Here is a 72089-nt window from a genome sequence, read left to right on the forward strand (position 1 = left end):
ATGTACATACAATTTAACTATTCTTTAGCTGTCCTTCATTGGCTTCCACTGTGGAGAGGAAGGAAGGCAGGAAAGAGTTTGTGGGAAGGTGATTGCTGTGTGTCTGCTTCTGCTGGGCGGAGGCATTTACAGCCAGCCAATTGTGGCTGTCCTGAGGGCAAGGAGAGAGAAGAGATGAGCAGGGCCCTGCATGTCTTCTAGCACTACGGTTGCTTCTCTGCCTACACTGCAGTGCTGCCTCTCTTGCTCTATTCCATCCCACTCCCCATAATCATACCTGGGAACTTTTGTGCAAGCTCACCTAAGAGAAGCCACATGGAGCACACTTTTTCTTCCTCTCTAGCAGATTTTCATTTTTTCCATTTTCAATGTCTGTAAACATACCATTCTGAAGCAATTTCTGAGGTTTTTGTTTTCCTATTGGGGCATTTTGGTAGAGGTTGTGTCTTCGCCTATTACTACTGCTGTTGATACTGTTAATTGCTAAAGGCCTTGTCCTGATGGCAATGAAAGTTGACTATTTTTGCCTGGTGCAGAATATTGCCATGGTACCTTGATATTTAGGCATGGATGATTGAGCCCTGGTAACATGTCTAGAAAGCTAGAGCCTCCCACCCAATTTTGGAGTTCCCAAGGTATACCCAATAATCTCCTTCACTGCTGCAGTCCAGAATAGCAGATTAGGTGGCTGGCAGCTGCTTTGTCCTAGAGGCCTAAAACGTAAATATGGTCAGACTGCCTACCTTCAGCCTTTTCTCACAATGGCCTGGGCCTACCATTCAGTACTTATTTCATGCAGTGTCTTAATCCAAAACAGTAATTTTTTTGACTCTGCCACTCAAGCGTTGTGATGAATTTGTTGCTGAAGGATGTCACCTGGCATAGCTGGGATTTTAAAAGGGATTGGACAATTTGTTGGAGGACAAAATCCAAACAAAATTAAGTAGGTAGCCTTTGAGGAAAGCCACCACTTTGCCTGGTACTGAACAAGAAGGAATGGATCTTCTGTTTGGGATAGCCTATTTAGCTGGACTGGCCATGAGGGATTGCAAGATGAATCATCATGACACATCTTATTTTCTTATTTAAAGGGGCAGTCCACTAAGTAATTTAAGGTCTGTATTCAAAAGTTAGGTGGTTAAATGAATATCCACTCAGGTTGACCCACCTAGATCTTCAGAGGTTAAGTTAGGGGTGTTCCAGTATCATAAATGGGAAGATTGCACTAACTCGTCATATTCAAAGTTAGCTGGTCATAGAGCCAGCTAAGAATGGTCAGAACAAAAAGCTGTCCTAAAACTAGCCATCTAATGTCAAGATAATTGCATATATTAAATAGTGTGGATGTACTATTGAATATGCCTCTAAAGGTTAGCTGAATAAGTTTATCCAGCTAACTTTGCTATGCAGACTGTGTTTGAATATGGACCCTACTACTAATAAGAGCCACAGCTCCCACTTTGCTCTCTGGCCATTACATGCCTAGCCTGCCTATGGATGCCAGACATGGGCCTGGCATTTTTCTGTTTGCCCATGAACCCAAGCCAGTTTGGAAACCCTGGTGGCAGTTGTATTATCTTTTGAGCCCTCTGGGAGCTAAACAGATCCCCCTGAAGAGCTGTGAGCTCCCAAAGAGGGCTGCTTTTAGCACAAATCTGCCTTGTAGCTGCTACTTGAAAAAAAAAATAAATTTTTTTTTCAAGTAGTTTTGGATTGAATTTCAAGCTCCATGGCTAAAACAGCAAAGATCCTTACACTATGGTTCCAAATTGCTAATGCAACATGATTAATGTAATCTAAAAGAGCAGTAGCTGAGGAGGGGGTGAATGGCTATTGGGCACAGGCTGGGAGAGGGACTTTAGTGTAATAGTTTTTAAGTGAGCTGAGGGTGGAAAGCAATACAACAAGGGACAGCTAAACCCAAAAGAATGCTGGGCTGCAAGAGAGAGAGGAATAACCAGCAGGAAAAGGTGATAATGTGCTGTACTGGTCCTTGGTGAGGCCTCACCTGGAGTATTGTGTTCAGTTTCTGGAACCTATATCTCAAAAACAATAAAAACAGGATGGAGGTGAGTCTGATGACAACCACAATGGTGTGGAGGCTTTCTCAGAAGACTTTTTATTGAGGAAAGGCTGAAGGATCTAAATATGAATATGCTGGAAGAGAGGAGAGGGGTAGGGGAGATTATGATACACACCTCAGCTTACCTGAAAGGTTTTAATGATGCAAGATCTTCAAACCTTTAGTATTGGAAAGGAAACTAGAGCTGTAAGGGTCATAAAATGAACCGCCAGGGGGGGGGGGAACGACTCAGAACCAACATCAGGAAATACTTCTTCATGGAGAAGTTGGTGGATGCCCTTCTAGAAGAGGTTGTGAGGACAAAAATAATGAACAAATGCAAAAGGGCATGAGAAACATTGTGGATCCCTAAAGACTAGAGGTTGGAAATGAAGGGTACATGGAGGTAACCTGCACTACTCTTAACCAATTAGCCTGTGTTTGATACTACTGTAGCACTGCTCTCTGCTTTGACTGGGGGGGGGGGGAAGGGGAACTAGATTCAGATGACAGCCAATGGTAGGCCCCAACTTTTACAGTCCAGGATACTGATGCACAGGCCTGCTATTACGACCAAGTCCAAAAAAGCAAAGCACATTCAAGCAGTGTTGTCTGTGTCTAAATTATGATGAAGGCTATTCACAGGGTTTAACAGGTGCTTGGTTTAGATTATAAATATTGCTACCCTTAACATAAGCCTTGGAGGGTAACCTGGATGGAGTAGCAGTAACTACCCTAAGAAACGTGCTGGGCAGACTGGATGGACCATCTGGTCTTTCTGATGTCATGTTACTATGCCATCAAAATTACATAATTCTCTTCCTCACTTGAAAATGGGCAGGGGGGGGGGGGGGGGAAGCCCTCTGATTTTTACAGATGCAGTGTGAGTTGCACAGTTCCTGAGCAGATGGATATAATTGATTTTCTCATGAGTTAGTGCTGCATCCAGACCACAGACATTATCTCAGCTCTCAACAGCAGCAGACCTCCCTCTCAAAACTCTGTCAGTCCCAGCAATTAACAGAGAGGAAGACATCTTACTATCCCAACTCTGTCAGCATCATCAGTTATAACTTGGAGGCAGAACTCACTGCCACCGCTGTCAGTCAACAGCAGCAGGCACCAGCCATACAGACCTCTTGCTGTTGCAGCTCTTGATAGCACCAGCATTTTGGTAAGCTCTTAAAAGTTTCAAAATGTTTTCTCAATCTCGAGAATTAAGTCCTGTTTCAGATCTTTTGCAAAAGATTGGATTGCTACATGTATTTTTTCCATCTGTGGCTCCAATGCATATATCTCCCTTTTAGCAGCGTAAGAATTTTCTGTTTCAGCTATGGTAATGCTGAATCCATGCATCATGCTTCAATGAAGACAGACTGGGACTTTGGATCAGTTTGCTGCCTACCAGACAGCAGTGTTGAATGCAGCTGCTTCTTCTCTTATCTAATGGCAGCTTTAATTATTTTTGTGTAATTAAAGTCTGTCATAAATCATGATACCAGCTTCAAAAAAATCCTTCAGGAACTAGACTTATTGGGGGATGTAATACTTGTGACCTTTTCTGGACTACTAATAGACTCAACGGGTATCAACAATTGTGACTTCTCTGCCACCTTCACTGTAAGCCAAGATCACTTTTCTCCCCACTTTCCTGCAGGAGTCGGGTGGGTGATGGCCTCATGTCTTGGGTGGCTTGCAGGATGAGCACCACCAGCCCCTACAGCATCCCACAGCTAGGGGATGAACTGCCCCATCCCTCCACCGGGAGAATTTCTGAAGCCTGCAGGCTTATGAGATCAGCAACCAGGAAGTGCCAGAGCCCAGACTGCAGGTTTCAAAATGCTCATGGTGGAAAACTAATAGTGCCATAAATATCTGGGCATCTTTCCTGGTTGCTGGAGGCTTGAACTATGGTAAATTCATTAAAAGTAATTTTGCTGCAGGTCACAATTATTGTGCAAGTTTCAATAATTATTTTAATTTTTTTTTTAAATTGTATTTTTATTGCATTTTCACAAAAACACAGATTTAACTTGGACCAGAAATTGATACAATATCAAGAATTAAAATAGAGTAATGACATCTGATCTAGAAACATTTACATGTATCTCATTACCCCCCAAAAGAAAATAAAAGGGGAGACCAAGGAATTTTAAGAACAATTAAGGGAAATATTGCACAAGGAAATCCCTTACTAAACTTCTATTAATAATAATTGCCAAAACCCCCACAGAAAATTTTGAGTGGGAATTCAGGAAAGCTCTTGCCTGAGACGGCTCAAAAACAAATATTAGAAGTCTGAAATTTAATCATTTACAAGGATATTTTAAATTGAAATTCGCTCCTCGTTATGTCACTTCTAATCTCATGGAGAGAAATTCTTGAGTAGCTCTTGTAACATCTGGAAATATCCAAACTTTTTGTGTAGAACAACTGATCTATTCTTGAAAGAAAAAAAAAAGCTCAAGACCCAAATTTCTCTCTGATGGGAAAGCAAAGGTTACCAATAATGTTTTTCCTGTTAATATTAGTTTCTTGAGTAAGTTTCCATGCCAAATGAGTGACCTGGGATTCCTCCCATCTATTTCCCATTTACTCCAACTCAGTCCCAAATAAGAGAGAACTCTAAAGGGTAATCTTGTGAAACCAGACTTAGAAATTGTGTCCAACCAATTTTGTCACCGCAGCTCACGCCTAGCTGCTATCAAGGAAGCCATCCATTTGCCAGCAGTACAAATAAGGTCATAGCCGCATCAGCTAAGGTGACGGCACATCAGTCTCCTGAGAGAGACAGACTAGCCCAAGCTACCAGGGAGCAACAAGAGGCAAATTGAAAATTCATCGTTATGGTCTCATTCTGCTTAAGAATAGCTTCAGTTTCTATCCAGAGCATCCTTTAGAAGTGCTCCTCCTTACACCAGAATGGTGGTCTGCTTGGAACCAAAGGGTTTAGATTCAATAAAGCAGTCCCCCCCTTCAAACTTTGCTTCTTGAGCACTCCATTCAAGGTCAATCAACTCTTGAATTGCATCCATGAGGGGAAAGCAATAGGATGCTACAAATACGGTGACCAAAAAAAAAGTCCTTCTTTTGCATAGAGTCACCCCCAGCCACCCAAGCGTCTTCAGAGTCTGAGAAAACAGACTCGGCAACCCATCTCTAAAGAAAGAAAATGGAGCAGAGTTCTATGTGGCTCTAAATTTGGGAGAATTCCTTCTCTTCCAGAGGGGAGAAACCCAAATAGTCGGTCATCCTTATCCAATCCTCCTGAACATCAGAGACATTGATAACACACACTGCTTGCATGGAATGGCAGACAAGTGGGGATCTGCAGGGGCACCCAGCAGAGATGATATCTCTGCTGGTACCCCTGCAGAAATGTCTGTAGACCCTGGACAAATTCTATCCAGGAGGAAATGGGTCCATACCAGCCCCCATAAGCCCCAATCTGATGACCTCTGACTGAACATCCCCTGGCCTGGGGTCAACTGAAGAAGGGGACACCCTTTTTCACTCTTCTGCTCCAGTCCCCCCCCGACTGAGGGGATGGACTAGCATCAGCAAAACCAGGAGGAGGCAAATTACCTTGAGCATACAAAGTGCTGGCACAGACTGTAAAATCCCTGGCTGTATTGCCATTATATGGCAAGCAGCACAGATTGCTACGTGCTTTGACACTGTGCCTACTGCCTATTTTTGTTTTTTTCTTACGCACCCAGTATGCACCCAGTAGCTGCTTCCGGTTCGCAAATGTAGGCCATGGCCTTGTGTGCACAGATATGACCACACCTCTGTGCGAAAACACCGCTGCAGCCTACTACACAGCTCAAAGAGACCAAGCTTGTGAGTGGGGCCTAGCTAAAAACTGTTCAAAACCCGTAACGCTGCACCACCTCCACCCCTCACTAAACTCCCCAGAGAAGGGAAGAGGGAAGGGAAAAGAAAACAGACCACTCATGCCAAGGGAAGATGACCCAGTCTGGAAGGGTTAGAAGACTGAAACCTCCCTACCTTCTTTCATCTTTTTCTCTTCAACAGCTTTGCTTTTAAGTCCATGCCTGAAAAGGACTGCTGGATTAAAATCGGTCAACAGAGAAACTGATTGATTTTCACCGCAGAAGATCAAGCAGTTCTGTCCAAACTTCTCCTTTTCTTTTCCTACAAGCAATCCCAAGAGGGAAATGCATGTCCACCATTTACTTGGAGATGGAGAATACCAGTGGGGCTTGATGTCGGGGCAGGGCTATATGTCAGCAACATCTTTCTCCATCCGCTGTATAAGCCACTTGTATGGATTGGCCTGCTTGAGTGCAGAGGAATATTATGTTTTCTCGATCAGAGTCTACGTTGCCAGGACGGCTTTACATGGCTTTCTGAGCAACACTATCAAGGGAATGACACATACAAATGTATCAGTTATAAAGCAGGCTTATTTTCTTTTAAAAACTGTGTCGACAAGAGTGATTCTTGCCACACAGTACCATCAGCCTCCATCTGTGACATTCCAATAAATGTTTTCAATTTTAAAACCATTATCTGGTAGTGAAATTAACAATAGCATGTGCTGTATCAATTGCACTTGCTTTGCTAATTCAGTCATACCCAGGTTCTGTTGACATGACTGAAGTACTTAATACAAAGGCAAATAAGTTTCTGGTACTGAAATGTTAGTTGATTCGTCAATCAGTAGAGAATATGGAGTTTGAGCCACCCTTATCCAGCAATTGCTGGTTGAAGTATGGTCCTAAAATGAAGTGAACTATTGCTGTGCATTCTATACCATACATTTTAAACCAGTTCAATTTCAAATTCCCCCCACCCAAAAAAAGGTGATAGTACTGCATTTATAGATGTTTTATCAGTGATGTGAACTGTGAGCCTTAATTCCCAGTGGCTCTAGTCATTCGGTATGGTATTTGGTTGAGTAGAAACAACACCAAAACACATTATCATTCCTGCAGAAGGCATACAATTTGTACAATGAATGTTTCTTTACTAAATGCACTGTTAAAATCATGGATAATGCACACAGATTTCCACTTGACAATATTTAAAAGGGGGCCTGTCTACTCTGTTTTCTGTATTGCAACCATTTACCAGTTCCCAAACTGAAATAAAACAATATAAGGAGAGAGAGAGAGAGAGAAAACACAAAGTACATGTATGCATTAGACCAGAAAAGTCCCTTCTGCAAGACAATCTGCAGCTCTTCACCCTGTTTGCATACCTATGTGCTTCCATGAAGTCCTAGTCTTCATTTTAGCCAATATCTGGCACCTTCCTCTCCACTGGTCTCTGAGACTAACAAAAATACACCATGTGATGCATGCACCTCATCTGTATGTCTTTCTTGAGGTCCAGATGAACCAGGAAGGCAAGACTCTCAGCCGAACAAGATCACTTACCTGATACTAAGCGGTCCCCCAGCTCCACATCAAAACACATAACCCTAAATGGTATAATATACAGAGAAGCATGTGGGGTGAGGTAAAACTGCTGCTGCCTCATCAGGGGAAGAAATGATGGGTCTGGGAGGTACCATGTCAACATTTTGCTTTTCCCTTTCACACAGACATATAACTCTCTTAATATGAGCTATTTTCATTTCTTTAGTATTCTATAAATGGAGGACTCTCTCTTCTTTCTAGTAAGTTGGAATTGTAAAATTAGCTGCCAGCATAATTAACTCTGTAATTTTTTTTTTAATTTGACAATTTTTATTAGATGTAACAGACTATTCATATGCAGCAATAAACAAAAATACAGTATCCACAATAATATCTGCAAAAAAAATAAAAAACATTTAGTAGTATCCAATATGCGACAGGAATACCCTCCCCTCTCCCACCCTGGAACATGAGAAATACATGGGCAGTTAATTAAATATTCATTCCATCATTTGGTATGATCAAGAGTAACCAAAATGACTAAATAGACAAATGAATAAATAAATTAATGAAAACCATAATAATGAAATGCAGTAATAAACATAAACCAAGAACAGAATAGCTACTAAGGGGAAAATCTCATTCCTTTTCACATATCTCACTCCCACCAGCCTTTCCCTACTTGGGGAACAACCACTGGGTACCTGGTTGCCAGAATGCCTCAATTTAGACAGAGTATTATGCCTAATCGTTGTCAGCTTGTTAAAGTGGTATAAATCGTCCCATATGCTGCTGTATATCCTTCATAGTTGAGCAGCTGATTCCTCCAAGAACATCTAGCAGCCAAGCAAAATTGTTGGATCAGATGCTGATGAGAAGCCTTTACGTCTCCCTCAATTTGTTAAGCAATGCCTTTGTGGAACACATTCTACCTCCACACCCAAGGTTGCTCTGATCAGTATAAACAGATCGTTCCAAAAGTGGGCAATCATGGGACAGCTCCACCATGTGTGGAATAAGGAGCTTTCGCCTCCCCCTACCCCTCCCTCTAGTACAAATACATACAAGCGGGGAAAAAAAAAATTATGGATTGTCTGGTGTCAAGTACCATCTTAATAATACTTTATACCCGTTTTCAAGAAGGTGGGCAGAAATACATCCTTTACCTACCTTCATAAAGGCCAGATCCCATTCAGAAGTCGAAAAAGTAATGCCAAGGTCACCTTTCCATGCTAGAAGATGCTCTGGCTATGAGGCCAGCTCCTGATTTAACAATGTATATATTTTAGAGATGCACCCTTTCACTTTATCTGCCTGGGCGCAGAAATTCTCAAAAAGGGTTTTCCCACAGCCATAGTCCCAGGAGAAATTTTTCTTGAGGCATAAAATGCTGGATATGTATATAAAAAAAAAAATAAATTTGCCTTGTGGGGAACTGTCATATCTATCAAAAATACGAACAATCAAATGGCAGAAGTCCTCCTCTGTCCCAAATCTGCTCCAGTCTATTTAAACCTATATGTCTTCTTCTGCCCATCTGGCCCCATTCCAAACCTGGGAGAAATTCCTGATTATACAGCAGGGCAGAGCTAAAAAAATATTCTGAGGGCCTAATAATCGAGCTTTCCATTGTTTCCAAACTCGAAGCGTATTTAACATATAAGGAGAGCAATCTGTAATAGGTCTCCATGTTCGCCTAGGCTGCGAAGGTAGCACCCACAGTGGCATCGTCCCAATAAATAATTCTTCCAAGACCACCCATTGCCTCTTCTCTTGCTGTCGATGCCAAACAATAAGCCTTCAACTGGGCTATCGCGTAATACCAGCTAAGATTTTGGACACCTAACCGTCTCTCAGATGGTACATTACCGCTCTGGAAACTCTAGGGCAGAGCTTTCCAAACTTTTCATGTTGGTGACACACTTTTTAGACAAACATAATTTCACGACACGGTAATTCAGTCTACTAGTAAACCAGAGGTTAAAGGTTAAACGAACGAAACATATTTCGACAATTTATGTATGTTTCCTTAAATATATACATAAATAAAATGTTTCACGACACAACCTATCTCATGAAAACCTTAAATTTATATTAAAAATATATATTCCAAGATTCATGTTATTGTTATAATTTATGAGAAACAATAATAAAACAAATTGTCTGTCCCCCACACACTCATCTCTCTCCTCCCCCCAGCACATGTTGGCCCCCACACACTCATATCTCTCCCCCTCAAGCACATGTCTGTCCCCCCAGCACGTTTGCCCCCCCACTCACTCATCTCTCTCCTCCCCAGCATGTCCCCCCACACTCATCCCCCCCAGACCCACGGCCCCCACACTCATGTACCTCGTCTTTTGATTGTTGCCAGTTAAGTGCTTCACTCCCTTCCATGATCACCAGACACTGCTGCTTGCAGTCAGTACTCCTCATGGCCAGGCCTCATCGGCAGCAGCAGCCAATGCAAGGATGGCTGGGCTCGTTCCACCCACCACGCCCTCCAAAAAAACACGATTGACAGCAAAAATCACCCAATAATAAGCAACCCATAAACTGAAAAAAAAAAAAGTGAATCTCTAGAAAAAAAAAAGCCCAAACTCGCGTCAGAGTTGACCGGGCTTGCGCGACACACCTGCACACTGCAGGCGACACATCAACGTGTCCCGACACACAGTTTGGAAAGCTCTGCTGTAGATCCTTGAGGGCTGCCGCCCCTGCAATGGGAATAGTGGTTCGCTTTGTTACCGCAGACACTGAAGCGTCCACCTTAGGGGACTTCAAGAGCTCTAGAGAATCATCAAGCAGAGGATAAAGTTTATCCATAGCCCTTCCCACTCTTAAACTGGTATCTGGTACATCCCACTCCCGGGTCATCAGCTGTTGCAGCATGGGGTGAAAGGGAAAGGCCTTGGTTGGGGCTCACAGTCTAGAACCAGATCCACGGAATCCTGTGGAAGGGTATCCTGGGGGATATCAACCCCAAGTTCAGATAAAACAGAGGGAATTAGCGGCTCTAACTCGTCCCTGTGGAACAGGTGGACCACTTTAGGGTCGTCACCATCCAGAGGAGACTGCTTTACTAGGTCCTCCTCTGCCCCCATAGGGGAAAGGGTGGAGTCAGCAATCCTGCAGCCACGCCCTCTGTTCCAGTCGAAGGGGCAGATACGCCTGCCAATTTGGCGACCCGCAGAGATGCCGGAGCTTCTGTACGTTTGGCAAGCTTATTGGGGGGGCGGAGCAAGATGACTCAAACGTGGAGCACCGCTCTGCTGAGACTGAGTAGCCAAAAAGGCTTTGTGCATAAGCAGCAGAAAGTCCAAGGAGAAATCTGTAGAACCAGTTCCTTTCCCCACCAGGGGATCGGGTTCATCCTCCAAAGCCTCCCGGTCTGGATCAGAAACATCCTCAGGGCTTGCATCCACTGGGGAAAGGTCGGGCGGGAGCTCCCCTGCCCCCACTGCCCTTGCTTCAGAGGCAGCAAATGTTTTCAAAACGGCTGCCGTTCCCGCGCTGAGGGGAAACTGATTGGCCCAGGCTTCCCTGAGGTGCTGTCCTATTTACTGCACCTCAGGGCTTAGAAAGGCTGCTGGCAGCCTGAAAATAGCTGCCTTCCCCCCCCAGAAAGACACTGCAGGCAAAGGCCTGCGTGGGAGAGTCTGGAAGAAGACTCCCTGCAAGCAACACAGGAGGATGGCCACTGCATGAAAATCAGCAGGGGTGGGGGGCGGGTGGAAACAACGCAACAGAGGAAGTGAGGCAGGGAGCCCGAAAAAGCTCTGAAAGACGCGCAGACGGCCCCCGATCTAAATCGCAGTGCAGCTGCTAAAGAGAAGCAAGAAAGAAAGCCAGCAGGCTGCTTTTTTTTTGTAAAATTCGATCGGGTCGCAAGGAAGAGAGACCAGACCACCGGTAATCTTCTTCTGCATCTTACCTATGAGGAGCCCTGCGGGGTAACCAACTCTGGCTCCTGAACCTTCTACCAGGGGGGGATGGCTCTCTCGAATCTAACTACTACCCCTCCGGGAGGATTTCTTGAACTTTTTTTTTTTTTTAGTAGCTTGATTTGCTGTAGAAGTGTAAGATTAGAACAAAAAAAGAAGCCTACGCCTTTTTTTTTTTTTTAAGGGATAGCATCTCAACCTTTAAATCAGGACAAGGCTGCAGGGTTTGCATGCACATTCCCTCTGCTGGAGACAGAGAAAGACTTAAGGGATGCAGTGGGTACACCAGGTTAAGGAAGGGCGCTCTGAGTTTTTCTGTCTCCATCTGCTGAAATGGAGGCATAACCCACAGTCTGGACTGATCCAGGTATGTACAGGGAATGTACTTTTGTGGATTGCAAACTGGTTAAAAGACAGGAAATTAAATAGTCAGTGGAGAGAGGTGAACAGTGATCTGTATTTGGAACACTGCTTTTTAATATATTTATAAATGATCTGGAAAGGGGATGGACAAGTGAAGTGATCAAATATGCAGATGACACAAAATTATTCAGAGTAATTAAATCACAGGCAGGTAGTCAAATTGCAAGGTGACCTTGCGAGACAAGAAGATTAGGCATCCAAATGGCAGATGAAATTTAACATGGACAAGTGCAAGGTGATGCATATAGGGAAAATAACCCATACTGTACTTACATGATATTGGGTTTCATGTTCAGAGATACAACCTAGAAAAAAATAAAATAAAAGATCTAGGCGTCATAGTGAACAATACATTGAAATCTACTATCTGTGTACTGCAGCAGTCAAAAAAGCAAACAATGACAATGTTAGGAATTATTAAGAAGGGAATGGTGACTAAAATGGAGAATGTCATAATTAATTGTAAACTAAAATGGAGAATGTCATAATTAATTGTAAACCGACATGATGCGATTTTTATCGCGAATGCCGGTATAGAAAAACTTAAATAAATAAATAAATAAAAATAATGCCTCTGTATCGCTCCAAGGTAAACTGCACCTTGAGTACTATGTTCAGTTTTGATCATCATATCTCAAAAAAGATATAGATGTGAAAAGGGTGACCAAACTGATAGGGGAGCTGTTCCATTCCCTCTATGAGGAAAGGCTAAAGAGGTTAGGGCTTTCAGCTTGGAAAGAGACAGCTGGGGGGTGGGGGCAGAAGAAGAGACAGAGGTCCAGAAAATCATGGGAGGACTAGAATGGGTAAATGTGAATCGGTTGTTTACTCTTTCAGATAATAAATGGCGTAGGGGCACTCCATGAAGTTAAGAAAAATTATTCACACTCAACACACAATTAAGTTCTTGAATTGTTGCCAGAGGATGTGGTTAAGACAGTTGGTGTAGATGGGCTTAAAAAAGGTTTGGACAAGTCCATAAATTGCTATTAGTCAAGTCAATTTAGGAAAATAGCCATTGCTTATTACCGGCATTAGTGGCATGAGATCTAGTTAATAGTTGGGTTCTTTCCAGGTACTTGTATTCTGGATTGGCCACTGCTGGAAATAGGTTACTGGGCTTGATGAACCCTCCGTCTGACCCATTACGTCAACTTCATATGTTCTTAAGGCCCCTAAAGGGGGATCTACTTGGCATAGCAATACAAGGAACATAGTTCACGATAGTCAATAAATACTTATCCAATAAACTCAAGTCAATTTTTAAAGTCTGATCACTGGAGGAAGCTGGCCTTTTTTTTTTTTTTTTTTTTTTTAAATACAGGCCCAGAACAAAGACTGAATGAATAGGGTGGGGGTGCAGCGAAAAAAAAATCTAGCAAAAGCACTGCTCCACTTGCTGCCCTTCATATTCCCCTACCACCCATTTGCCCCCCCCCCCCGACTCCCCTCTCTGCCCACCAACTCTCCTTTTTTCCTAGCCCCTCCCCTTGCAGTCCACTCTCTTCTTTGCCCACCAACTCTCCAGACTTCTTCCTCACCTCCTCTCTCTCACTTTTCTTCCCTTTCTACCTCCACCTTCCTTTGTTTATTCTACTCTTAACACTGCACCAGTATCCCCATAATCAACCTTCTCTGTCTTTGCCCTCTTTACATGGTATCCAACATCCTCGCTCTCTCCCCCCCAAACCCTCTTTCTATCCTCCTCTTGTCTTCTACCTAACTTACAGAGCTACACTCTTTCCCCCTTCCCCCAGGAAGCTAATCCTCAGGCACAAAAAAAAGGCGTCTTCCCTTAATCGCACTCCTTACCTCTGTTTTCCCTTCCCAGGCAGGAGCTGGGTTAGGAGGCTTCATCAAGTAAAGTGGGGAAATCAGCAACTTCAGGTTCAGGGCCCAGATGAGAGTAGAATTGTATACAGAAAGAGCTCCCCCTCAATACATCCCTCTTCCTTCCATACTCTTGCAACAAACAGTCGCCTTCCGCATCTGCCTTGCTTTTTTCTGTCACCTCTGATTGGCTGCTGCCGATGCGTCATCACTCTGCGACTATTGGCTGGGTTGCCCGAGGCAAAGGAAAAAGGCGCCAGCAACATAGAGGGCTGCTGAAACGCAGTTATCCAGTCCAAAACTAACCCAGCTCTCTCAAAAAAGATAGATAGATAGATATTTCCCACAAAACGGGAAGAAAACTAACCCAAGTAGGGGTGAAATAGCCCATGCTAGCCACACTGCGACCACGGAAAGATGAATTTAAACCACATCCTCTTCCTGTTTGTCTGCTCCCTCCCCGGATCCTAGAGACTGCCAACTTTGCTCCTCCTTGCTGCTAAAAAACATAGGGAAGGAAGGTGTTGAATCAACCACGGAGGTGGGGGGAGAAGAACAAAAGAATTCATCTCTCTTCCAAAAAGAATGCATGGGTATACCATCCTCTTCTTACAATAACAACCCACTTTGGTATAATAAAAGCCAGGGTTGAGGGAGCACACCATAGTCTCTTTCTGCATGCTTTTTTTTTGCTTGTCTGCTTCCCACGTCTTGGTCCTAAAGCCAGCCATTTTCCTGCTTTGTTTCATCTTGGAAACAATATTTTTCTTGTTTATGTCAAACAATTCTTGATGTGAGGACCCGCAAAGAGAGAAAATAATTACATCTTCCATTGAAAAAAAATATATAACAAGAACAATTAACTCTGGAAAAGTGTCTTTAAGGTAAGCCTCATTCTAATAAAATGGTCATTTCTTGTAAGATTGAAAAATACTATTGTGGGTGTCAAAAGCAGCTCGGTAAGTAGAGCTTTAAAAGATATGGTTGTTAATGTTTGTCAGATAATTTGAGACATGTGATTAAAAATGTCTAGTTAGCTACCTCCGGTCCTAAAGCTAGCCATGTTGCTCCTATCTTTCTCTTTAATAAATGTATTTTTTCTAAGTCATATGTTTTGCACAGAATGTGGGATTCAGTACAAGGGAAGGGAGTGACTCAGTTTTATAAAGTGCTTTTTCATCAGGATATATCCAGTGTTTTGAGGTTTATGGTCATGTAATGGCATTACAGGAATGTAGCTTTTTGTCATTTTTTTAAATAGGGGTGGCCATCCTTTCACTAGAAATCAAAATGTGTGCAATAACAAAAAGCCACTTTTTTTTTTTACTACCAATAATAATCTTTAGCACACTCTACCCCTTTTCTCTGCTGTGTGCTAAGGCCCAGCTAAACTCTGTTTTCTAATCAGCTGTGGGCCCAGGGTCTCTCACTCACTCCTAGCCAATGCTCTGACCAACCTTATCTTTCTGCAAGGTCCGATTTAACATTTTGGTGCCCATAGTCAGAGTGCCACAGTGGCATGCCTTTGAAGCTCTGCTGGCACATGAACCTAAAGCAAGCTGAAGCAGGCTCCTCTTTGGTCTGGATATATGGCACTTTCAAAATTGGTGCCCTGGGCAATTGCCTATGCCTAAATCCAGGCCTGTTTCTCTTTCCCCTTGTGCTGCCAATGTTTTCTCTCCCCCTTGTTTTGTCCTGTGTCTCTCACTTGCTCTCTCCCCTTGTTTCATCCCAGTGGTTTTCCTGTTGTTTCACCCCAGTTTTTCTTCCCTTGTTCTGCCCCAGTGTCTCTCTCCTGTTCTCTTCCCATGTTCTCTCCCAGTGTGTCTCCCCAGGTTCAGCCCTAGTGTCTTTCGCCAACTCTTTTCGTCCTGCCAGACCAGTCTTCACTGTAGGTTTCATCCCCCTTCCAGCAGATGGAGACAGAGTTCCAGACCTCTGCCAATGCCTCTTCCCTGAGATACCCTCCTATATAGACTGGTTCAGCAGAGAAGGAGTCAGTAGTTCTCTGCGTCTGCAGATGGTAGGTGGAGCTGGTTTAGCAGAACAATTTGCCAGTGGCGACGGCTTCCCTGAAGTCTATTTCCCCAGGGCTGGGTTGGGGCTCCTCCTTGGGATGACGAGAGGGTCACTTTTCCCTCTCCGCAGATGATCAGGCCAGTGGCCTTGTATTTCCTGAGCACAGAGGAAGGAAATGAGAAGGTGCAGAGGCAGCGATAAATAGGCCTAGAAGCCAAATACCACAGACCTGGCTCGAAGCCCTGAACTCCCTCCCCGAAGGTAAACCGCAGTGATGGAGAGGGGGAGAAAGTGCCTCTTTTTTTGTGGGGGTGGGTTTGTTCTGCTGCAACTGCAATGGCACCGCTAAGATAACCGCGGGAGATTGCAGTGGGGGGAAGGATCTTCTGCCCGCTAGCCCGGTATTACCGACACACAAAGAAGATGGAAATTGCCGCTTGTCAGGCTCCCACCATCTCTCCAGCTGCTTCAGAGGAGGAGGAGTTCTCAATGAAGTTTCTGCTAATGATGCACAAAGCCTACAGAGAAATGAAGGGCAGGCCTATGTACCGAGGCAGCTCCAAACAGAAATCCCCACAACCTCATTCCTCCAGAGAGAAGAAACGAAAGCTTGACTCTAGAGAGGGTGAAAAACTCAGGTTCTCACAGGAGGGCTCCTCACAGGGAGATTTCCTAGAGGAAGAGGAGAAAGGGGAAGACACTGGGAGAGAACAGGATGACTCAGCCATACAATTATTCAGAGAGGACGAATTAGGAGTCCTTATTTCCTCTGTCTCCCAGGTCCATAGGCTGTCTGAGGAGCAGCTTAAAGACTCAAGGCCGAAAGTCAACCCTATCCTCACGGCATTAAGAAGCCAACAAAAGCCTTCCCCATCCACTCCACAATTCATGATATGATAGCCAAATAGATGGTCCCAGAGTTGAGGCTGTGTAGCAGGAAAAATTTGGAGAGACTGTGCATGATGGACCAGGCAGGGAGGGATAGCTTACTATCCCTACCCAGAGTAGGCGCTGTGTCTACTCAAAGAAGATCACTTTTCTGGTCAAGGGGGGAGGGGGAGGGGGAGGGGAGGGCAGGGCGCAGCCCTTAAGGTCCTGCAGGATAAAAGACTGAGACCCTGTTCATGAAAGCGTTTGAACTAACCAGTCTAGCACTGCATACAGCGATTTGTGGTGGATACTCAGGGAGGGCCTTGCTCTATATGCTGCAGCGACTCCCAGAGGGGTTCGGGGGAAGGATCCCAAAACAGTAGCTCAGACAGAGCTGAAGTTGAGTCTGTGGTAGTCAACATGGCAGATGCCCTGTACGATCTGGCCAAGCAGGCCACCACCACCAGGCAGTTGCTATGGCTGAAAAATTGAACAGCAGATTTCATGTCGAAAACCAAGATGAGCAAGCTCCCCTTTTATAGGGAAATTATTCTTCGGAGAGGACCTGGAAAATCTCATGAAGAACTTAGTCCAGACCTTTGAAACTGCCAGAGGGCAGAAGCAGAAAGTCACAGAGAGGGAGTACTGGCTGGCAGTTGCCTAGATGGTCAAGCCTCCAGACTAGCTGGGAAGGCAGACTGGGGCCCAGGGGCAGCCCTTTTGGGGAGCCAGGCTTGGCTCCAGAAATGCTGGTAGCAAAAGTCACCCCCTACAAGGTGCAATGATGGTACGTGGGTCCACTCGGTACTCCCACAAATCAGAGGGCAGGCTGAAGGGATTTTATCAAGAATAGGTCACAGTGGGTCCTTGGTATGATAAGAAAGGGATATTACCTGGATCTAAAGACACCATAAAGGAGAGGAGTCCGTCCTATCACCATGCAGCAGGGCAAAAAGGCAGTTCAGGATTCGGTAACCAGGCTGTTAAACCTTAGGGCAATCATTTCAAACCCCAGCCAAGAGAGACATACTCCATATTCTTTATAGTCCCGAAAAAGGACAGTTCATTTCGCCTGGTGTTGGAGCTCAAAAAGGTAAACCAGTTGCTAAGGAGTCCAAATTTCAGAATGGAATCCTTGGCGACGGTCAAAGCCATAGTATGAAAAGATGAGTTTCTTTCCTCTCTGGATCTGATGGAACGATATGAGAGAGTTTCCAGAAGTTCTTGTGTTTTACAGTCTTGAGCCATCGCTACCAGTTTCAGGCACTGCCCTTTGGGCTAGTGACATCACCAAGATGCTGGTGGTGGTAGCAGCCTCTTTACACAAGGAAGGAATCAGAGTCCATCCCTATCTGGATGACTGGCTAATAAGAGTAGACTGTCAGCAGGAGAGGACCCTTGCAACAGGAGGAGTCGTACAACAACTAGAAAAGCTAGGGTGAATAGTGAACAAGCTCAAAAATCACTTTATACCACTCCCAGATGCTCAAGTATCTGGGGCTCTCTTTGACACAAACAAGGGGACACTTCCTACTGGAACAGAGACTAGTCAAGTTCAGCAGTAGATGGAAATGTTACTATCCACCAAGGAGCCCAGAGCAAGATCCTATCTGCAGGTGCTAGGGTCAGTGATGGCAGCCATTGAAGTGGTGCCTTGAGCAAAAGCACATAAGAAACTACTGCAGAAGTATCTGCTAGCCAGTGGAGCCCTGCAGAGCCAAGATTTCGATCAAAGGTTTGTGCTTCCAGTCACATAAAGGAAAGCTTCCAATGGTGGCAAGGGAGAGACAGTCTTATTAAAGTCTCCAGTTTAGAACCACCACAATGGATCCTTCTATCAACAGATGCTAGCAACAGTGTCTGGGAGATGCATTGCGATGGACAAGTGACACAGGGATCCTGGTCACAGAAGGAGAGAGAATTCTCTATCAACAGGCTAGAACCAGGGCAGTCCACCTAGCCATAGCTCACTTCAGAGTGAGGTTGGAGGGGAACCCAGTCAGAGTCCTCGCTAACAACACCATGACAGTAATCTATATCAGCATGTAGGGAGGAACCAGAAGTTCACAAGACGTGATAGAAGTATCCCAGCTAATGGCATAGGCGGAAGAGCTTCTTCAAGATATCTCAACGGCCCATATAGCAGCATGGACAATGCACAAGCAGACTTCCTAAGTCAACAAAAATTCAACCCAGGAGAATGGTGAAATGCCTCCTCCACAAATTTATTTATTTATTTATTATTTTAATATACCGACATTCGATCTGAGATATCACATCGGTTTACATTCAGGTACTGTAGGTATTTCTCTATCCCCAGAGGGCTTACAATCTAAGTTTTTTGTACCTGAGGCAATGGAGGGTAAAGTGACTTGCCCAAGGTCACAAGGAGCGACAGCGGGACTCGAACTCTGGTCTCCTGGTTCATAACCCAGTGCTCTAACCACTAGGCTTCCTTCCCAAATAACAACCCATTGGAGACACCCCCAGTGAGATCTGATGGCCAAAAGAAGCAATACCAAGGCAGTCAACTTCTTTAGCAGGAAAAGAGAATGGGGGTCCAAGGAAATCGATGTGTTAACTCAGGAGTGGCCCATCAAACCTCTGCTTTACGTCTCTTCCCCACCCCCTGGCCCATGATAGGAAGAATCTTAAACAAAATTGAGGGCCACCAGGGGCAAGTGATCCTCGTGGCACCATAGTGGCCAAGACTGCCATGGCACACGGAGCTATTGAAATTGAGGGTAGTTGAACCAACCAATCAGGTTCAGCTTATTACCAGGCCGCTTGAAAAAAAGACCAGTCAAAATGGGACATCCTGTGCAATTCTCTCTTTTGGCATGCAATTGAGAGGGACAGATTCAAGAAAAGAGACTACTCCACAAAGCTCGCAACCCTAATTTATAGCAAGGAAGAGATTGACATCACCTAACCTATGTTAGAATCTGGAGGCTCTTTTAGCATTGGTGTACACAAAGGTCACAAGGAAAGGCTAATACAGCAGTGATATTGCAGTTCCTACAGGATGGCCCGGACAAGAGTCCAGGTGGCAGTAATCACATGCTACAGGAGACAGATTAATGGCTCATCCATTGCTGAAGCACCCACGGTCACTGAACAAACCTGTAATAATGGCATGCGACCTGAACTTTGTTTTAAGGGTATTAGCTAAAGCCCCTTACAAGCCTCTCAATAAGATCCAGTTAAGGGACCTAACCTGGAAGGCAGCCTTTCTATTAACAATATGCCCAGTAAGAAGAATATCAGAGATCCAAGCCCTGACATGCTGGGCAACCACGTCTGTCATTCTCAAAAGAAAAGGTGGTAATCGGGCCAGTTCCCATCCTTCCTCTCAAAGGTGGTGTCAGAATTCCACCTCAGCCTGCCGGGATTTAGAAAGACAAATTACGTAGATAAGGGGAAGACCTATAGCTTCTGGACATCAGAGGAATCCTCCTTGAAATATTTAAAAGCCACAAACAAGTTCAGAAAGTCAGATAGGCTATTTGTTCTGTACACAGGGGAACGCAAAGGAGAGGCAGCTTCTAAGTAAGGCCTCCATCGCAAGATGGGTCAAGGAAGCCATTGCTTCATCATACATAGTGAATGGCAGGGAGGTGCCGCGAATCCTAAAGGTACGCTCAACAAGGGTGAAAGCATCCTGTTGGGCAGAATTCAGATTAGTAGTACCCATCAACATTTGCAGGGCAGCTACGTGAGCTTCAGTGCACACATTTACAAAGCAGTATAGATTGCATCTCCATGAAAAAGGACATAAAATTTGCGATGGGAATCCTGGAAGCAGCCCAGGATTAGAACAGCTCAGATACATCCCACAGAGGACAAAGAGGAAGATATAATTAGATTTTACCTGCTAATTTTCTTTCCTCAGATCCTTACAGACCAGTTCAAAATCACACCCAGAGTGGTACAAAAAAAAAAGAGAAGAGAGAAAATAAAGAGAGCCTAAGGAAGCAAGAATATTTATATCTGGTGAGGGCAGGAGGGAACCTTGGGGAGCCCATAGTCAATGACCGTATTAGTACCGGATGTTGCATAACATTTGCCTCCCCTTTTGCAGCTGCAACTGGAAATCTGATAGAAACATGCAGTAGACCATTTTAATCAGCATTCAAAATGGAATTAAACAGCATATAATTAATAGTTGGTGTGCCCAAATTTCAACATGTTTCAGTGGAATAACGTTCCTGACCACTTTCCTTAAACATTAAACTCTCCACTTCATCCTTAATAATGGCATCTATGTTTTTGATAGCATTCACGTCTAGAGAGTTCCCTGGCCAAACGTCATTACCCCAAAAATCATTGCCATTTTCTTTAAGTAGTAATTGCTTGCGTGCATGGCATCTTATTATGGACAAAAGTAGCTTTGCCTACTACCAAAACATTTTCCGGATCACTCACAAATGGGATAACATTTTCAGCTAAATTCATATTCCGAAAATAGGTGCCATCCCAAGATTCCCCACGTTCTTTAATTACCCACAACATTTTCTTCACTGTGAACATGATAAAAAGACCAATGCAAGCAGGATTTTTGACTATTTGGCAATAATGTTTCTCGTCGCTATTTCATTCAAAGTTTTTGACCAAACTCTTTATCATTTTGAAAATCTGGTTTTCAAATTGATGAAATGAAAAATCTGTTGGAAATGAAGGAAATCCTCTTCAGCCCAATTTCGTAACCAATTTGCCAGCCAGAACCTGTCTTGGATATGGGTTTCAGTTTTCAATAGTTTTCAAAACAATATGAGATGCCAGGATACCAGCCTTGACTCCATAATGATGAAATTGTTCCTCTAGCAACATTTTTCCTCCTCTCATCCAAAATCGCTCATTCCACCTGATAACAGCTTTTTCTGCTTGTTGCTGGAATTTTCAATAATCTTTTGAGACAATTTTATCAGTCGACCGTCACCTAATTCTGTAAATCGCTCGTTGGCAGTCTTGCCCCATGTCCTCTGAACTCAGCTTCCACTTCCACCTAATTTTTTGTTAATCCACTTTTTTGTAATAAAGGTTGCTCCAGCATCACATCTCTCCCGAAATGCAGTACACTTAATACAGTCAATCTGATGCTGTTTTTTGCTATTGTATGTTCTGGCCATAAACAATAAATGTAAGTAATGTGTAAGGTACTGTTAAATTCCAAATTGAATGGCCTACTAAATGGTACCAAAAGATTAGTGGGATAATCCAGTGGGAAATGGGGGGAAGTTATGCAACAATCAGTACAGCCCCTCTGGGTAAGGGACAAGAGCACACCCGTTTCCTTCTCCTTATCTCGCTTTTTTTTTTTTTTTGTTCAAGTCACATTTCAGGCCACAGATGGGTTCAAACAATGTTCTGTTTCATGTTGCCCTTTTCTTTGCTTGTTTAGCAAAGGTAAGTATTCAGGTGGGGGAGGGGGGGAGAAGGGGAAGCAGGAGGGCTGCTTGGCCAGGCAGGATCCCCTGAACAAGAGTGCTCGGCACGCTTTTTTTTTTTTTTTTTTTTTTTTTAATGTTATGGGAAGTAACAAAAAAAAAAAAGTGGAACACAGATGAGCTGGAATAGAGGGGAAAGGAGGATGACGAGGTCTTTTGGTCAAGAATCTACCGACTCCTTCCCTGGTGAACCAACCTCGGGGGAGAGGTCTGGAACTCTGCGTCCGTCTGCTGGTAGGGGGACGAAACCCACAGTGAAGACTGGACTGGCAGGACTTGAGGAAAGAAAATCATCAGGTAAGATCTAATTGTACCTTGTTCTGCCCAGCGTCTCTCTCCCCCACCCCCCCTCTGTATGCTCTGCTCAGTGTCTCTCCCTCCATGCTCTGCTCAGTGTCTCTCCCTCCATGCTCTGCTCAGTGTCTCTCCCTCCATGCTCCGCCCAGTGTCTCTCCCTCCATGCTCTGCTCAGTGTCCCACTCTTGCTCTCTCCCCATCATCTCCTTCTTCTCCCCTCTACACCCCTTACTTCCCTGTAGGGCTGGCAACTTTTAAGGAAAAACCCCACCCTGATAACACTGAGAGGAGGGCATCCCCTATAGGGTCTTGGCCTGGCTTGAGCAGCGGGAGGCAGCAAATCTTTAGCACTGCAGGCCGTCTCTAGAATTTTCCTGCATTAGGCACTGACCTTTAGAGCCTCTTCATAGACCTCTGCTAGACTCCCCTCCTCATTACAGAAGGGAGGACTGGGAGGACAGGGATGGGAGTTTCCCATACATTGCCCCTCTCCCACATACATAGCCCCAAGTCAGTGTCCCAAACCATTTCATATGCACACACCGGGATCTGATATCGTTCATTTTTATTTATTTTATTTATTTATTTATTAACTTTTTTTTTTATACCGACATTCGTGGGAACATCACGCTGGTTTACATAATAACTGAAGAAAGGCAGGAAAGTACAACAAAACAGGGGAAGGGGGGAGGGGAGCACCGAGGAAGATAGGAGAGAGAGCGACAGCAGCGAAGGGAAGCAGTAGGAAGGCGAAAGGAACAGTACCATGAGGTGGTACAGGCGGAGTTATACAATGGGCAGAAAGAGGCCAACTTGTATGTACAGAGGAAAATCAATTATTACATGTGACATCATAGCCAGTAAGGGTCTTTATGTTGTCATTAATGGCTAGCCAACCTGGCAGTTTCTAAGGGGAGCAGCTTAGAGAATTTCAGAAATTGCTTAATCAACAGGAAAATGAATGGTCTCTGTAAGGAAATAACCTTTTGAAATTAACACAGGAAGGAATTACGGCTTTCACTGAAGTGACGATAGGTAGCAGTAGATCACAGAATTCCAATCCTAGACATACAATTTTGGTTATAGTATTTGTTTCAGCTGGATAGCAAAAATTGATACAAAGGTTTAAGGGCTGAGTAGTCTTTCATAGCAGAATGCCACCTCAGACAGGGGCAATGTAACGCACAAGCAGAGTTTGTATTAGCTAAGATTTCTCCCCTCCCCCCCCCACCCCAAAAAAAGCCTTCAAATAATTCAACAAAAACGTTTGTATGGTAATAAGAAAGTTTACACAGGATTAAATAAATACAGCAAAGGCCTCTCTAGGCCCTCCCTCCATGTAAACCAATTTGATATGACTCCCGTCATGAAGGTCGGTATATAAAAGAATTAAAATAAATAAATAAATACAGTCCTAGAATGTGTCTTCCCCACCCCATTTCCCATGTCCCCCCTCCTTCCTTTCCATGTAAAAGAAAAGGATATTGAAGAGGTCCAGGAATTGCCAAAAAGAGTAGTTACTTTTTTTTCCACTCTTCAGCTGCGAGGGGTAACGGATGGATCCATCAGCATTGTATATGGGTTTGAGACACCAGAAATATGCTGTTGACTGTCTACCTCCGGGGTGTCTCCGTTCCTGCTTTTCACACATCAGTGCTGTGAAGCATGATCCTATTATTGTTGTTGTGCATAATATATGCAAGAAGTCTGAAAAGAAAAATGTGTATTGTTTACAAAAAAATTGGGGATACTGTGGCAGTAGAGTTGATGTAATAAAACCTGCGCTGTGACTGGAGTTAGATTTTAGAACGGATTTTATTTAACGTGGGCATTGAGAGTCGCGGTCCCCACAGGATGCCGTAAGTTAATGACATGCAAATAGACCAGGAGTGGAAAAAAAAAGCATGCTAAGTTGTAAAAGCATGCTTTTTTTGCTCTTGGTCTATTAAAAAAAGAAAGAAAGCATGTCCTAGCTCCCTCCCCAGTATCCAGAAACCTCTCCCTGAGATCTGGCCCTGCGGGCTTAGATGGTCCAGGTCTGAGTCTGGACCTGGGGATTCTCCCTCTCACTCACCTTTCAAAGGCTCAAGTTGGCCGGTAGGCCCAGGGCCTGTCCTCCTCCCACTTCCCTTAGAAAATGAAGGGCATGTGCAACTCTCCAGCCCCCCCCCTATATCTCTCCTGTCCAACCAGGAAACCCTTTCGGAGAACCTCCTCTGGCAGGGCTGTTCCTGACTGGTCCTTCCACAGTCAGTGAAAGGGACAATCCCCTGTCAGGACAGCATTACGAAAGGGGATTGGTCATCTCACTGACTTATGACCGTGAAAGGAGCAATCGGGAACAATCCTGTCGGAGGAGGTTCTCCAGCAGGGGTTCCTGGGTAGGGACTGGGGAGTTTCACGTGAGCTTTTATTTTCTAAGGGGAGTGGGAGGGGCTTGAGAGGCAGGCCTGCCGATTTGAGCATTTAAAAGGTGAACAAGGGAGGGAGGACCCCCCCCCAGGTCTGGACCCGGACGGCCTGGCCCACTGAACCAGACCTTCAGGGAGTGAGTTCAGTATGCTGGGGAAGAAGATAAACCTTCCTGCAAAATCCTGCCTTTGAGCAGAGGTTAAATTTCCCACGATAGCAGGAGACGCACTAGATAGCTTCCCAGAGGCGCACACCTCCTTGCGTTACAAAGTAGGAACTAATTACCCTGCAATTTGCGTCAATGTGCTGAGCCTGCCCTGGGTTTTGCAAACCGCATGTTTTTGGCGCTGAAGCCCTTTCTACATGCCAAGCCAAAGTTAATAATGAAAAACCCACACTAAAAAGTGAGTGAAAATCCCCATGGTAGGCTCAGACATCGGCCCCAATTAGCAAGGAATCCTGGGGGAAGCGTGACATGACAGAAATTGTGAACGGCAGGAAAATCCTGGTAATAGCATGGTGTCACAGAGCTTAGATCTCTACAATTCATTATAAATGTTTAGGTTATTTTTTAGGGGGGTGTGCTGTTGTTTTATCACCCGCATTTCCTGTCTTGCGATTTGCAGAAAACACTGCCTCATAAGATGGAATCCTTACAGAATACGGAGACTGAGCGAGAAGAGGCAGAACAAGCTCCTGCTGCTGAGCCTCCGTCCCTGGGCTACACTAAGGTGGGTCGTCGCTACCAGTGCCTCACCTGCAGCAAGACGTTCCCCAACGAGCCACGGGCTCTGCGTCACACTGGCTGTTCCCATGCTGGCAGCGAGAAAGCCCGGCCTCTGCCGCGACGCCAGCGAGCTGCTCGTCCCTTCCAGTGCCTGCACTGCGAAAAGTCTTACAAGTCCGCGTCGGAGCTGCGCAATCACGGGAGGAGCCATACGGGGGAGAAGCCGTTTGTGTGTCAGGAGTGCGGCAAGGCCTTCATGCAGGCCATCTGCCTGCGGGTGCACACCACGGGCCACACAGGGGAACTGCCTTTTGGCTGTAGCCAGTGCAGCAAGCGCTATTCTACACCGTCCAAGCTACGCATTCACCAGCGGGCGCACACCGGTGAGCGACCGTACACCTGCATGGAATGTGGACGCAGCTTTGCCGATCCCTCAGTGTACCGCAAGCATCGGCGTGGCCATGCTGGGCTCCGACCATATGAGTGTAACACCTGTGGAAAGACCTACAGCGAGCTGAAGGACCTAAGGAACCATGAACGAGCCCATACCGGGGAGAAACCCTTCCTCTGCTCGGATTGTGGCAAGGCTTTCTCCCGTTCCTCCTCGTTGGCCTGCCATCAACGAATCCACGCCGCTGAGAAACCATACAAGTGCCAGGACTGTGGCAAAGCCTTCACCCAGCTCTCCTCCTACCAGAGCCACCAGCGCACTCATTCGGGGGAGAAGCCCTTCCTCTGCCCCCAGTGCGGCAAGATGTTCTCGGACCCCTCCAGCTTCCGTCGGCACCAGCGAGCCCATCTAGGAGTGAAGCCTTACAAGTGCGACAAATGCGATAAGCCCTTTCGGCAGCCAGCTGACCTGGCGATGCACCAGCGCACTCACACTGGGGAGCGGCCACATAAGTGCCCACAGTGTGATAAGGCTTTTGTGGCCTCTTGGGATCTGAAGCGGCACCAACTTGTGCACTCTGGTGAGCGGCCCTTCCAGTGCCAGGAATGTGGCAAGGCCTTTGCCGAGCGATCTAGCCTGACCAAGCACAGACGTGTGCACACGGGTGAGAGGCCCTTCAAATGTCCAGACTGCAACAAGGCCTTTATGGTGTCATCCAGCCTGCGCAAGCATGAGCGCACGCACGTTGCCAGCCCTCCTCAGATCCATGGCTGCAACCACTGCGATATGGCCTTTGCTGATGCAGCATCACTGCGGCGGCACCAGCGGGCACATGCTGAAAACGCAGGGGTTGTGTCTGGAGCAGGGGCAGTCCCCGCCTGCAGGCACTGTGGGGTGACCTTCCCCTCTTTCCATGAACTGCGCAAGCATGAAAGGACGCACCCAGTCACCAAGTCCTTCTCCTGCGAAGAATGCGGCAAGGCTTTTACTGACCGAGCAGGGCTGCGTAAACATGAGAAAATTCACTCCGGCGTGCGGCCTCATGCCTGCCCAGAGTGTGGGAAGACCTTCCTCAGCTCCTCAGACTTGCGCAAGCATGAGAAGACACATGGGCACGATAAGGAGCAGGAGTCCTATGACCCACTGGTATCTTTTCTGGCACAACCAGAGCTGATGGAGAAAGTGGCAGAGAGTGGTGACGTCCAGGAAGGTTTGACCCCTGTATCCTGAGGTCTACCCTGAGAGAGAAAAGGGGATTTAACCCCAGGGAGCTGGACTTCATGTTCTCATCAAGTGTTAGTATTTCTTTTCAAATAAATGTTGCCTCTCCTTCCCTACAACTGGATGAGAGTGTTTGACGTTACACCCGGTGAATGATATTGCTATAATGAAAAAATGGTCTCATCTACACTGTTTGTATTCTTTTGCTGCTCTGTGGGTACTAAGAATGCAAAAAGATAAAGGGAAAAAAACATCCTTAGCTTTGCACAAACTGAGTGAAATAATAACAAAAGAATTAAAACCAAACAAACCCCTTCTAAGCTTTGTGTTCCATTTTGCAGTTATGGAGCGTGTAACGGTTTTAAAAACTGATTTTTAACCAGTAATCTGAGCAGATGTAAGCTGGGTGTCCCAGAGCAGCAACATGTGTAGATTGCATCCAAGGAACATCATTTCTGTGCCATTAAATCAGTCACGAGAGAGAAAGAGAGTGACTTTAAGAAGTGCCATCACATCTCCTGAGCTCCTCCTGGGAAGCAGCCCAGGTAGGCAGTGCGTCCCCAGTAACCTCACAGATGTGCTAGTGTTTAACCCCATGGTGTCAGGGATATCATTCTGAGACATTCTGGGCTAAGAGTGTTGCGCTGAGTGGGAGTTTGGAGATACACAACCGCTTAAAGGATTTAAAAATAAATCAGCACTGAGAATTTTATAAATTGTAAATCATGAAATGTTATTTTTGATTGCAAGGTTCTCTGCTTTGTCTTACACTTAGGCAGACGATTACAGCTGGAGGAAATTGTTATTTTATAATTGAAAAAAAAACCCAAATGATGATGATGATTGGTGTTTCCTTATTCTTAACTATTCATGTGACTTATTTAAGAACAGAAAAGAGATGCCTGTTTGTATTATTCAGGTACAGAAATTCTTTGCAGAATTAGGCAGTCTCTGGCTCTACTTGATGGGAGTCTTACTAGCATTTAGAGAATAAATGACTCCACTATTTCCTGTCCAGTATTCTTTATCTCTGGGTTATGTCTAAGCCAGTTGGGCATCCTCCTATTGGTTATGGAATGCAGTTTTCTAGTGTTCCTTTGTAGCTATGTCTCTAGCCTCTGAATTATGTCTTCGCCTGCTGGGCAGCCTGCTCGCAGTTACGGAATGTGCTTCAGTGTTTCCTGCCTCTGGGTCATATCTGTAATCCTCACAGCTGCAGAATAAAGTGCCCCAGCATTCCCAGTCCCAGTATCTCCTGCCTCTGGCTTACCTCTGTATTGTCGGACAGCCCTCTTGATATTTATGAATTAAAATGCTTCGGTGGATAGATTTGATTTCTCTCTTTAGCAATCTATTAGTAGATCAGCAAGCCACTATTAGATATTTATTTTAAGAATACGGCGTGACCGCCGCATTCTGAATTACAATACACCACAGAGAACATTCAGATTCAAAATCATTCTTTATTGGCACACAAGGAGTTCAGCTTGATTTAGGCAGCAATGAGATGAAATCAAAGTAAGAGGGAAAAATAGACCAGTTTGGTTGCCAAAGAAGTGGATAAGAATGAAAAGGTCAAAAGATTAGTAATCCAAAGGGATTTCAGGAAGTCAGGAAAGGATATCTATAAAAGCTAAGGCAAGCGCAGGGTAGGTAGTCAAGATAGGAAAAGAGCATGCAGAATAAAAAATGACAAAGGTGATATATCAAGGTGATGAGTCTTTTTTTTTTTTTTTTTTTTTCAGTTATGGTAGTGAAAGGAGGGAATGCAGCGGTGGAATTTTAAGACTGAGAGTAAAAACGAGAAATATGCAAAGGATGATCAGGAAAAAGCAGAAAAGTTAAAATACTTTTGATCCATGCTCACTGAAGAAGAGACTGGAATATATATGGCAGTGGGGTGGATATCACACCGGAAATAACTAAACTAGAAGTGGACAAAGCTATGGGAACATGCTAGGATATTAGAGCAGCTCAGAGAGGTTCTGACAGATGTATTCAGTCTTTGGTGACGAGAGTGATTTTAGAGGACTGGAGAAGGGCAGACATCCTTTTTCATGAAAGTGGCAAGAGAGTTAGTTTGGGCAAAACAATGGAATCTACTGAACGGATAGTGAAGTATTTTGAATGTTAGTGGTATGAAAGATCCAAAACAGTATGGTTTTACCAGAGGGAGATCAGACACATCTGAACGATTTGATTGGCTGATCAGGAACAAGCATGGGATGTGTTACACTTGGATTTCCTCAGAGTTTCAGACACTGGCCAAGTAGTGAAATCGTACATAAACTGAGCATCCTGAGAGTTGACCCCAATTGGATCAGTTAACAAAGTACTCAGTTAATAAAGTACTCTGCCACAGTGAATGAGATGGGAAGAGTTGACAGCCTTTGGGATGAAGCTCTTGTACATCGCAATGGCTCAGCTAACTTGCTAAGGAGATTGTTGTGTGTCTTGGTTTTCATTGTTATCTTTTTCAAGGGTTCATGATTTTTCTGTTTCCTGTCTGGCCTTTATTATAACTTATGAAATCTTCATATACAATATGTAAATGTCCCTGCATCAAGGGTACATCTTTCTCTTGTGGAAATTTCCAGTCATTTTAAACAGATAAGTGAATTCTAAACAGAATGAAAACTCTCGCTCACATCCTGTTTGAGACTGTTTCCAGTTTCAAATTCACCCGTGGATGATGTTTGGGAGCTTTCATAATATAAAGATCCAATCTTTATGCAAGGTGCATATGAGATGGCAAAATGACCACTGTTGTGATATATATTATTTATATTTTAAACTAAACAGAGCCATTGTAAAGTCAACAGATCTTTATACATTATTAGTAATATAAATAAAATCAAGAGAACAAGAAGACCAATGGCATACAAAGGAAGTTGACATGGTAAGGGCAAAGAGATGAGCATTTGCAAGATACAAGGGATGTCAGAAAGGGGAAGACAGAGAGCAGGGAGCAAAGACACAAACAGAGGGAAAATAGCTAAAGTACTAAAACAAAGCGATGAGCTGTTTGGGGTTTTTGTTTTTTTTAAGATCTGTTATAAAGGGAGGAAGTACAAAAGTAGGGTTTTAAGACAGAGTTAAAGGCAAAAAATAGGTGGAAGACGATAGAAGTCATAAAGGAATACTTGTATTCAGTATTCACTGGGAAAACTGGTTGAAAAAAGATCACAGATGAATGAGACTCAGCCCATTTACAGGACAGAGTGTATGCAAGGAGCTAGCAAAACTGAAAGTGGAGAAAGTAATAATAAATCCTATGACTTTAGTGGAGCTTAGAAAAGTTTTTTTGTTAATTTCACTAGCATTTCTTTTCAATCTTTCTTTGGAGAAAGAAGGGATTCAAATGAACTGGAGATGGGCAGATGGTCTGTCTTCACAAAAGTGGAAGGAGCCTTATGGGTCCCGTCTCTGTGGTTGGTACAGTAATGGAAAAGATTGAGGGGTATCTTGAACCCAGAAGTGAATAAGATTTGAGGACAAAGGTGCCAGCTGTTTTGGATACTGAGGGTGCTTGAACATTGCCAATACTGAGAAGGGCCAACTGACCTCTCCCTCCCCCCACCAGTTCCCCTCTCACCTGTCAGTTGTCCCTGACTGGAACCAGCTCGAGGAGGAGAAAAGTGAAAGTGCCCTGGGCTGCATCCTCCTCTACTGCCAGGAACAGCGGTCACAAGTTGAACTTCAGGATTTGGGTGCTGTGGAGTTCAAAACCTGGTAGCAGAGGAGGATGTGTGACCCAAGGCATTGCCGCTGTCCTCTTCCTCCTGCCAATGATGAACAGGGAAGGGCTGGAGAATTGATTGGAGTTGCAGACAGAGAAGGGGATTGGGGGGGGGGGGGGGGAGGAGAAGAGGTGTTAGTCCCGGGAAAGTGGAGATGGATGATATAAAAGGAACCTAGGATTGGTGGGGGTAAGACACTTTTTTCAGTAGGGGGTATAATTTGTGTTGATTTTAGCATTCCCAGTCATTTTGGAAAACTGGTTCCTGTGCCTGAGTCAGCATGGTGTTTCCCAGAGGGAGGAGAGTCTGATCAATTCCTTTGACTGGATGATCCTAGAATGAGATTAGGGTAAGCCACTGAATATTATGTATTTTATATTTCAGCAAGTCCTTCTTCTCAGGCTTCATTCCCTCCTCTCTTCCCTCCAAAGACAATTGCATTTCTTTGCAAGCTTTCTTTTCCTATTAATATTTAAATTTCCTAAGAAACTAAGAGCTAGAATACTTGGTTCTTTTTGATCCAGAGAAGATGTGAATGAATGAAAGATTTACTTTGGATATGATTTGTTTTTTTGTACTTTTTTAAGGTAATTGGATTATGAATGTTTATGAGCGATGTGTGAATGGACAGTAGCTAAGACTGAGGCCTTGACGATTAGTGCTACTATTCGCAAGTTTCAGGACAACTATGACTAGGTGTCACCAATGTATTGCGCTAGTCCAATAAAAAGGTATCACCCTCAACTTGTTCGATCATTAGATCTACATAATCAAGTGGATTAATACAGCAGCCACAGTACTCAAAAGTTTCAAACATATGCTAAATTTAATCCTGTTGATACTGTTCCACTCATGAGGCTTATAAACGACCTGAGCATTCTAGGAGGGGATCCTAAGGAATAGCATGGGAAGTATTCTTTTGGCAGGGGTAGCAAACATTCTCAAAAGTTAAGAGGCCCTTGCACGATCTCTCAAAATGATTGTACAAATCACAACAAGAACTTATATTGTTACACAGTTAAAATGAACCTGATCTGTTTTGGCACTCTGCATTTTTACAGGTAAAAGAAATAATATTCAATATATTATTTCAACAGCTTCTGTGTTGCACACCTAATGTAGCATGGGCTGTATTAAGTGGGATTGGCCCCTTGCCGTTCTCAGGCAGATTTAGAAATGCACTAAAGTGCAAAACTGCTTGGTTGATGCAGGAACTGACAAACGAATCCTGATTAGCTGCATGATTGGGGGGGAAAAGATCCAAACATCAACAATAATTGTCAAATAGAATTTTTACCTATAATGGAGCTCATTGATTGTTAAATCTATGAGACCAATATACTAAGAACATAAGATTTGTTATACTGGGTCAGACCAAAGGTCATCAAGCCCAATATGTTGTTTCCAACAGTGGCTAATCCAGGTCACAAGTACCTGGCAGGATCCCAAAGGATAGATTTCATACTACTTTATCCCAAGGGTAAGCAGTGGATTTCTGCAAATCCACCTTAAAAATGGTTTACGGACTTTTCCTCCAGGAAATTGTCCAAACCTTTTTTTAAACGCAGCTACACTAGCAACTTTCACTACATCCTGTGGCAATGAATTCCAGAGCCTAACTATACATTGAGTAAAAAATATTTTCTCTTATTAGTTTTAAATGTATCACCTAGTAACTTCATTGTGTGTTCCCTAGTCTTTGTACTTTTTGAAAGAGTAAACAATGGATTCATGTTTACTTGTTCCACTCCACTCATTATTTTATTGACTGCTTTCATATCTCCCCTCAGCTGTCTCTTCTCCAAGCTGAAGAGTCCTAAACTCTTTAGCCTTTCCTCATAGGGGAATCATTCCAACCCCTTTTATTTTGATTGCCATTCTCTGTACCTTTTCTAATTCTGCTATTTTTTTTTTTTTTGAGATGTGGTGACCAGAACTGTACACAATATTCAAAATGAGATCGCACCAAGAAGCAATACAGAGGCATTATGATATTCTCTGCTTTATTCTCCATTCCTTTCCTAATAATTTCTAGCATTCTATTTGCTTTTTTGGCTGCTGCTGCTGCACACTGAGCAGAAGATTTCAATGTATTATCAACAATGATGCTTAGATCTTTTTCCTGGATGGTGACTCCTGATGTGGAACCTGGCGTTATGTAGCCATAATTCAGGCTAGGCGTCCCTAAGTGCATCACTTTGCACTTGTGCACATTAAATTTCATTTGCCATTTGTATGTCCAGTCTCCCAGTGTTGCAAAGTCCTCTTGCAATTTCTCACAGTCCTCTTGTGATTTTAACAACTTTGAATAATTTTGAGTCATTGGCAGATTCGATCACCTCATTCAAGGTTCCCATTTCCAGGTCATTTATAAATATATTAAAAAGCACTGGTCCCAGAACAGATCCCTGGGGTAGCCTACTATTCACCTTTCTCTATTGAAAACATTTACCATTTAGCCCTATTTTCTGTTTTATATCTTTTAACCAGTTCCCAGGCCACATTAGGACATTGCCCTCTATCCCATGACATTTTAATTTCCTAAGAAGTCTCTCATGAGGCACTTTCCCAAATTTTTACTGGAAATCCAGATACACTATATCAGCTGGCTCACCTTTATCCACATGTTTATTTATGCCTTCAAAAAATGTAGCAGATCGGTGAAGCAAGACTTCCCTTAGCTGAATCCATGATGGCTTGGTCCCATTAAACTATGCCTAGCTATATGTCAGTTATTTTGTTCTTTATGATAGTTTCTACCATTTTGCCTGGAATAGACAGACTTACTTGTTTGTAGTATCCTGATCTCTTTTTAAAAATTGGTGTTACATTAGTAACTCTCCAGTCCTTCAGGTACCATAGACTATATTAATGATAGTTTGCAGACCTGCTACTGGTAATTTGTAATTTCATTTTTCAGTACTTTCAGCACTCTGGGATGTATACCATCTTGTCTAGGTGATTTGCTAATCTTTAGTTTATCAATGTGCTCTATTACATCTTCTAGGTTTGTTTCGGTTTGTCTGAATCATCACCTTTGAATATCACTTCTGGCTTGATTATCTCTTACATCTTCCTCAGTAAAGTCCAAAGCAAAGAATTCATTTAATCTCTCTGCTGTGCCTTGTCACCCCTAAGTGCCCCTTTTATCCTTTAATCATCTAATGAACCAATTGACTTTTTCCTTTGAATGTACCTGAAAACGTTTTTATTATGAGCTTTTGTTTCCATAGCAAGCTTCTTTTCAAATTCTATCTTTGCTTTCCTTATCAATGTTTTGCATCATTTTTTCATTTAGGCTTTTCAGCACCCCGTGTGGTAGGCCGTGATGATGCCAATTTTTGCGCATTTCTCTGTGTGCCATACTGCGATATATAGGATGTCTGTGTGTGGAAAACCTCAGGCATGTAACACCAGTCGCGTCCCTACATATGCAACTTTTAAAAGCGAGGGATATGCTTCGGCTGGGCACACGGGCTGTGAGTGTGCCTCGTCGTGCCTTTTTTCCTAGGCGCTTGACATTTTTTTTTTTTTATATCTTTTATTAGGATCAAAGGAATAACAAACATGGGCAAAATATATAGCCAACCAGCTGAAATATAGATTACAATACAGCCAAACCTGTCTGTGTAACGGCAAACAACTAAATGTTTTTTCCCAAGGATCCAATTTTCACAATTGTGTAGAAATTCCCTCCCTCCCCCCTTACCCTCCCTTTCAGCTAACATATAACATACACTCGCACACACATTCATACATCACACACCCAGGTGCCCAAACACACAGGATCAAAACCAGCATATCTCCTAGGCGCTTGAAATTTGTATGCATAAACTTTTAAGTGTGAGCCAATTGAATGCACAGCTACCGCCGCTAATTTCGCCATTAACCAAGAAGCCTAAGTGCCTTTCTCTTTGCGCTGCTTGTCATACTAGGGTGTCACAGCCGGCCTATCTTCCAACTTCTGTCAGTGCTGTGAGGATGCTGAAGGAAATTTATCCTCAAATTTTGCTAGGCCTGGCTCTTCCTATTCAGATGATGGGCTGGTCACAGCTTCAACTGGAAGTATGCTCGATTTGGGTACCTTCTTGATTGGCTCATCCATGGGAGATGGCAATTCAGTTGGGCCCACTCCAGTACTCCTTGGACTTGGCATGAATCAAGCTGCCTTTTCTTGGGTGGAATTCTTTCAAGGTTTACAAGCCTTCATGCAAGCGCAGTCATCTGCTTCACCCACCCCTGTCCTGGTGGTCCCTCCCTCTCCCACCCCTACGGGCAGATGCCAAGGTACGCCTTGTTTTGCCATGGGTATTCCTGGTAGGGACCCGGATGGCACAGATGAAGAGGCGGATACTGATTCCTTGGACAAAGATTAATACCTATATCCCGGACTCACCTTTTCAGTGTGAGGCCATGGGTACCGTACCTACGGTATTCCAGAACCATAATCCATTTCCCTACCAGGGTAGTTCTGCTTAAAAAAAAAAAGACAGTCGGATTCGACTTCTTTTCCACATGTATGCCCTATACACATTTCCTTGTCAGGAAAGACTTACGATGGTGTCATTGGGCACCAGGCTTCCTTTCTGTATCAGTGAGACTGGATCTGTTCTTTGGACATTCATAAACATATGTTTCTTTCATATACTCACTACTGCTCGTTGGTGTCTCCTTGGCACCCGAGTTTTAAGGAACTGACCAGTAGTGACTGCACAATTACTCCAAAGTGTCACCTACTTCTCTGTATCTGGACAGCTATCTTTAAACAGCTAGTCCAGATATGTACTCTTGACTCATTAGAGTTCTCTATTAAGGATACTATGCTCAGTGGAATTTCTAAGTATTTATCCGAAATCCCTGTCTGCACAGTTTTCTCATCTCCTCTTTTGGAGCTGAATTACACCTTACATTAGCAAAGGATTCTCCTGAATAATTGTGCAGTCACACTATCCATTCTTGCCAGCTACTCGCAATCGAACAACATCCTCTATTCAACTATTGTTCTAGCTAGAACGTATAATCTCAACAATTCATGTCACCACACTGGCACAAATGGCCAGAAACATGACATGTTGGACTTTCAGTCTCAGTGTTGTCATTTGTGGACACAAGACAAATCTGCTATTAATTGCATCAGTAGCATGGGATCTTCTAGGTGTTTGGGTAATTGCCAGGTTCTTGTGGCCTGGTTTGGCCTCTGTTGGAAACAGGATGCTGGGCTTGATGGACCCTTGGTCTGACCCAGCATGGCAATTTCTTATGTTCTTATGTTCTTATGATTGCAAATCTACCCTTCAGGCATATAGCACTAGGGTGACCTACACTATGGACATCTCCCTCCTATGTTGGAGTGCCCAGATCGCAAGTTTTAAAACTCCATACTTACATATGGCCCTCAGTGCCCTATAAAGGCTATTTCCTGGAGTTTTTGGAGGAGTCGGTATGTTCTCTATGCTTCCAAGGACTGCCTCTGAAACCAGGTGGTCTTCATTCGTAGACCACCAGGTTGCACATTAATACTCGAACACACATGGCAATTCGAACTCTTACCACCTCTGCCAGGAAAGACAGAGGTTTTACCCTAGCCCATAAGGTACTCTGTCGTGCTACGCACCACTCTTCGGTATGCGTATAGAATGTATTAACGTCCCTGACTCAGCCGACAATTCCAGCCCCTTGGGCGGTGCTTAGATCCCCTGTTGCAAGCAGAACCATCCACTAGCAAACTTCATCAACTTGCGTCCCATCTGAACCGCAAGATTCATGCTGCTGCTCTGAACACATGAACAAAAGAGCACCATCCATAGATGCCTTAGCTTTTCCTCCAGATATGGGTCTGCTATAGATGTCCCATCAGATGCCACTTATAGCAAGACTCTCGTGAATCTGCAACATGATGAAGGCTCCATGATACTCATGGCCCCTTCCAACGGTGCCATGTCTACTTCCACCTTTCTGGTGCCGTTCCTCCAGTCCCTGTAGTTTCACGGACACTTCCATGCAGAATCCTTACCACTCTATATGGCAGGTATCTGCCTGGTAGTGTACATAGACGAGCTTTGTCCCATTCTGGTCCACATTCCACTTTGTACACTTTATATGGCAGTTCTTCAACTCTGGTCTCCAGACTTCCTCTGCCCAAAGTTGCTTCAGTGCCATTGCTGTACCTCACACAGATATGAGGGATATTCCGTATAGGCTCAATCCCTGGTGAGTTGCTTCATGTCAAGCTTATTGCACCTTAAGCTCTCTACAACCATCAGTCATGGCATACCACAGTACTGTAGTCCTTGCACTACGACCCTGCGAGTTTAGATATCTTCCTACAAAAGTTTTCCTAGTAACCATAACAACTACTCGCAATGCTGGTAACTCGCGCTCCTTGTGGCGTGCTAGCCATGATCTGATAATTCTCCGCACTCCCCTACATACCTTCTTCAGGTGATTACTGATTCCACAAACTCAGTCCATACTCTTCAAGGATCTTACACTCACTCGAGGGCTCAACTTTTACACGCCTTGGACTGTAGCATACAGCTTTCATGTTATCTGCAAGATCTGCAGTCCAACATGACATCCACCCGACTCTGGTTTTCTTTACTAAACTAACCTTGAGTTATGATGGATATAACACCCTTCTTTGCTTTGCTTTGCATTTTGCCATCATTAAGCGGCCCTTCCACTTTTGGGATAAGTGAAGGCATTTCGACAAGACCATAGCAACGTCAGTAACATACAACCATTTAAAACTGACTGCCAACACCTAGAAGACTGCGACATGAACTTATCTCCACTCCTTCGCAGTCCGCTAGTACCTAGACAAAGCCGAACGACACCATTCTGTCTTTACCCTGTATGTACTAAGAAATTCTTCCATCTGTGAAACCCAACTCGTTCTACCACGACCCGTTGTGAATTTCAGGCTGACTCATTGTTGCCAACAGCACCCCAGTTGTTGTGCTTGTTGCACATGTTCAGTGCTGCTTGGCCCCATATGTACGACTCAGCTTGTAGCTCGCTATTCACCCCTATGTGAGGACTACCATCCTGCTTGTCCTAGGAGAAAGCAGAGTTGCTTACCTGTAAGGTGTTCTCCCAGGACAGCAGGATGTAGTCCTCACGAAACCCACCCACCACCCCGCGGAGTTGGGTCTAAAACCGTTTTTATTATTTTATTTTTTGCTCGTACTTTTTGCTACAAACGAGACTGAGGGGGGACCCCTGGTGGCTGCAGGGTTAGTGGCATGCTGGGCATGCTCAGTGTGCCAGTCAAAGTTCTAGAAACTTTGACAAAAGTGTTCTGTGACAGAGCTCTATCTAATGATGTCACTCATATGTTAGGACTACATCCTGCTGTCCTAGGAGAACACCTGTTACAGGTAAGCAATTCTGCTTTTCTTGGAAACCAATGTATCACAATAATTCTTGTTAAATTGTGTTTTCACAACATCTACCAGATGATCTACACTCTTAAGTGGTACAGTTGACATGTTATCTCGGCTGAATGAGTCAGAAGTTGCGCTGCCATCATATTGAGTATTTATCTTGATGTTTCTGTGCCGCTTTGGTCAAGTTTCATTTCTGTTTTGAGTCTCAGCTGACATTTGTACAGATGACAAGAAACCGATCACAAGGTTTAGGCAGTATTACAGCAGCTCCTATAGCACTAGCTGCTATGGTAAGAGGCCTCTGTAAAGGACAAGCAAGAACTGTGCACAGCTTGTGAAGCATTTCAGCAATGCCAGCACCAAAACAAAACTCATGTGTGTCCGTTTCAGTTCTATATCATCTATTTTCTTTCAGCTCTAGTTCCCTTATCTGCAATGATTTTGCCAAGCATAACCCAACCTGTACCAGATTGTAGTTGTTAATGGCATTAGAGCCTTATTTCTTACTATTCATCAAGGTGAACATATGCAAACTCAGATTTACAGATAGGCAACATTGATAGTTGCCTCCAGCACCATATTTTGAATGTGCCATCTGATCCCCATACCTAGAAAGTCTGAACTCTCCAAGACATGTTTCATTCAGAATAATTTGAAAAGCTCCATGTCCGCATTTAAAATGGAGATGCCTATAGGCAATAAGGGTGTCATTTTTCTCCTGGATCCCTTCCCTAATTGAAGAGGGGTTGCCCACCTGCCCCCCCAAAAAAGTCATTGGAGGTTTGAGGATAACAAACCCTTCATCACCCCATTCAGATCCGGATTTAGGTAAGCTTCCGATGCAAAATTTTCAGAGGTGCTAGAGTGCAGCTCGTGCTGCCATACTGCTTGTCCTATAAACTGGCACTGACCCTCCAGCAGGAAATATTAATGTAGGCCCTGCAGTGCCCTACCCCCTCACATGAATTTACATGGTAACAGGAAGCCCATGATGGAAGAGAGGGTGGAGCAACGCAAGCCCTGTACTGAAGATTTCAGCTGGTGTTGCTGTGGGGTTGGGACCAGGGCCAGCAGCAGAAGTGAGGGGAGACACCTGGAGAGGGGAGGATCTGAGTAGGGATGAATCTCATGAATTTTGGTTGGGACAACCACCTACCCCTATTGCCTATAGGTGCCCCCATTTAAACTGCAAAACAAAAAAATCACTTGAAGATTTAAATACTAAGTATGTTTCTCGAACAACATCATTTATAACAAAATAAAGGAGGAAAAGACCTCATAGCAGGGTTCAGGGAAATAAATATTGTAAGCTCACAGACCTGATATATTCATTGGTCCAAAAAATTCCAATTTATGTTTAAATCTGTTTTATTAATTTTCAACAAATAAACAGTCAGTATTACAACCCGAACTCAGGGACACTGGGTGGCTCTTACTAGTGCCCCAAGGATACCAAAACCCCAACTTCCCACCAAAAAATTCCAGTTTAGTTTTTTTATACTCGTACTTAAAACATTGACAATGTGAGAATTTATCATCTAGAAAAGAACAGGTTGTGTGTATCTGTCCATAGGCAAACTTTATCTGCAAGTTCGAAACACCCTCTGTTTATAGAGTATATGCCAACATGTACAGCATTTCTCCTTTTAGGTGCATCAAGGCTCGTGTTACTTAAGAATAAAATGAACAATATCACAAAAATATCCACATACAGAAAACATTCTTCAATATTGTTCGAAAACTTACTTAAGAAGTAACAGCTTTCACTATGGTCTAACGCCTACAAACATCTCAAACAAATAGGCAAGTATTCATGGTTCTAAAGTATTAAGTATTCAGCCCATAACATTAGGACTACAAAAATTAGCTAATCATGCAAGAGAGAGAGCTCATTTAAATTATAGTGTCCAATCACATTCTTGAGATGTCTCTTCATTTACAAAATAAGAAATCATATGTAGAATTGAACAAATACAAATTAAAAAAATAATCCCCATTTTATACTGGTGTTCATCCTCATCAATTCAATGGATTGTAGCTGAGAGATATCCACTTCTGTTCAAGGCGTCCTAGCAGAGTGTCCTGATCACCTCCTTGAATGGTTAATGGAACATGGTCTAATGCAAAACAAGGCAAGGATTAAATTTGGGATGGAAAAGCTGCACAGTGAATCACAATTGGAGCTTCCATCTTCTGTAATTTCAGACAGCTATGGCATTCCAACAAATGAGTCCTCGAGATGCTCTTAGTTTTGCCCACATTCACCAAATTGCATGGACACCGTATAAAATATACTACATAAATCGAACAGGTGTAAAATGAGTTGTCATACTCCCGTTTAGTACTCTAATATAAAAAACTCTTCCGTTGTAAAGTAATTGGACAAATTGAACAGCATTCATTTTTATAATGCTTCTTTCAATTGAATCAGTTGGCGATAGGTGTTGCAGGTGTGGATCATGGGACCAAGCTAGAGTTGGCGCAACCTGCAGGGAGGAGCCCTGCAGGTCCCCACTGTCAGCTGGCAGAGATGGCTGTGGCAGAGGTCCAACTAGAGCGTCACTTATCCCAGCCCTTGTTCCCCTTCGGTTGAGCCCTTGGGTGTTGGGGCTGGCATGACTTAGGCACAGGCCTCTGTGGACGAGGTGGAGATCCATGGAACGGACGAGTCACAGACAGGTTCTGGGGCAGGTTTAGCACAGGCATAGTCTGAGACAGACAGCATTCAGGCATGATCAAGCGTCAGGCAGTGGTCGGAGGCAGGCAGAGTTCAGTCGTAATCAAGAATCAGACGGTGGTCAGTGGCAGGCAGAGTTTAGTCATAGTCGAGAATCAGGCAATGGTCAGTCGTAGTCATGGGCCAAGCAGGCCAAGATCAGAACCAAAGATCTGTCCAAGGGAAGAAGGGACAGATGGGCAGGGAGAGGAGGAACAGCACAGGTGCTCAGAAGAAGACACTGAAGACTGACCACAGGATGAAGGCGAAGAACTCAAGGACAAAGCTCAGGGACTGCCAAGACGAAGACCAGAAACATGCTGAGGGAATTTGCTCTACCAAAGGTAGTCGACCTATTGCCGAGGCATGGACTGATGGGAGCAAGGCCCTTTTAAGGGCGGAAGGCAGTGACATCATGGGTGGGGGCCACAGGGGATTTCCCACCGTGGGCCCTTTAAATTTGAAACAGAGCATTTGTGCCTAGAGGTAGCATTGAGCAAGGTCAGAAGCAACCTGCCGCAGGCAGGAGTGTGGTAGTTGGCCCTGTTATTGTTCAGTGATGGGGCTGGAGGTAAGCGTGGCAGTCTGTGGCCTTGCCCCTTAGACTGCTGAACACAACAATAGGTCATTGGTTCCATTAACCATTTCGGGGAGGGGAGGGTGATTGGGACATTCCCTGTCCCTAAAGTGCTTACAGTCTAAGGCAATGGAAGGCAAAATGACTTATCCAGCATCATAAGAAGCATTAGCAGGATTTGAACCCTGCCTTCTGCAGTTCTTAGCCCTCTACTCTAAAACTAGGCTACTTGCTCTACATTTAGTTAAAGATTAGATCAATCCAGGTCTTAATTTTTTTCATGAAGGAAAGGAGCTGGGTCTAGATAAAGGCCTCAATAGGGATAACATTGCACCTTGCCAGTGCAAAATATTACATTTGGCCAGCTATGGGCTTGCCTCACAGCCGGCCACTCTCACCAATCCTGGTTCAGAGTCCCTCCGACATTGTGCCAAAGACACGGCAGGCCGCTGCATGGGCCTGGCCGCACTGGAGACACTGCTCCTTGGAGGGGTGGTCCTAGCTGCACATGCACGCCATGGACAAATTTAAAGGGCCCACAGCAGGAACCTCCACGGCGCCCTCCCATGAAGTCAGTTGGGTGTGGGTATTTAAACCCGGACCTAGCCAACATCAGATGCCTCAGCAATAGGTCATACTCCCTGGGAGTAGTTGGTTTCTGGTTCCTGACTCTTGGTTCCTATCTTCTGGTTCCTAACTCTTTGCTCTTCACCTCTTGGATCATCTCTTCAGCTTGGACCTTGGATTGCTCTTGTCTTTGCCTTTTTCCTGGGTCGACTCTTGGCTGACCTTGGACTTCCTCTCAACTCTGCTGCTTGCCACCTGCCCCAACCTCTGGTACATCTACGACTCTGCCTGCCACCTACCTGAGCTTGGCCTGTAGTAACTGCTCTTCCTGATGATCTCCAGCCTTCGTTGGATCCTTTGCCATCCAGAGGCCTGCACCTCAGTCCAGCCAGCCCCGGCTCCCAAAGGCTCAACTTGCAGGGAACGAGGGCTGGTACTGGTGAAGGTCCCATTGGGCCTCTGCTCCAGACAAGTGTGCCTGCCGATGGTGAGGACCTGCAGGTGGTGCAGGTCCTCACCATCGGCAGGGTCCAGTATCGCAATACAAAATAACTAAAAGCTTTCCACGTAGTAAATGTTAATATAACAGCTTAAAGAGATGGGATAACCAGTAGTATCTGCTGTGACAATAAAAGATTTCTGAAAGGTTGACAAAATATTCAGGATCTATTTGATAAAAGCATTTAAAAACCAAACAAAGTACTTTGAACTTGACCCTGCCTTCCACAGACAGTCAATGCAACTCCTTCAGAACCAACAAAATGTGGTCATTCATTTTTCCTTCTACTAACAATCTAGCTCCTAAAAAGGGTATATTATGTCAAGTCATTTCCACTGAAGAAGCTTAACTTTAGTTAAAGTTGTATTTGTTGAAACCCCACCTCTTGCATGAAAAGTGGAATGAGTGCCCAAATCCCTAAGGGCACTGAAGTAAAGTCCCCCCTCCCCCCACCCCCCAATTTGGAATGGACCCAGAGCAAAGATAAGTTGTGTCAGGCCCCATCATGCACACCACAGGCCCCTCTCAGCAGTGAGGACACGAGAGGGGGGGACTAAACAACAGTTCACAGATCACAGTTCAATGCGAGTGACCAAACAGTTATCAAATTATCAAATATTAAAAAATGGTGCCAAATCTAACCACATGATCCAATATGCTATGACTAAGTCAGTCACAAATGCATGATAAATCTTAACCACTGCTATCCTGAAGGAAATCAACAATACTGGTAGTGGTCGATGGTTTCCCAAAATGACGCCCTTCATTCCCATCACTGTTTCTTCCATAGCAACACTATAACTCAACTGGTTTTGGATGAAACTTTAGCACTACAAGGATTTCCTAACAATAGTTTTAGAGAATTTCAATTTATGTCCAAATTTTGAATGGAAATAATAAAATGACTGGGCATTCAAATTCTATTATTGTTGGCTTATCACCTGGAAAACAAATGGACACACGGGGTGAACCAAATTTTAGAACAATACCTATATTTCTTTTTCAACTTTTAATCCTGTCCACAGTGTGGCCAGGTTTTCCCATGTATTCCCCCAAAATATCCCTTTTATGATCCATGTCGACCTCCTGACTTGAACAGAAAATTTGGTGGGGATCAGTTACAAAACCAAAAAGTCATGAGGTGACATAATTACACACATGTATTTGTGGAATATGTAAATTCTAACAAATACCCATTGTAAATATCAGATCCCTCCTTCATTGCCCCTCTCCTCACCCTCATCCTCAAAATTTGGTGTGAATAAGGTTGCCAGCCTTCAGTTGGGAAAATTCCAAATTAAAATTTTGCCGATGATGTCCTTCCACATCCACAGATGTTATACATATTTTTATGTATGTGTGCTTGTTTCTTATTTTATTTATGTATATGCTTTGATTATAGGCCACTTGAATAGCATGTTTTACAGGTGGGATTTTAATACCTTGAATACTGTGTACAATTCTGGTTGCCACATCTCAAAAAAGATATAGTTGCGATGGAGAAGGTACAGAGAAGGGCAACCAAAATGATAAAAGGGATGGAACAGCTCCCCTATGAGATACGGCTGAAGAGGTTAGGGCTGTTCAGCTTGGAAAAGAGACAGCTGGGGGGCAAGATATGATAGAGGTCTTTAAGATCATGAGAGGTCTTGAACGAGTAGCTGTGAATCAGTTATTTATACTTTCGGATAATAGAAGGACTAGGGGGCATTCCATGAAGTTAGCAAGTAGCACATTTAAGACTAATCAGAGAAAATTATTTTTCACTCAGTGCACAATTAAGCTCTGTAATTTGTTGCCAGAAGATGTGGTTAGTGCAGTTAGTGTAGCTGGGTTCAAAAAAGGTTTGGATAAGTTCTTGGAGGAGAAGTCCATTAATGGCTATTAATCAATTTTACTTGGGGAATAGCCTCTGCTATTAATTGCAGAAGTAGCATGGGATCTTCTTGGTGTTTGGGTAATTGCCAGGTTCTTGTGGCCTGGTTTGGCCTCTGTTGGAAACAGGATGCTGGGCTTGATGGACCCTTGGTCTCACCCAGCATGGCAATTTCTTATGTTCTTATGAAATAACTATCATTGTAATTCTGCCATTAATAATATAGTAAATAATAGCAGATAAAGACCAATTATTCGATAGCATCATTCAATCAATCCTCTTTAATGAGAGGTTTGGCATCTGTCATTAACCTTAAACTATACAGAATGGAAAAGAACCGCTATAGAAATCTTGCACCTCCATTTCCGCTAACAAAATATTCTATGTCCATAGAAACATTCCTAATAAAGGTGCAGAGTAAGGCTAGGATGTTTTCACCTTACTATACTGAAAATCTCCAATAACACAAGAAATGTCAAAAGCTGAGGGATATGTTAATCACATAAAAAATCCTCCAGTTGTATAGTAATATAAAAGTACTTAAATACTAAGCATTATCTCAATTGACATGAAAACATAACACCTCAAAATGCTTGCTTTCATAGCCTTTTAAATAATCATAGATTAGATCATTTTTTAATTTTTTTAGTTTTTTTATAGATTTTTGCACATAAAAATTGATACTTGTGTCAATGAATCATTTGTATAACCCTGCATTCAATCAAGGTAACCCAACACAATCCGTGTTTTGATACAGGAATCTGTATTATGATTCATCCATAGTTCATGCAGGACTGTCATTTATTTCAGTTAAACCGGCGTTCATGCCTATCTTGGATTTTGGCACCAAGATAGGCATGAACGACAGTTTGACCAAAATAAATGACGGTCCTGCATGGGTGAATCGTAATGCATTAGCTTACTGCTTAGGGAAGTTCAGCATGCCTTTTCTTTTTCATGTCTTATTACATCAGGGCCATATATTACACTCTCTTCGCAGCTTCCAAGGTTCCCATGCTATTTTAATGTCCTGAACAGAGACATAAATCACCTTTTTGACATTGGATACCTTCAGTGAGAGAAAGAGAGAGAGAGGGTAGACTACTCAGAGAAAGTGTAAGGAGTATGCATGCAGTGAGCGGCATCCATCCAAAGAAAAGAAAGGAAGGTACCAATAGGTGTAAGGCCTAGGGAAAAAAAAGAGACGAGTGATGAGAGAGCCTCTGTATGTAGAAGAAAGAAAGCAGCACGCATTTCCAGAAATGAGGGTATCTATGCAGGGGTGAGGGTGAGCTACATGTTTGGAAACGGAGTGACAAAATCAACATACTTCTACTACTACTTATTTTTATAATGCTACTAGATGTACATAGCACTCTACAGATACACATAAGAGGCAGTCCCTTCTCCATAGAGCTTACGGTCAAAGCAATGTTACCCTGTGCCAAGGTAACATTCCCAGCTCTGGAGAGGGTTTGTCTGGCGCCCTCAGGATAGGGTAGACTCAATCTCTGGGCCCCGGCTGCAGACACTTCTAACACCATCCAATAAATCCAATATCTGCATTTTATTTTTGCTCCAATAAAATAAATGTTTATTGTCATCCAGAGAGATAGAAAGAGAAGACTTTGAAAGTTCAGATAACAGTTCAAACTCTTCTTAACTTTTGTTGTCAACTTGGCAAGATCTCAGAACTCCCAGTTCACCACTTGGTTCCTTTCAGCTGCCTCCCTTAGGCACCTGAGCCTCAGTGAATCCATTTCTTCTGTGTTCCTTGGCTGTTCTTCAGGGCAGTCTCGCTCACTCATCAGTCTTTATTCCTTACTGCACTTCAGGGCAGTCTCTCTCTCACACACAAATCCTTCTTTTTGCTTATTCTTTTGTGGATCCAGTGAAGGGTCCTGGTGAAAGTATATCCTTTTTACAGAAGGCACCACTTCTCACGCCATTCAGAAACAGGAGCGGCATCAGAGTCTGTGCACCCCAGTCCTTCCGGCATAGTGTCCGTCCCCAGCCCTGTGCTGAAGTAACCAGCTGCAGCTCCCCCCCCCCCCCCCCCCCCCAAACACAGTTCCTGAGCTGAAGTCAAATCCAAGCCCTTTCCCTTTCCACTAATTAGTACTCGCTGTTCAGATTCAGTTGATAATCCAACCTCTGCACAAAGAAGCAGCTCTTGAGTCAATGCACCGCCCAGTCTGCTGGAGCTTAGTGCTACTCTTGACCCCTGCACTGAAATGACCAGCTGTAACTTTCCCCTTAGGTTCAGCCAGCATACTCTCTGTATCCAAATTCCAAACATCATCTTAGTAAGTAAGAACGTGCAGTCCAAATCACTTGTGCTTCTGTTCACCTCTGGATTGTTGGAAGCCCCCAGGCACTGCTCTGTTCTCACCCTGCAATCCGTACTGGTCTTTCTCCTTCCAGTCTCAACCCACAGCCTAGGTTCTTCATAGTTCAGCCCCACATTGTGGGTCCCTTTTCAGCACTTCTGGATAAAGCACAAACATTCTCCTCTACTCCCTGTGTACTCCAACCCACATTGTGCGGGTCCTTGGTAACACTACTGGATGAGGCACTGCTGTTTCTCCTCTAACCCCTCCAGAGCCTCCAGTTGTCCAGACTCCTTCCTCAGATGACCAGCTGTGAGCCCCCCTGTGCACGCACTCCTTAAATACAAATGCAACTCATTCACCCATTGGCTAGCAGTCACACTTGCCACTCACCACACACTGCACATTACCTCCAAGGCCATCCTTCAACCAGAATATTCCCCCAATATAGGAAATAGGAGAAACTTTTAATCTTTCAATAAAAAAAACACATAATGCACACCCCTTATTGGTAGGGTTACCTTCTCTATCCTCCTACTAGCCATCCTCCCTCGGGTAAACTTTGGATAAACTTTGTTAACCAGAACATTCTCATTGCAAAAGTATAGGCTGAACCGTTGAACCCTATTAACTATTCACAGCAAATACATAGCCTTAGTAATACTGAGAGCTACTGCGCCATCTAGTGATCCCATGGGTTACATCAAGACAGACATACAGCTGCATACATCGCTGCACGATCATGAATGTACGTAGCACTAGGGGTAGTTTGTTTGTGTGTGTGTGTGTGTTGGAGGAGAAGGGAGGACAATCAGTTCAAGGCTACATGCAGCAGAATAACTAGTTTTGGGTTCTGTTTGTGTGTATGGAGGGAGGAGGACTGATATCTGCCTTGCAGTGACAGGACTTGTAGCTTATCAGGTTAAAAACAGAAGTACATACCAGCAACGGACCAAAGAGAGACCACAAAGAGAATAAGCCAGTCATGGTCATACAACCTCAAGTTCTGGGCCATTGTTTTAGTGGCCTCCAGCTTTCGGGGGAAACTGGCACGTCAGGTATAGGACCAAAGGAGGGCATGCCAAAGGCAGAGCGAATGGCCAGCTTCCTCCAACTCCTGGCTGATTGGAACAGTTGCTTCACCTCTGGCAGGAACGGCTCTACAAAGAGCAGGGGTGCAAGGTTTACATTCCTGCATCTTTGTACCAGTTATGTGTTCTCTAAGCATGAACCAGAAGCTAGAGGACAATCCTCTGTGTGAGTAGCACGTCTAGGCCATAAAAGGTGCACACATACTTACTTATCCAGTACATGCCTAGATTTTCTGCCAGACATCGGAGGATTGTGAGAACACCATGGCTCGCAAAGCAGCTGTTAATTAGGGTTGATTTTGTGTGCTTATATATGTTCTTGCTGACTTAGGAATGCTACTGAAAATTGACCTAATAATTTGTGAATTTATTCAAGTTGTATGTTTGACCAGTATTGGCTTTAGTAACAGTGAAAGTTTCATCGAGAGTTTCACAAGCAGTGGCTATAGTGAAAGTGTCTAGCTCCAAGGATAGCACCTAGTTTCTGCTGTGTTTAATGTTAGTATGTTTTTATTCCTCCTAAAACAAACAAGGGTTTTACTTTGAATTACATTATAAATGAAGAGAACAGGCCAGTATTTTGAAATCAAGCCACACATAGGATTTGATAGCAGAGAATATTTAATGTGGGAGATTACTTATCTTCATGCTGTCTATCCTGGGGTTGAGCAGGAGGGCTCCTCGCTAGAAGACAGCATCCAACCCACTGCATGCGGAGAACGTATTCCTCATCACTACTGTTCACTTGTTAAAGCTCTCCCTTAAATTACAGGCTGGCATAGTCTAAAGAATTGTCCTATTGGTAAATTCATGTGAGTAAGGAAGCTTCCAGTCATAAGCAGAGTTTTAATTTGTAGATAAAGATACAGTATATAAAGACCCACATGCTGAGATAGGGGAAATGGAAATTATCATCTATTTCATTCAACCATTCTGTAAACTCTAGCATGCTCCTAATGAACCCTTGACATAAAAAATAATTAGCAAAATATTGTGCTATAAACAGGATATGACTTATGAGGCCCATAGTACACAGATATCTTTTAAAGTTATCTCCATGCATATTAACCATGTTGTGCCACTGTAGCAGACATTGTTGTACTTTAAATCTATTGACAGAAATTTCCAGAATAGAAAAAAGTTCTGTTAATGCCAAGTCAACATCACAGCAAATTCTCTGAGGTGAGAGGGGCACTGACCATCTTGGATTCTGCGGGGGGGTGGAAGGACAAGGGAGGGGGATTTGGCAAAATACCCAATAGCTGTGTCTGTATATGGAAAAAGCATGACTGTCCTTTGAGACATTAAGTCCTAAAGATGACAAACTCTCTCTTCCTGCGTCAGTCCCCTGAGCCATCCAGTCCTACGTATGACAGGAGCTGTTTCTCACCCTGGAGGTGAGTGGCTCTGTGCCTCTCTGCCCGTTCCCCTCAGTCAGGGTGCATCCAGGGCCGGCGTGTCCATTAGGCAAACTTCGGCGGTCGCCTGGGGCGCCGAGCCGTAGGGGGCTCCGAAGAGCAGTCACGAGGTGCCGCAAGCGGGGCCTATCCCGCTCGTGGCAAAGAGAAATAGAGACTGTGTGCTTCTCGGGGCCGCGAGCAGCCCTGAGAAGCACACAGTGTCGCGCCCACCCCCGCCCCCTACCTGTTTCGGTGCCGACTGTGTGCACACAGTCTCTATTTCTCTTTGCCGCGAGCGGGATAGGCCCCGCTTGCGGCACCACATGACTGCTCTTTGGCGCCCCCTATGGCTCGGCGGCCCTGAGAAGCACACAGTCTGCGCTGAAACAGGTGGGGGTGGGGGGCAGCGCAAGGATTGCCTGGGGCACCCAATACCCTTGCACCGGCCCTGTGTGCATCTCTATGATAATTGCTGAAATAAAATAGCAGATACTGACCTGCATCTTCCTGTTACCCTCTGCAGTATTTGAGTATGAAAGAAGGGGGAAAAAAACCTGTCCTGAACTGGCAGTTAGAAAGACAAGTCCTCAAACTCCTTTTCACACACTGGTTTTTCTATAATCAAGGGGGATCTCTGTGTTTTCGAGCAACACTTAGTCAAATGGTGAGAAGCTGCTGTTGTATACAAGCCCCCACTGAAAGGGGACAGGAAAGAGCTGACCACAAGAGTTTGCAAGTTGATGTAAACCATTGCTATGGAGATCTGTGGGATTTATGTGGCCACGTGAAGTCCACATCCTGTGCAATTTTGGGGTTGCTGGTAAAAAAAAAAAAAGAAAAATGAATTATTCTGGTGATACTTAAGTTCTCAGTTGTCTTCCCGAGTTCGCAGTTGTCATCCTGACTTCACAGAGAGAAGAGCTGTATGGCAGGGGTGTTCAAACAGGTAAGCCATGTTTTTAAAAGTGTATTTCAACATTAGAGATTATATTCTATGCATTGTGGCAAGGGTGCACCACTTACATAATGTCTGCCATCTCTGTACAAACGAGCCCCCTTTGTATGATGCCTGTGTGTGTGTGTGTGACATCTTATGTGATTCCTCAGCACATATTTGCTCAATTTGCTGGTTAAAATCAACATCCACACCGCTTTGTTTCATGCTCCATGTATCTCACAAAGAATATAGAACAAGAAACTGGGCACGTGTTCCATTATATAATGGGATGTCAGTCAGACAATGTCAATTATCCGAAAATGATATCACCTCAATTACCTGATGAGCTGGAGTGGAGGAATAGCCTAGTGGTTAAAGCAGTGGACTATGACCCAGGGGAAACCAGGGTTCAGAGTCCACCCTTGCTCCTTGTGACCTTGGGTAAGTCACTTTACCCTCTGTTGCCTCAGGTACAAAATTAGATTATAAGGGAAATACCTGACTGTAATCCTCTTTGAAGTGCTGAAAAGCAGAATATAAAAAATCTAAATAAACAAAATAAGAGTAGTAGTAATGACATATCTTGAGCTTTGTATTCAGTTGATCAATCTGCAGCAACAGTGTGTCTGTTGTTACTCTCCAGTAATTAAAGTGAGTGTTCACAGCGCCAGGGACACCTTGTGGCACCACGATCCCGGGTCCCAAAAGGTTCTGGTTGTGCATTGAGCAGACTAGAAAACATCTCCAGGCAGTTTTGAAGGAAGGCTCATGAGGTAAAAAAAATCCCAACACTGGTTCTGACTGACTTGGAAGAAAAAAGGGAGGGGGAACTACTGGGCTGAAAAAAGAGCTCCGAGTAAAAAAGCAATGTTGTAAACTGAATGTTTGTGGAGTGGGAAAAGATGCCAGGGATTGTTTGCCATGGGGAATGTGAATAGATGTCAGTGCTTCTGGGGAGGAGCTGGATTTTGGGTTTGTGTATTGGAGTGGGAAGGGGTGTATAGGTTTCTCTGTTTTTGGGGAACAAAGAGGTATCCGAGTTTGGATGTAGTGCGGGGAAAGAGTATACGAGTCTGGGGGTATTTCTGAGAGGGGTCAGTGTTTGTGCGTTGGAGTCAGGAAGGGGTGTCAGAGTTTCCATGTGAGGGGGTATTAGTGCTTGCGTATATGAAGTGTCAGGGTTTGGTTTGTTTTTTTGGGGTGGAAAGGGGTGGTAGATTCTGTAGTCTTGTGTTGGGAAGAAGTGTCGGGGTTTGCGTTTTGGCAGTGTGAGAGCTTTTGTGAGAGCAGGGGATCTGGGAAGGGGGCGTCGGTTTTTGTGTTTGAGGTGGGAAATAATAGAGGTTTGTGTTTTTTGGGGGGGTTGTAGATTAGGTATCAGGGTTTGTATGTTTGGGAGTTCAAAAGGAAGTGTTTGGGATTGGGTAGTGGGGCAGGAAGGGCAGTCAGGATTTGGGGGTCGAGAAATATCGGGGTTTTTCTTTAGTAATGGGAAGAGTTGTCAGAATTTGCATGTTTGTAGGGTGAAGGGGCATTCAGGGTTGAAAAGGGGGGTCAGGATTTGTGTGTTTATAGTGTGTAGTATATTTTGGGAGTGGGAAGAGATGCTAGGGTTTGTTTGTGTTTGGGGTTTTTAGGGTGTCGAGGGTTTTTTGTTTTTTTTGGGGGGGAGGGCTCTTATGAGGGTCATAGAATTTATGTTTTTGTGTTGGTAAGAGCTGTCAGGGTTCAGTGTTTGGCAACAGAAAGGGATGTCAAGGTTTGAAAGTTGTGAGCTAGTGTCAGGGAGCTATAAAGGATACTTTTGTCGTAATCACTCCCATCAGTGCCTTTATTTCCGGGCTTCCACAGGTAGAGAGCATGGCTGTCCCCCAAGGCATGGATCCATTCAGGCTTCTGGCACATGCTCTGGAAACTTCATATGCCCTTGTCTTTCTCATCTGTGTCATCCATTCTCCTGGTGCCAGCTCGCTCTGCCGGACAGGAACTCGCTGCGAATGTGAGAAGCTGAACTTTGTTCCTGGGCACAGTCTAGCAGGTGAGGGGATCAATGTGGTGACCCTAGAAAGGAAGGGTGCCTACCTTATTGACACGGATACATGGGAGCGGCCAGACCAGACCTGCACCCTGTGTTCTAATGCCCTGCTGCAGGGCACACCACTTCAGAAATTACCCGTGTCCTTGATAGACTGGCGCATCCACAACACCTGCTCCCGCAAGGTCTCGAGCTCTGTCCTGCACTCGAGCTTCCAGGTGATGGAGATGTCTGCCTCCTTGGTACAGAACGACTGGAAGGTGGACTTAGATGTCAATGTGAAGCCCAATGTGAACGTTCAAACGGCCTTTGCAGGATCCCACTCCCGGCTGGCAAAGTTCGCCATGCAGAAGGACAGGCAGGACAAATACAGTTTCATGAACCATGAAATCTCTTGCACTTACTACAGGTATAGTATCAGTCAGTGATAACCAAAGGGGTCTCTGACATTTTCATTTAATCAGATCTTGTAAAGATAAGGCTGGAAATAATCTGGGGAGGTCTACAATCATAGAATCATATCACTGAAGCTTGCACTGCAGATATTATTCACAACCATTGGAGCAAGGTAGTGAAAAGCCCAGAGGACTCACCAGCATGCAGAAAAAACAACCTGCACTCCACTAATAAACAAAAAATAAAACCTTTATTTAGCAAGAAACCTCAGGGGCAATTTTCAGACTTCATTTTTGTGCAAAGTCTACAACTATTCTTTTTTACCCACAGATTTTGCACCAAGTACACACGTGCTTTCCTTTTGAATCATGCTGCGGATAAAAAAGGAAACTACAGGTTTTTGCAAATTATTTTGTGAAGGTAGGTTTTTTTTCATGGAAAACAATGTGCGTAGATATCAAAATACAATCTACGTGTATTATTTTCTAATCCTATTTTGTGCAAAATAATGTCAGGGGTGACTGTTTGACTAAATAAAGGATTTGGGGTTTTTTTTAATTTCATTTACATTTTATTAGTTTACTAACACAACCAAGAAGTCATCTTGCAACTTATGTGCATCAACATTCAGCACAAAAAAAGCAAACAATCTCCATTATCCTCCAAACCCAGCCAGTCCCATCAACTACCTCCTCCCATCTCAACTTCCTAACATTCACCTACCCCCTTTTCCCCTAACTCCCTTCACCTTTCCTCCCCACTCCCCTCCCAAAATCTTTGAACAATCAAACACTCGATTAAAGAAAATGGTAAGAGGAAATCTCCATTGCAAGTTATACTACAGGCTCACAAATTGGTATTTAGGAAACACCACACCAGATTAGGGTTGCCAACTAGCTCCAGATTTTCAGAACAGGTTGATCCAGTCCTGGTTTTACCCCATCGCTTGCAGTATTTATAGTCTTGCTTTTAGGGAATGCAATAGGGAAATCAGAATAAGTCCAAGCAGGCAATAGGGTAAAACCAGGACTGGATCAACCTGTCTTGAAAATCTGGAGCCAGTTTGTAATCCTTCACCAGATCCCACAACTTCTTCACCCTTTCATACTTCCTTCTAACCATTTCATTTATAACTTCCAATTCCTTCTTTGCCCCCACTTCCACATACCAGACTTTTATCGATGGAGGATTTCACTGGTAAACAAAGTTTTTATTTCCTTCAGGCTTTTTGGTGTTCCAAATAGATTTTTTGATGCTGATCACAGATATTACTTCGAAATTTGTACATCACGTAAGGTTTTTGAGAAACAACCAATTTTGTGTTACAAGAATTGTGAAATTTTAAAACATAATCTTGCGTACATATATTTTCTTGCTGGACAGTAGTTTTTATGATTTTTAAAATTCATTTGAATTTTTGATGGCCATAAGCAACGTAACATGTAACAGAGACTAACTTTATTTAAAATACACTAAGAAACTCTGCCTGATCATGCCAGAACTTGCTTGGGCAAGCCCCAGCTCAGCTGCAAGATTCCAACTTGTTTCCATGACGACGCAGCCTTATATAAGCAGCAGCAGTGAGTAGTCACCTATGCAACGTCTGTGTGAATGAGCGAATCGTATCGCTAAAACTGTTGAGTTTAAAGCTTGTGGATTTAGTTTCATATACTTTATGAAATGTCAGGCCAATGTCATAATACCCGTGACATGTTTTGTTACATCTGTGGTAAGATTACTCTGAAAGCACAGAAAAGGGGTATGACTGCACTCATTAAGAGGACATACGAGTTATACTTTGGGTGCAAAATTAGTGACCAGGACAGAGCATGAGCTCCTCATGTATGTTGTGCATCTTGCGCCAGTAGTCTGCGATCTTGGCTGAAGGGTGTGCGAGCATCCATGCCGTTTGCCATCCCAATGATATGGAGGGAACAGAAAGATCATATAACTGACTGTTCCTGGTGCCAACATTGCCATTATATCTTATGCCGCTACAGACACATAACAATGCTTAATGTATATCGCACTATTCTGGCAAACGGTACATGATACAGACATAATAAATGCATATTTGTGTTCAGCTTGTTAAAATCTATTTGTTTCACCGTAGGTTGTGGAGGAAACAGTGTTCCCAGAAATTTACCAGTGTTTTTGTTTTTCCAGTTATTCAAAATAACCTTTCTGCCAACTAGATAAAACTTCTTAATAAGTATGCGAGGTCTGTCTCCCGCCACTGTGTCCAGGACAAACAAAAAAAGAAAATTTGGAGGATCCTCTGGAATTTGAGTATTAGTAATTGTTTCAATTGTACTGTGCACATCCCTCCAAAATGCGTACAGGGCAGGACTTGCATAATATATGAGTAGGGAGTTCCACTTCCCCACACTCCTAGCAGCATTGCTCCGAATGAGCCCTGATAATGGCATGCAAGCTAGCCGGGGTTAGATAGGCTCTCTGAAAGAGGCAGTATTGCTGAGGAACTAAATTTCCAGAAACTGAGCATTTTCACACTCCTTCTACCAGGCTCTCCCAATCTTCCTCCCCACTATTTACACCAGCTCTCTCTCTCTCATTTTTATTACTGGTAGTTTCATAACCGTAGACAGCCTACATATAGCCTTATCAATTCTACTGATGCACCCCTTCCAAGGGCCTTAAGAACATAAGAAATTGCCATGCTGGGTCAGACTAAGGGTCCATCAAGCCCAGCATCCTGTTTCCAACAGAGGCCAAACCAGGCCATAAGAACCTGGCAATTACCCAAACACTAAGAAGATCCCATGCTACTGATGCAATTAATAGCAGTGGCTATTACCTAAGTAAACTTGATTAATAGCCGTTAATGGACTTCTCCTCCAAGAACGTATCCAAACCTTTTTTGAACCCAGCTACACTAACTGCACTAACCACATCCTCTGGCAACAAATTCCAGAGCTTTATTGTGCTTTGAGTGAAAAAGAATTTTCTCCGATTAGTCTTAAATGTGCTACTTGCTAACTTATTTACACTTCTATTATTTGAAAGTGTAAATAACCGAGTCACATCTACTCTTTCAAGTCCTCTCATGATCTTAAAGACCTCTATCATATCCCCCCTCAGCCGTCTCTTTTCCAAGCTGAATAGCCCTAACCTCTTCAGCCTTTCCTCATAGGGGAGCTGTTCTATCCCCTTTATCATTTTGGTTGCCCTTCTCTGTACCTTCTCCATCGCAACTATATATTTTTTGAGATGCGGCGACCAGAATTGTACATAGTATTCAAGGTGTGGTCTCACAATGGAGCGATATAGAGGCATTATGATATTTTCAGTTCTATTAACCATTCCCTTCCTAATAATTCCTAACATTCTGTTTGCTTTTTTGACTGCTGCAGCACACTGAGCCAACGATTTTAAAATATTATCCACTATGATGCCTAGATTTTTTTCCTGGGTGGTAGTTCCTAATATGGAACCTAACATCGTGTAACTACAGCAATGGTTATTTTTCCCTATATGCAACACCTTGCACTTGTCCACATTAAATTTCATCTGCCATTTGGATGCCCAATCTTCCAGTCTTGGAAGGTCCTCCTGTAATGTATGACAGTCTGCTTGTGATTTAACTACTCTGAATAATTTTGTATCATCCGCAAATTTGATAACCTCACTCATCATATTCCTTTCCAGATCATTTATATATAGAGGGCGTGAATAAAGTGGAGGAAGCAAAACACTGCACGGAGCGGCAGTAGCCACAGAGGCATTCACGGAGTGGGATGCCAGTGGCCAGTAGTGTTCCACCTTCACGGAGCGGAAGGATGGAGGGCTGCTATCTCCAAAAAAAATAAAAACAGGGGTGTGGGTATGGGGCAAGGGTGTGGCCTGCTTGTTACAGCAGTTGCTACCCCTAATTGAGCTGGATGTCACTTGGATGCAGATACAGCGCTGCTCTCTAAATTGGTGGTGGGGTGGAGGGGAATTAGGGCTGGAGGGTACTGGAAGCCAATAGTAACAGGTGAGAGAAAGAAAAAGGGGAAAAAAAATTGGATAAAGTGCGTAGCTTGCTGGGCAGACTAGATGGGCCGTTTGGTCTTCTGCCGTCATTTCTATGTTTCTATATTGAAAAGCACCAGTCCAAGTACAGATCCCTGAGGCACTCCACTGTTTACCCTTTTCCACTGAGAAAACTGACCATTTAATCCTACTCTGTTTCCTGTCTTTTAACCAGCTTGTAATCCACGAAAGGACATCGCCTCCTATCCCATGACTTTTTAGTTTTCGTAGAAGCCTCTCATGAGGAACTTTGTCAAACGCCTTCTGAAAATCCAAATACACTACATCTACCGGTTCACCTTTATCCACATGTTTATTAACCCCTTCAAAAAAATGAAGCAGATTTGTTAGGCAAGACTTCCCTTGGGTAAATCCATGTTGACTGTGTTCCATTAAATCATGTCTTTCTATATGCTCTATGATTTTGATCTTGAGAATAGTTTCCACTATTTTTCCCGGCACTGAAGTTAGGCTCACTGGTCTATATTTACCCAGATCGGCCCTGGAGCCTTTTTTAAATATTGGGGTTACATTGGCCACCCTCCAGTCTTCAGGTACAATGAATGATTTTAATGATAGGTTACAAATTTTAACTAATAGATCAGAAATTTCTTTTTTGAGTTCCTTCAGTACCCTAGGATGCATACCATCCGGTCCAGGTGATTTGCTAGTCTTTAGTTTGTCAATCCCCCAAACATCACTCTTAGCTTCCACCAAAGAGGATGGTTTCAGAATTCTCTCCTTATTCTCCAGCACAAAAGCCCTTAATTGAAAGGACCCACATAGATGGAAAGGAAGATTAATTTTCTCCTGAAACTTAGCCCAGGAGCAAAATACTCCCTGCACAAAAAAGTTACGAGAAGGTCTGAATGGATGAATTCTGCAACATATCCTTCAACTTCTGTGGTCAGAGTACACTTAACTTAGAGCATGTCAAAATAGGGGTCTATGCTGAGATCCTTTCATGTCCCCAGTGGTTGTGGTATAACTGCCACTTCCGAGAAGCTATCACTGTACCATAAGGTCTCTTCAGCCCCACTTGCATCCCAAGGGATTCCTAATCATTTGTCCTTTCCATTGACGATCGCAAACTCTACCTGGTGCTGTGTAGGCTGAGGGCGATACCCTTGTGACAGAAGGCTGAATAAAACAGCCAGACAATAATCCTGAAGACTGGATAAACCAGCCCCACCCTCCTTTCTAAATAATTGTAATGTCTAAAGCCTAATATGAGCTCTCTTATTATTCCATAGAAACCCCCCAATAATCTGATTCAAAGCTTGAAAAAATGAGGGAGGCACGAGTAAATAAAGAAGATGAGTACTTCTTCGGCTCCCTCCCGCTCCCAGCACCAACTTCACTCTCTCTGCCGGGGCTCACGCAGCCCATCCGGGGCAAGAGCCCACTCACCATTCAGTGAGCCGTGCAGAGGGAATCGCGAACGGTAGGAAAGAAAACAAAAGAAGAGAGAGAGAAGAAAAAATCCGACATAGAGAAATCACGTTCACCATGCTGTGAGTAAGCCACACCCCTGAAAGGCACCAGGCCAATCAGAGGGCAGCCTGAGTCCCTTTACATCAGTGCGTCTCCCAGCGGCGGCGTGCGTCCGAAGGAGCGCAACCTAAGGGGCCTGCCCCTTAGTGCGCCCCTTTGTGAGCCCCAGGACCGGGGCCTCTACCATCTGCTGACAGACTCACTCTAGCTCTGCTACTAGCATTCCAATACCAACATCCATTCAGCCTCCACCAGCATCCATCCAGCCACCTCCAGCATTCATCCAGCCCAGGGCTGGTGGAAGCACTAGGCGAACTAGGCGATCGCATAGGGCGCCGAGCATTAGGGGGTGCCGAGCCGCTGATGGCCGACATGAAGGCTCATGCAGCCGCCGGCTTGCTGCCTTCTCTACTGCACTTTGCAATTCTTTCCTTTCAGCGCTTTTTGAGTTGCTTTAACAGCAGAGAGGCAAACTGTCGGGCCCAGAAAGGGTCTTGAATCTGAGATGGTGAGGGACAGAAAAAAAAGAGACACCCGGAGACCCAGACAGCCAGAGGAAGATTGGCAGGGCCGTGGTGGAGCTCATGTCTCCACGGCCCGAAGAAAAAGGTCGCGTCTAAACCTGCAGATGCTCCTCCTCCTTCCTGCCCGCGCGGCCCCGGACGAAAAATGTTGCCGGAGCCGCACGGGCAGGAAGGAGGAGGAGCATCAGCCGCATGCAGAAGATGAGCAGCTCTTACGGGCCGCCGCGAATCCCACATTGCGGGCAGCCCGAGAAGACCAGGGCCGCTGCAGAGCCCATCCTGCGGCGACCCGTGAAGAGGAGGCCCAGAGGTGAGAGAGAGGCTGAGGGTCTGTAGAGTGCATATGTGTGCGTGTATGTATTGAGTTGAGAGACTGTGTGTGGGAGTGAGGACCTGAATGTTTGCAGAGACAGCATGTGAAAGCCTCTGTGTGTGTGACAGTGAGAGGCTGTATGTATGAATGATTGTATGAGAGAGAGCATGTGACAGTGAGAGCCTGTGCTTGAGCAAGACAGCATGTGGGAGTGAGAGTCAGCATGTGCCAGTGAGAGCCTGTGTGTATGAATGATTGTATGAGAGACAGCATGTGACAGTGAGAGCCTGTGCTTGAGCAAGCAGGATGTGGGAGTGAGAGAGAGCCTGTGTGTGTATGTGAGTCAGACAGCATGTGCAAGAGAGAGACTGTGTGTATAAATGATTGTATGAGAGAGAGCATGTGACAGTGAGAGCCTGTGTGTGTGTGAGAGAGTAGCACTTTCTCTATGCGGATCTCACAATGTACGAGATCAGCATGGAGGAAGTGGAAGTCCACGGGGCCTGCACAGAGGAGGCAACAGAATGGGCTTCAGTGCCAGTAGCAGCAATCAGCACCTCCCCAGTAGCCACGCGGCAGCAGTGACAGTGGCAGTAGAGGAATGAGAGAGGCTCTGAGGTTGCTGGCAAAAGAAAGAGAGGGGTTCTGCCTTTAGTGTGTGCATGTGTATGAATGGGAGTCTGCCTGGGGGTGTATGTGTGTATGAGAATGAATGGGTGTCTTCCTGGGGTTTGTATGTGTGAGAATAGGTGCCTGCCTGTGTGTGGTGTATGTATGTGTGTGTGTGAAAATGAATGGGAGCCTGCCTGGGGGTCAGTGTGAGAATGACTGGGAGTTTGCCTGTGTGTGTGTGTGTTTGTGTGAGAATGATTGGGAGCTTGCCTGGGTGTTTGTGTTTGTGAGGGAGCCAGTGAGAGTATGAGTGTGTATGAGATAATCCAGGAGAGTAAGAGTGTATGTGTGGGGGAGGGGTGTGTGTGGGGGGGGGGGGGGGGGGGGAGAGAGTGTCTTACAGCCTGAGAGTGTGTCAGTGTCTGTGAGAGCAAGAGGTTATGGTAGGTATAAGAGCATGAATGTATATGTATGTGTGAGAGAGAATGGACATGTGAGTATGTGTGAGAGAGAGAGGATAACCTCCTAATCCTTGACAATATCAGGGTGACTGGAAATCAAGAGCTCCCATGTATGGACAGCAGGGGCTTTTTCAAATCCTTATTAGTTTTAATTATTGGGTGTTATTTGATATATGTGCTGTTTTGAAATATTTTATTGGTGTTTGGGAAATTGTAAAAAATGTATATGGTTTTAATTAATAGAAATTCTATTTATCAGTAGTTTTAAAATATTATTTTATTAGTATGGTTTTACTATTATAACTGATGCTTTATGTTTCTTGATTTTATTTCTTTTATGAGGAATGGTGGTTCTGTTTTTCCATTATTAATACATAGAGTCTGGCTTCTTGGGGTTTCCATTTCAGTTTTTGTCTAATTTGTGCTCCTTTATTTTGTATTCTGTATTTGGTGAGGGTCTGTCTCTGCTCTGTGTGTGTGACCATGAGGGATTCTGCTAGCATAGGGATCTATAGCAATCTGGTTTGTTTTGTTTCCTCAGTAGGTGGTATATTGGTATTATAGGACCCAGTGTAATATTTACCCTTGCTTTTTCACAGGTAGGGTTATTGTTGTTTGAGTCCTTGGTGTTATTACTGTTATGTTACAGTGGGATTGCAGTATAGATTTTGAGTGACTTTTTTGTGGGGTTTTATTTTATTTATTTATTTAGGCAAATTTATATACCGTTTTCCAGTAAAACTAACTGACCAAAGTGGTTTACAAAATCAAGGTAACTATGGACAAATCAAAAAAATTATAAAGTAGTTAATTAATAAGTTAAAAACATAAAATAAAATAAAAATAAGTATGAATAAAAATACAATGTTGAATAATCAATAAAAATAATGGTGACGGAACAGAAGATTGGCCATTACATTTAAAAACTAAAAGCAGGAATAAGTAAGAGTGATACTGTATAGTTCAAATATATTTAGCCTTATTTACTTAACTAAAATGTTCTAAATCTTCGAAAGCTTCCTGAAAGAAATGGGTTTTTAAAGCCTTTTTGAACTCTTTCCGGCTACTTATTAACCTAAGCGGATCTGGCAAAGCATTCCACAATATAGGACCAGCAACTGAGAAAGCTCTGTTTTGTGTTAGTTCACAATGTGACTGGCAGTGGAAGGTGTTTGTGTTGCTGTTACTGTGAGGTGACACCAGAATTTGAAAATATCTTTTAGTATGATGAGCTGTAAGGGAAACATCCAAGCTCCATTGTTTGGGGGAATTTCAGTGGATGCACAGAGTTAGAGAACAGGAGGTGCAGGATTTGTATTGACATTCTGTCCCTTCCTATATATTCCAGACTTCATTCTCATAATCATATAGAATTAGTTGAATGAGGCTATCAAATAATTTTATAGTAGTTTTACTAGAAGTGTGAAACTGGCCAGCTTTTTAAAATTACGCAGAAGACCCTTTGGACTTTTTTAACAACACTTTTTTTTATAACCAATTTTATTTTTTTTTAATTTTTTAATTTTTTTTATTTATAAATTTTCAAAAATTACAAACAATAATATTTGAACTTTACATTATTCAAAGAATCCTTTGAATATTTTCAGGTACTCAGGACATTTTTATATTGGAATACATAACCTTCAATTTTTTCTAAATGATAAATTAAATTCCTGGAACCAATTACAAAACCAGTATGTGGGGAGCCTAAGCAAAAACAAGTTTAACATAAACACATCAATCCCTATGGATTGCCATTATAACAGGATTTAGGTAGATGTTACTTTTATCTTACCAACTTGGAATAGGTTTCAAGCAATATTCCCTTCCCTTTGGTTCCTCCGCTCTTCCAAGTATTTCTCTAAATGGGACGGATCATAATATACGTATCTTACACCCTCCACCCGCATGACACATTTACAAGGAAATCTTATCATTATTTGTATATCAAAAGTTCTAGCTATTTTAGCCAGAGCAATGAACCTTTTCCTTCTTTCTTGTGTCTCCTTGGAGACATCTGGATATATCCAGGGTATCCTAGGTATAGAGAGGATCTTTTTAACATAAAGACCTTTAAGACCCTATCTCTATCTAAGACATTAAAAATTTAACTATAAGGGTACCCCTCATCTCCACCTGGGTGGTATAAGATGTTTCTATCAAATCTGTTATGTTTAAGGAAACTTCCAATTGCTCTGGATTAATTTTCTTTTCATTAATAAAGTAAGCATTCACAATTTGTGGAAAGTTTTCCGGCTGCCATGTAAAAATTTCTAAAAAATAGTTTTTTAATTGTTCTTTAGGCGAAACCATATGACATTTAGGGAAATTGACAATTCTTAAGTTTGTATATCTAACATAATTTTCTACTGCTTCTACCTTTTTATTTAAAGCCAATTCCCCTTTAATAATCGAGGATTGTACCTTTTCTATAGAGGAAATATCCTGCTGTACCTTAGTCAAAACTGTCCCATAGTTTTGCACCATGGGACTTAAATTTACTAAAACATTTTGCATTTCTTTAATACTAGTATTTAGCTTTGTAATATTCTGCAACATATTCATGGAACGCCATAACATTTCCACCGTCACTGACTTAGAAATACCTGGTAATGCATCAGGGGTTAGGGGTAAAGGAACATCTACACCTTGTGCTTGGTTCACGTTATTCCCCATAGGGGGGGCTATTTGCCAAACCTAATGATGGTATTGAGGTCTTGGATCTGTCCATAGCCTCTCCAATGCCCTGCACCTCTTTAAGGGAAAAACTTGCAAAGTCTTTACCCTGTTCTTGTAGCATTAATGAACCGTGGCCCTCCTCAAACAGGCTCAGCTGTGCTGTCGGAATCTAAATTCAGTGAAAGCTGAACTCCTCATTTCCCCGGAAAACAGCAATACTACACAAAGTACACCATCCAAAATCTTTGTCACCCAAGCAAGAGACCTAGGAGTCATAATCGACAACCACTTAAGTTTAAAAACATTCATCAACCGTACTACCAAGGACGGCTTCTATAAACTACAGGTACTAAAAAGAATTAAACCACTCCTTCACTTTCATGACTTCAGAACTGTCCTCCAAGCTGTAATATTCTCTAAGGTAGACTACTGCAACTCTATCTTGTTATGTCTCCCTTCTTCTTCCATTAAACCTCTCCAGATGCTACAAAACGCGGCTGCAAGAATTCTGACAAACACCAGAAGAAGAAATCACATCTCCCCCATTCTCAAAAATTTACACTGGCTCCCAATACACTTTAGAATTCTCCACAAGTCCATCACCATCATTCATAAAACCATCTATTCCGAAGCCCCTCTTAGCCTTCAAATTCCGCTCAGACTACACTCCTCATCCAGACCCATCAGAGAAGCATACAGAGGATCCCTTCACGTCCCCCAAACAAAAGCTACACACCATCAAGCATTCAGAGAATGGGCCTTCTCTACAGCGGGACCTTCTAAATGGAATGCCATTCCTTCTGACCTCAGACAGGAACCATGCTTACTAACATTAAGGAAAAGACTTAAGACATGGTTGTTTAGACAAGCCTTTCCCGAACCCAACTGACTCACCTAACTTTCCCAACAGACAGAATGCAACTACCTTTAAGATACCTGTCAGCACTATGTAAATAATTATGCCTCTCTTTGTTATTGTTAAATTATTCCTGCTTCTTCTTCTTCTCCCATTTCTAGCTTCCCCTGTTTTATTGTAACTTTTTTGCTTCTCACCACTTGTTAATTGTTCAAAGTTATCTCACCCCCGGTTACCTGTAAACCAGCATGATGTGATTGTATCATGAATGCCGGTATAAAAAAAGCTCTAAATAAATAAAATCCGCTTTGAAGTGCTGCAAAAAGTGGAATATTAAAATACATACATATACAACCAGTTCATGCGAACCGCATTCACACACCCCAACCAATAAACATACAAACTTCAACACCTTCTTTCATCCTTCAGTCTGGGGATAAGAACACTATAATTCAGTTTATATAGCTGACCCAATCTAGGAGCTAAATAAATCCCCAAGTATTTAATCCATTATTTTGACCACTGCAATCTATATGAGCTCTCTGAGCTCCGAGCCTGCCTTCTTGAAACCCATGTGGTAACATTAGCCTTATATCAAGAAAGAGACCCAAATTCCCTCAATTTACTTAATATTATTGGAAGAGTATTTTCTAAATTTCAAACATACAATGGGACATCATCTGCATATAAGGCAATCTTTTGCTCAAAGCCAGCCACAATAATACCTGCATCCTCTCGAATATGGGCAGCCAGGGGCTTCATTAACCAATGCAAACAGGAGAGGAGACAAAAGGCCACTCCTGGCAGGTTCCCTGGTGTAACTGAAAGGACCTGGACTCCATACCATTCCCCTTAACCACAGCTTATAACCTTAATCCACCCCCTCATATTAACTACAATACAGCATGCAAATCACTGCCAGGGGGATGTGAAGCAAATTATCACTAGAATGCCTCACTGTGATAAATCCCACCTCATCTCTCTGTATCAGCGGAGGCAAAACTCTGTCCAACTTCTTGGCTGATATTTTAGCCAAAATTTTAAAACCAGCATTTAATAAAGAAATAGGGCAATCTGAAGTAGATGCCTCACTATTTGTATCTTCCTTCAGTATCACAGCAATGGACGCATCATGCATAGTATCTGGTAGGGCAGTATTGTCAAGCATTTCTTGGAAGGTTCACTAAGACTGGGGCCAGCTAATCTGCAAACAATTTATTTTTTTCTATTCTGCTTTTTCAGGCAGTTCAAATTAGATTACATTCAGGAACTGTAAGCATCTCTCTATCCCCAGAAGGTTTACAATCTAAGGGCCTCATTCACTAAGCATTTTTCCTATAGACACAAAATGGGAGAAAAGCCTTAGTAAATCAAGCCCTAAATTTATGCCTGAGGCAATGGAGAACATAAGACCATAAAATATGCTATACTAGGTCAGACCAAGGTTCCATCAAGCCCAGCATCCTGTTTCCGACAGTGGCCCATCCAAGTCGCAAGTGCCCAAACATTAGATAAATCACAAGCTACTATTTCTTATTAATTAACGTAATAGTTTATGAATTTTTCCTCTAGGAACTTATCCAAACCTTTTTTAAACCCAGTTAAACTAACTGCTGTAACCACATCCTCTGGCAATGAATTCCGGAGCTTAATTATGTGCTGAGTGAAAAAGAATTTTCTTCAATTTGTTTTAAATGATCTACGTGCTAACTTCATGGAGTGCCCCCTGATCCTTCTATTATCCGAGAGAGTAAATAACTGATTTACATTAACTTGTTCAAGTCCTTTCATGATTTTTTAGATTACTATCATATCCCCCCTCAGTCATCTCTTTTCCAAACTGAATATCCCTAACTTCTTTAGCCTTTCCTCATAGGACAGCCATTCCATGCACCTTACCATTTTGGTTGCCCTTCTCTGCACTTTCTCCAGTGCAGCTATATCCTTTTTGAGATGCAGTGACCAGAATTGCACACAGTATTCAAGGTGCGGTCTCACCATGGAACAGTACAGAGGCATTATGACATCCTCAGTTTTATTTGCCATTTCCTTCCTAATAATTCCTAACATTCTGTTTGCTTTTTTGATCGCCACAGCACACTGGGCCGACAATTTCAATGTATTATCCACTATGACGCCTAGATCTCTTTCCTGGGTGATAACTCCTAAGATAGAACCTAACATTGTATACCCACAGCAAGGGTTATTTTCTCTTATTTGCATCACTTAGCACTTGTCTACAATAAATTTCATCTGCCTTTTGAAAGCCCAATCTTCCCATTTCGCAAGGTCCTCCTACAATTCATCACAATCCGCTTGAGATTTAACTACTCTGCATAATTTAGTGTCATTCGCAAATTTGATCACCTCACTCGTCATAACCCTTTCCAGATAATTTATAAGTATATTAAAAAGTACCGTCCAAGTACAGATCCCTGAGGCGCTCCATTGTTTACCTTTTTTCAGTCTGAAAACTGACCATTTAATCCTAATCTCTGTTTCCCATCTTTTAACCAACAGCAATCCACAAAAGGACATCGCCTCCTATGCCATGACTTTTTAGTTTTCTTAGAAGCCTCTCATGTGGGACTTTGTCGAACGTCTTCTCAAAACCCAAATACACCACACGTCTACTGGTTCACCTTTGTCCACATGTTTATTCACCCCTTCAAAAAAATGTAGGAGATTTGTGAGGCAAGACTTCCCTTAGGTAAATCCATGTTGGCTGTGTCCCATCAAACCATGGGCCTCATTTTCCAAAGCTATCGCAGGCTTGCGCTGTTAGCGCAAGCCTGCGATAGCTAGCGAAAGTAGCGCAGGTCTGCGCTACTGAAATCGGGGAGGAGTCGGCCCCGGAAGAGGAGGAGTCGGGGGCATCACCGGGGTCAACTTCGCGAGGACAGCGCGCCAAGCGAAAAGGTAAGGCCCTTTTCGCTCTCTATTTCGTGCCCAATAACTACACCTTCTATGGTGTAGTTATTGGGCGCGATGCCGGTAGCGATCGCACCGCGGCGGTGCGATCGCTGCCAGACCGCCCCCCCCCCCCCCGCTTCGGCCCCCGCCCCCCCCGTTAGCGCGATTTTCTAAAGTATCGCAGGCCTGTTTTGTGATTTTATTCTTTTTAACGGTTTCTACAATTTTTCCCAGCACTGAAGTCAGGATCACCAGTCTATAGTTTTCCAGATCACCCCTGGATCCCTTTTTAAATATAGGGGTAACATTGGCCATCTTCCAATCTTCAGGTACATTGGATGACTTTAATGAAAGGTTACAAATTCATTGAAATAGATCTGAAATTTCATTTTTTGGTACTTTCAGAACCCTGGGGTATATACCATCCCAGTGATTTACTACTCTTCAGTTTGTCAATCAGGCCTACCACATCTTCTAGGTTCACCGTGATTTGGTTCAATCCATCTGAATCATTACCCATGAAAACCTTCTCTGGAATGGGTATCTCCCCAACATACTCTTCAGTAAACACTGAAGCAAAGAAATAGTTTCATCTTTCCACGATGGCCTTATTTTTCTCTAAGTGCCCCTTTAACCCTTGATCATCCAATGGTCCAACCAACTCCCTCGCAGGCTTTCTGCTTCGGATATATTTTTAAAAGTTATTATTGTGAGTTTTTGCCTCTATGGTTAACTTCTTTTCAAATTCTCTCTTAGTCTGTCTTATCAATGTTTTTACATTTAGCTTGACAATGCTTATGCTTTATCCTACTTTCTTCTGATGGATCCTTCTTCCAATTTTTGAATGAAGATCTTTTGACTAAAATAGCTTCTTTCACCTCACCTTTTAACCATGCCGGTAATCGTTTTGCCTTCCTTCCAACTTTCTTAATGTGTGGAATAAATCTGGTCTGTGCTTCTAGGTGATTTTTTTTAACAATGTCCATGCCTGATGCATACTTTTTACCTTTGTAGCTGCACCTTTCAGGTTTTTTTCTAATTATTTTTGTCATGTTATCAAAGTTTCCCTTTTGAAAACTTAGTTCTAGAGCCATGGATTTACTTACTGTTCCCCTTCCAGTCATTATTTAAAATGAGATTATATTATGATCACTATTGCCAAGCGGCCCCACCACCGTTACCTCTCTCACCAAATCCTGTGCTCCACTGCTGCTCGCATGTTATAAAATCCAGGGTCGGCGTGCGCAGCGGGGTGCACAATTGTGCAACCTGTGCGCGTGAAGCCGAGCAGCCTGCCTCTGTTCCCTCTGCCCCCCCCCCCCCCGCACCTTCTCCTCCCTTCCCCTATCTAACCCACCCCCCAGCCCTAACTGAACCCCCCCCTGACCTTTATTGAAGTTACGCCTGCCTCTGGGCAGGCATAACTTGCGCACGCCGGCTCTCCATCCCCTGGCTCGGTGGCTGTTCCGGAGGCCTCGGTTCCGCCCCCGGAACATCCCCGGGCCGGCGCCCCGCCCCTGGAACGCCCATTTTTTCAAGCCCCGGGACTTACGCGCGTCCCGGGGCTTGCATGCGTCACCGAGCCTATGCAATATAGGCTCGGCGTGTGCAGGGGAAGCAGGGGTAGGTTTTTGGGGGCTGTGCGCATATCTTATGTGCGCAACCTTTTGAAAATCTACCCCACAATTTCTCACTGGCGGGTAAAAAATCATACATGTGACATCAATGTAAAAGACTGGGAGGCCCCTTCTTGCTGCTGGACTGCAGCCTTTATCGTAAATTTGTTCAGTTACTAGTTAAGTTTTAGATTGCTAAGGGTGTAGGATTGCGTATAATTAGGGTCTTTTAAATGTATTCGTGTATTCACTATATATTTGGTAGTGACCTACAAGAGAATGATCAAACTCTTGATAAGGTGTGGGGAATTTCTGAGTTTAAGCTAAAAGGCTGTTTTTTTTAATTTTTATTTTTTAAGTGTGAAAGTGACACCTGCCTATAAATTAAAGGATGAGCTAGGATGAGCTACCTGTTTAAAACAACACTAAATAATATTCCCCAATAGTTTAAAAAATTTCTCCAAGGAGAACTTAACTGATTCTTTCCAGCCACCAGCAAGGTGATCCTTTCCTCTCAGTGCTCCCACTGGATTGTAGACAAAGTGGAGGATAGGGTGACCTGCCCAAGCTCACATGGAATGGTAGCAGGATTTGAAATCTGACTTCCCTGGTTTGTAGCCTCTTGCAATAACCACTAGGCTACTCCTCCACTCCATTTATAAAAGCCAGACTTTAGCTCCTTAATGGCCTGAATTACTTCCATCACATTAATAAGGGCATCTAGTCTTTCACAATCAGTCACATCTAATTAAAGGTTTTATTTTAAATTTCTTAATTGTTATTTTCTCTGCAGTCATAGGTTCCAATGTAATAAGTTGGGAAGGTTGAGTGATATGTCAGCGAGCAGTTCTACACTCATTGTACTATGTAGAACTGAACTTCTGAACTCCTGCTGTAGCAAGGAGTTTTACACACAAAAAATGTGCTCACAACCCTGACTAAAAGTGTGTGAACAGCTCAGTGTTCTTCCATGCAAATTCCATGATAAGCCATTACCTATTATTCCCCAGTGCAGAGAGGTGCATAGGTTTAACTCATGTTTTCTTAATGCTGGAAATTTAACTCCTGGTCATTGGTAGAGTAATATTTCTGGGCTCGAGTTAATCTATGGGATTGAATGGTGTCAGGGTCCTGTACTCGGAATTCATGTTCATAAAATATGATGTGTGTTTTATGCATACAACTTTTAAGTGCTAGATTATGTCCCTAATTCATTTTCTGCACACAGGGGCGGATTTTAAAAGCCCTGCGCGCGTAAATCCTTCCCGATTTACACGCGCAGGGCACTTGCGCGCTGGCGCACCTAAAGCCCCGGGAAGCGCGTAAGTCCCGGGGCTTTCTAAAAGGGGCGTTTTGGGGGCGGTGACGCGGGCGTGGTTTCAGCCCAGGGGCGAGGCCGCGGCCTCCGGACCAACCCCCGGGACCGGAACACGGAGCGGGGCTGCCGGCCGGCGCACGCAAAGTTACGCCTGCTCTCAGCACACATGCTTTCGGCACGCACACATGTGTGCCCGATTTTATAACTTGCGTGCGCAAACATGCGCAAGTTATAAAATCAGGGGTTGTCACGCTCAAGGGGGTGCACAATTGTGCACCCTGCGCGCGCCGAGCCGCACTGCATTCCCCTGTTCCCTTCCTCCTAACTTAACCTTCCCACCCCTTCCCATAACCTTCCCCCCCAGCCCTACTCTAACCCCCCCCAACCTTTGTCAAACCTTTTGCACTTGCCTAGAGGCAGGCGCAGGTTGCGCACGCCGGCAGCATGCCAGCACGCGATCCTCCGACCCCGCCCCACCCATGCCCCACCCCCTCCCCGCCCATTTAGTAAAGCCCTGGGACTTAGACGCATCCCGAGGCTTTACTTGTGTCGCCGGGCTTTTATAAAATAGGCCCGGCGTGCGTAAATCTTCTGAAAATCCGGCCCATAATGCACAATGTTTTTGTGCCCCTAAATTATGTTTGTGTTCTTAAATCAAGATTTGTGTATTTAAATGATGCTTTGTAGGCTTAAACTGTGGTCTGTGTGCATTAAATATGATTCTGTTCACTATTCAATTTTTTATAAACATTTCTAAGTTTATATACTTAAAAAAAAAAATTATTTATCACTTTCTCAAAATATAACTTCAAGGAATCCTTGAGAGGAAATATCAATTATATTATATAAATAATTCCAAACAGAAAAATATAGAAATCAAAGCAACTAATCAACAGCTTTAACAATAATCAAGTGCATCATTAAGAGGTTTTACAATACCATAACCCAAAAGAAATTCAGGTAAATAAGCAATCAAGAACAAGTAGCAAAGCAAATTAGAGTAGGAGAACTCATGCAACAAAATAGGTAGGTGGAGGAATTGGCTCCAATGGAAAAAAATTGACCCTATTGGACATCTTTATCACTCAAAAAGTGTTAGTTGACCCGGTTGAAAAAAATATAGCATTGAAAGTTAAACATCCACCTGCAGTACTAGGTCTCATTATTAAAAAAATGTCTTTACTTCTTCTGTGTAAACTTGACTGCATCAGAATAAACCCTGACTTTACATTGAAGAAAAAATTAAATCTGATGCTTAAAGAAACGCACTGTCAGAGTCCAAAGCTAAGATAACAATACGAGTTGAGGGTTTCTATATCAGAAGTTTTCAAAACCTTAGAGAGATTCAGATTATCTTCAGATAGTGATTGAAGTTCTCCTTGTTGAAAGTCTTACATGAGGGTAGATAAGTTAATAACCCTTGCTATCGGAGAAAGTCTACTCCTGCACCTTAAGCATCTCCATCAGATATCTCCTGAATCTTTGTGACGCTGAGGCCATCAGTAACTTGGGGAAATTAATAAAGTGTAGATTACATTTCCTCACAATATTCTCAATATTTCCAATTTAGTTGTTAAATAGTATTGTCCTTAATAACAGTTTCTTGCTTGACTTCCATTTGACTCCGTTTATAAACAGAATTAGAAAAACGTTCATCCACATGCACTATGAAATTTTCTAAAACAGTTGACATTCTTTTTTAAAACACCTGATGCATTTTATGCTATTACTTTACTGCATTGGGAGTTGACTTTTTTAGTGCATGAGTAAATAAAATGTGCATTGAAATTCAGCATATATTTTTTACTCATATCATTTTATATTAGGGCCAAAGAAAGAAATACCTGGAAGAAGATTTTAAAAGGTCAAGAATCAAATAGGTACTGTAGGATGAACAAGACCTCAAGAGGTTATCTAATCCACCCTTCAACTCCAAATGGGCTCTATTTACTTTCATTATCCTAGACTGTTGTTTGTCGTGAACATACTCTCAAAACCCCTAAGGACAAAGATTTCACCACCTTGTTCCAGTGCTTGCCTTTCCTTTTCACTTATAAAATTCTGTCTAATGTTTAATTAACATCAATCCTGCTGCAGTGTAAACACATTACTACTTTTTCTTTCTTCAGTGGAGAAAAAGAAAAATTTTAAAGCCAATCAGCATATACAATGAGAATGTAAAGATCAGAGTTCAAAATTCTAGGAACCTGATTGGTCATTTCTGTGATGTAAGTATTGTATTTTTTGTTTTGTTGTTGTTGTTTCCTGGACAGATATCGACTGAGCAACACACCGCCCCTCACAAGTCATTTTTCCCAAAATCTGAGGAACCTTCCAAACCATTACAGTGAAATGACTAAGCCCAACTATTATTATGTCATCGACACCTATGGTACTCACTACATCACCCAGCTCTTGTTGGGGGGAAAGATGCGTGATGTCACAGCCATTAAATCCTGTGAGTCCTCCTTAGATGGAATTAAAGTGGATGAGGTAAAGGACTGTCTAAGTATAGAGGCTTCGGTTACAGTAGTAGCCAAGGGCAAGATCACAGGGACGTACAGTACCTGTGAGGAGTTGAAGAAAACAAAGAAATTCGTGGGTAGTTTTCATGAGAAGTACAGCGAACGGCAGTCAGAAGTAGAGGGAGGTAAGGCAACAGCAGACCTACTGTTCGCCAAGAGAC

General features: G+C 43.5%; 2 protein-coding genes and 1 long non-coding RNA gene across 3 annotated transcripts in view; 2 read left to right on the forward strand and 1 right to left on the reverse strand.

Annotated features, from left to right (window-relative positions):
• Positions 1-7757: 7757 nt before the first annotated feature.
• On the reverse strand, positions 7758-13765 carry LOC115094147. Its single transcript, XR_003857503.1, has 3 exons — positions 13629-13765; positions 12090-12121; positions 7758-7843 (listed from the first exon to the last, which is right to left on the reverse strand). It is a non-coding gene; the product is annotated as an uncharacterized LOC115094147 (long non-coding RNA).
• Positions 13766-14395: 630 nt separating this feature from the next.
• ZNF668 (zinc finger protein 668) lies at positions 14396-28272 on the forward strand. The gene is made up of 2 exons (XM_029606894.1): positions 14396-14530; positions 25318-28272. The coding sequence occupies exon 2, from the start codon at positions 25336-25338 to the stop codon at positions 27037-27039; it is 1704 nt and encodes a 567-aa protein (XP_029462754.1). The 5' UTR covers positions 14396-14530; positions 25318-25335; the 3' UTR covers positions 27040-28272.
• A 21365-nt stretch (positions 28273-49637) lies between these two features.
• Positions 49638-72089, forward strand: part of LOC115094149 (perforin-1-like) — a 24096-nt gene continuing 1644 nt past the window's right edge. The window contains exons 1-3 of the mRNA XM_029606895.1: positions 49638-50160; positions 52003-52595; positions 71677-72089. The exon at positions 71677-72089 is cut by the window's right edge and continues 1644 nt beyond it. Of these exons, the coding sequence (XP_029462755.1) occupies positions 50140-50160; positions 52003-52595; positions 71677-72089 (1027 nt within the window). The 5' untranslated portion in view covers positions 49638-50139. The remainder of the gene's footprint in view (positions 50161-52002; positions 52596-71676) is intronic.

The sequence above is a fragment of the Rhinatrema bivittatum genome, chromosome 6 (genome assembly GCF_901001135.1).
Source record: "Rhinatrema bivittatum chromosome 6, aRhiBiv1.1, whole genome shotgun sequence".
Lineage (NCBI taxonomy): Eukaryota > Metazoa > Chordata > Amphibia > Gymnophiona > Rhinatrematidae > Rhinatrema > Rhinatrema bivittatum.

What these genes read in the sequence shown, in the direction of transcription:
- ZNF668 (XM_029606894.1), top strand. Translation starts at nt 25,336, where the DNA reads ATGGAATCCTTACAGAATACGGAGACTGAGCGAGAAGAGGCAGAACAA.